The sequence below is a fragment of the Melanerpes formicivorus genome, unplaced genomic scaffold (assembly GCF_026170545.1).
Source record: "Melanerpes formicivorus ecotype bairdi unplaced genomic scaffold, bMelFor1.0.p_v2 SCAF_28, whole genome shotgun sequence".
NCBI lineage: Eukaryota > Metazoa > Chordata > Aves > Piciformes > Picidae > Melanerpes > Melanerpes formicivorus.
In genome coordinates, this window is record NW_027142380.1 from 4,249,962 (window position 1) to 4,322,050 (window position 72,089).

The 72,089-nt window shown below is 42.8% G+C and overlaps 3 long non-coding RNA genes across 4 annotated transcripts; all 3 read right to left on the reverse strand.

The window, feature by feature from the left end:
• Window positions 1-5,395: 5,395 nt before the first annotated feature.
• LOC137449121 (uncharacterized) lies at window positions 5,396-16,042 on the reverse strand. Of its 2 annotated transcripts, XR_010989319.1 has the most exons (4): window positions 15,627-16,042; window positions 15,217-15,306; window positions 8,847-8,937; window positions 5,396-8,265 (listed from the first exon to the last, which is right to left on the reverse strand). It is a non-coding gene; the product is annotated as an uncharacterized lncRNA (long non-coding RNA). The 2 variants fall into 2 exon arrangements; XR_010989318.1 differs by having other exon boundaries at window positions 5,396-8,937.
• Window positions 16,043-17,432: 1,390 nt separating this feature from the next.
• LOC137449122 (uncharacterized) lies at window positions 17,433-20,457 on the reverse strand. Its single transcript, XR_010989320.1, has 3 exons — window positions 20,363-20,457; window positions 18,018-18,280; window positions 17,433-17,495 (listed from the first exon to the last, which is right to left on the reverse strand). It is a non-coding gene; the product is annotated as an uncharacterized lncRNA (long non-coding RNA).
• A 3,259-nt stretch (window positions 20,458-23,716) lies between these two features.
• On the reverse strand, window positions 23,717-34,292 carry LOC137449123 (uncharacterized). Its single transcript, XR_010989321.1, has 3 exons — window positions 34,223-34,292; window positions 28,898-29,017; window positions 23,717-23,795 (listed from the first exon to the last, which is right to left on the reverse strand). It is a non-coding gene; the product is annotated as an uncharacterized lncRNA (long non-coding RNA).
• Between the last annotated feature and the right edge of the window lie 37,797 nt (window positions 34,293-72,089).

Here is a 72,089-nt window from a genome sequence, read left to right on the forward strand (position 1 = left end):
GCTGTGGGTGGCTCCCCTGTGGTCATGTTGATTGAGGGCTTGAGTACCTTGTTGGGGCAGGAGAAACATCTCAGTCGAGACACAGCTGGTCTTTTCTAGTGAGTGTGCAAGGTAACATCTCAGTGTCACTCTGTCATCCCAAGGGTAAGGTGTTTCCAACTGTGCCTTTCAGCCTCATCAGACACAAGAGCTGCATGGGGGCAAGGAGCTGCCCTGTCCCTTCTGGGCCCTAGGTGAGCAGGATTAGCCACGTGCATCCTTTCCAGCCTCTGCGGCAGATGCAGGTGTACAATGGTTTGCAAATCCACTCACACACTGAATGCACATCTGAGGGAAAAGCAGGGACAGGTGTAAAATAGTTCCAGGAGGGAACTGGCCAGTGGCTGGGACACAGGACATGAAGTGCTCTTAGAGCAAATGAGCAGTCCAGCCAGTAGATAGGTGAGACCCAGGCAGAGTCACTAACAGTCTGGAGGAGCTTGGGTTATCACAGATTGCTTCCTCCTAATCAGTATGAGTCTTTTCTTGATCTTCCTACAGAATTTAATTAAAATAGCTTGAAATAACCTTTTTTCCCCCCCCTTTTAATATATTTTTTTTTAGTTTAGAGTTTTCATTTCTGCCTTCTGAGATTATTTTTTTTTTTACTCGGTCTTTTCTTTTTTTAATTACATATTCCTGTTCTTCTCCATCAACAGTCACAGCTTTTTTATGACACAGTAAAGCTGAAAGTAGGCTCCAACCCATCTATGTTATGCCCTTGTTAGCAAAATAAAACTGGCAAAGCATCTTGTATAAAGGGCCACTGTGTATATCGTATTAACTTCCTTTAATCCATAGCTGGGCACTTTTTCAAGGCAGAGGAAAAGAGATGCAGACATAAGTACTTTTAACATAATCCTCCAACATGAAGTAAATCACAGAAGAAAAACAAAACTAAACAAAACAGCTCCCACAAACACCAGCCTGAGAGTGCAATAGGTAAATCTGGTGGTTCCACAAATCTGATGGGATTTTGCTGAGCAAGTCAAAAATGCAGGCTCAAGGTTGGCTGAGCATCAGTATTATGTTCCAGTCTACTGCTACTGTCATATATTTAATCTCCAGTAATTAAACTTCTAAATGAATCTGTTTCACAGTTCATACAGTGAACCCGTGAGTACATTTTTGTAACCTCAGAACCAACCCCAGACTGGGGTGGAGCTGCTCTCTGTGCAGCAGCCTAGGGAGCAGATAGAGATGTAACTGTCAGAATTAAAGACAAAACTCAAAGAAGAACTACAAAGAACTCCCTTGGCTCAAGGTTTTCAAGTTCTTTCCTGTTACTAAAAAAAATATTTTCTATGCACACATGGTATATTGTTTTGCCATGGCCCCTGATTACAATAAAAAATTATAAGGAAGCTGATTAGAGGAAAAAAGTATCACTGATAACATCTGGGTGCAAACTGAGACTTCACAGCATGGTAGACATGGAGAGAACAGTCTGTCACCTGGAATGCTTGCTTTGGTGAGATAAAATGAGTCTTACCGTGGCCAAATCCAGTACAGACAACTAAGAGCAGTGACTGGATGTCATGCACCTCTAGAGGGATGCTGTGTCAAAAAGGAGCTTGTGTGATCATAAGAAGCACTGCCAGGAGGGAACAGCCTTTCCTGGCTATGGAGGAGCAGGGAGATGTGTGCTGCAATGCCATTGACAACACTAGTGTTTGACCTCTTCATAGAAAGGCAGGAGGTGTCTTAGTGAGGGGTAGAAACAGTGACCTGACAGCTTGGGGAATGCTGCTTGGCAAACACAAAGCTTGTTCTTTTGAAGATTTAGAAATGCTTGGACTATAAAGACAGAAGAAACTTTGGGGATCAAAAACCAAGCCCATAAAGGCTATTTAATGAGGGAAGACAAAAAGAATGACTGGGTAAGGACTGAAGCCAGACAAACTCAGATGAGAAACAAGGCATTGCATTTTCAGAGAGAGGAGGATTAACCTTTGAAATGAACTACCCAATGAAGTGATGGATCATCTGTCTCCTGGTATCTTTAAATCCAGACTGGATGCCTTCCTGCAAGACATGTGCAAGCCAAATACAGATTTCTTGCTTCATACAGGGATGGATGGGTGAGGTTTAACAGTACAAGGGCTCTAGTATGGATGATCTAATGGTCCCCTCTAATCTTTAAACTCTGAACATGTGATTCAACGAAACATAATATAACATGGAAATGTCCCCAGCTCTCTGGATTACTGCTTGTTACAGGTCGTTTTGAATCATCCCATGCCCAAGAGACCCTCGCAATGACATCTGTGGTACTGACTGCAGAAGGAGCTAATGCATCACAACTTTCATCACAACTATGAGCCAATGGGTGCTCACCTTTCACTGCTATCAGATTCAGAAATACACAGAGCAGGACATAAATATGTTTTCCAGTGTTTTAAGTACATTACTTTCAAAAGAGAAAAGTTTCTTTCCCCTGTCCTTTATAAAGCATCTCCTGAGCCCCTCGGACACCTGTACCCCACTGTAGACATGCCTCCCCTAACCTGTGGGTTAGGACCCATAGGTGCTAACTCCCTTTAGCTCTATGTTGAGAAGCAAATTAATCCAGATCAAAGTTAGTGAGATCCCCCAGTAAATTTAAGCAAAACTCATAAATGTTGGTAGAAGAACAGTAGAAGAGACTAAGAAAAATCCTAAAAGTCTCACCAACTTTCTAAAGCCTAACCTGTGCATGCTCCAAAAAGGTGAGCCACCTCCAGTGGGGCTGGCAGTGCCCCCAGAAAAATCAGATCTCTGTGCTGGCTCTGGGACACAAAGGGTAATTCTTCCATCAGTGATGCAGAATGGCAAACCAGAATATTCTCCCTCAGACGTCCAGAAAATCAGCATCATGTGACAAGGCCACATAGTGCAAGCCCCTGCCCCATGTTTCATTTCAATTTTTATCCATTCCATGTGTTGCTTTCTTGACATTTTGAAACTTAGTTCTCATTTATCATCACTTTCACATTTCACTTCTGGACACTACTATCCATGCATTATCCACCCTTTTTATCTTGCTGTTTGAACTGTGTTCTGCAGCTCTGGTTCAGTTTTACCATTCATTCATCAGCATGAAGTTAAACAATTACTAAACAACTTGGGTAGCTGGCAAGCAGCGAGGAGGCCAGATCCATTTCTGCCCAGAGGGAAGAAAGGTTTTCTACAATAGCATGGCCTTTGTTTTGCATCTCATGGGTGATGCTATTGATGTGAAGGTTATATCACATTATGTGCCAAACCACTTGAGCTAGTTTCGGATTGCAGATCCCCTTGGGGTATTTCCACTCAATATATAAGATAACCAGATCTGCTCTCTGTCCACTCCCTCGCCTGGACAGTGCTTAGTCAGCTCCCCGCATCTTGGCAAGCTGAAGCAAGACAGCAGAGCTGCACTTTTCCCTAGTTATTACCATTTTATCAATGATCACTCCCCTTAATGCTATGGAGCACATGGCAAAACAATGAGCAAATTGGGTGTTTTCCTGCAGTGAGCAGAGAGCAGATAATTGACTGTAAAACCCAGTGCCCCCCAACGTGGAGATACATTCTGCTTGCATCTGCAGAATGGCAGGACTGGGCTTTGGCTTTAATTCATGACCACAAAACTGCTGATTACCTTGCTGCAAAGAAATGGGCTTTGGGGGCAAGACAGAGATGCAGTTCTGTTTCCCACACATCAGGACCGTCAGCATTCAGGGCTCTGACCTGGGTCATGGGTTATTATTTTGTTTTTAGAATTATCTCAGCATTTCCCACTAGTAGGAAACACAGTCCAAACAACACTCAGCTTAGCTTTGTTTTGTAGACCTTGATGTTCTCCCCCCCCAGCCTTATTTTGCATAGCAATTACTATTTTGCATGATAAGTAATTTTTTTGCATGATAATTATTTTTTCACGATGATTTTTGCATTGCAATTATTATTTTGCATGAGAATTATCTTTTTTTGCATGAGAATTAATTTTTGCATGAGAATTATTTTTTCATGGGTTTTTTTTTTTGCATTGCAATTATTATTTTGCTTGATTTTATATATATGTTTTTATATATCTATATAAGTGTGTGTATATATATGTGTGTGTGTGTATTTGCATATGTTTGCATGATAACTAATTTCTTTTGCATTATAATTATTTGGCATTACAATCTGTATATCATGACCCAGCCTCCCAGGTTGCTAATATCAATCCTTTGGGGAAAGACTACTGCTGGATGACTTGGACCGAGCCATAACACCAGAAACCAAGCATGAAAAGAGGCCATTCTGCTAACAGCCACTCCAGGGCACATCCAAGGAGCCACAGCCCAGAAAGCAGGATGTGTGATCTGGCCTGAGGACGATGTCCAGACCTCATCCTTCCAAGATGGGAACAGGGTTCGCAGGGAAGAGTTTAGGATTTTGTTGATTTAACCCTCTCAAGCTGTTTAAAAATAACATTTCCTGTGCTTAAAACATCTCTGCTACCCCTTAGTTTTTTATCACATTCTTTTTTCTTTTGTGGGGGTTAATGAGCTCTCACAAAGCAACTCTGGAGGCATGTAACTACTCTTGCATGAAGGTTTGGGTTTAAGGAACTGGACTTTGAGGCCCTTCTACTCAGGAAAAAAATGCCAGATACAGGAATTTGCCTTGTAGTGCACCCAGGGGATCCAGAGATGCTTACAGTGTCAATAATCAGCCTGGGTTTCCCCTCCACCTTGTGCTGAAGAGGCTAAGCACTACCACAGACAGACAGCTTTTCAAAAGGGGATCTGGTCACCAGGTATTAATGTCAAACAAATATCACATGCACTAGGGCAGCAGAGTCTGTAAAGATTTTATTCTAACACCCTGAATCTGGAAATTTAAGAGGCAAGAAGGAAAATGCCACGAACGTTGAGGCCATTATTAAAAGGCTGAATTGAAATTCTCCATAAGGAGCCTGAAAACACTTGGAAATCCATCCTCTGAACTCTGTGGGATGGGCTTCTTAATGGACAAAACCAAAACATTTTAATTTAGAAAGTAGACATGTGAGAACTCCTCCCAGTGTGAAAAGCTCAGGTGAAGCATTCACCAGATTAGAGCTCCTGCCAGTATAATCTGGTCAGGGTGACAGCCACGAGATGGAAATCCCTGCACAGATCCAAATCCAGGTGCACTCTGGAGAAGCATCAAAGCTCTGGGTGCCCATCTCCCTCATCTTCCCCCTGCCATTCACTCTGCCTGAGTGTCACTGAAGCAGAGCCAAAAATCCATCATCAGGAACCTCTTCCCTTCTCAGCATTACTGAAACTGGCACGTTTCCCTCAGTCAGCATTGCACAGTGAAACACTGGTACAAGGGTGGTGTTTCTATCAGCTCCAGTCAAAGCCAGCAGAAAAGAAATGACAATTTCATCCTGCTTCAGGTGCAAGTTCAAAGGCGTTTTGGCCTTGGACACATCTATTTTGAGAAGATACTCTTAACATTTGTTAGCAGTTAGGCTGTGTCGCTTATCAGAAAATGCAACAAAATAGACTTGCTTTGTTTTCTTGCCTTATCCAATCTATTTCTATTGTTTATTTTTATTTTACAAAAGAAACAATGGAGGAAAGTTCACCAAATGAAGTGTTTGCCAATGTTTTCACAGAAATATTTGCCACTGGAGGTCAGCTCCACATTTCCAACAGTAATTTAATAACCCAAATCTATCATATGGAAAGTCCCTCTGGACTCTTAACAAACTAAAGAGACATTCATAGGTCGTTTCAAAAACATCAGCACACACTTTGAAGATGACTCCAGCATCCCCCTCTGTGCTATAGATTCTTGTTGGACAAATTGTCCCTGAATCTATTTTATATGTATATATATATATGTATTTATTTTGCAGCATTATGAGAAAGTATCAGTTTATCCACAATGAATTTGGGCAGAGCACAGCTACATTGATGGAGAAAACAAAGGGATAAACTGGAAGCTACCTAGGGAAGATTTCTTTACTCAAAACTCTTTAGTGTAACCATACAATTTGAAACCACTCAAAAATCAAAACAGATGCTATCAATGATTCAACTCAGTCCCACTGCTCAGCCTGCCTGAAACAATCATCTATGCATTTCTCAAATGTCTTTTGCATCTTTGAATGCACACACCTTTCTTTTAAATGAGAAAGAAAAAGAAGGGGGGGGGGTGGGGAAAGAAAGGAAACTTCACCCAGGTATTCACCAAAAAAATGACATCACCTTTAGACAAAAGCTGTGTTTTAGTCAGTGGAGCTTGGATTCATCAGCCTACAGATTATGTTGGCCAGCAGGCAGGCAGCAACTGGAGGGGCATGCAGAATCCTCACTGGAAACACTAGAGGCCAAGTGTTTCTTTGCCTAGTCCAGGCAAAGCCCAGGGCTTCTGGTAAGTGAGGAAATGCTGGGACTAGGCACAGCACAATGCCTCTTGCTGCCAGTGCCACCACCTGCGTTGCTGCCATGGAGTAGCACCAGTGACTTGAGCTCAGGGAGACTTCACCCTACAATCTGCTTCAGCAAACCCACACATAAGTCACCCAGCAATGGAGTCTGGAAGCTTGGGGCCAGGCTGGTAATGCTGCATCAGTTGAATGCCACGCAGAAGCAAGTGTGCTCCAAGTGAAACAAACCAGGGCTTCGGGTAGTCGAGAGACATCCTTCCTTCCAGGCATCTGCTGCATGCCTGAAGGCACAGGCAAGCTGTCTGAGACAATAGAAAGAGCAAATTCAAGCAAGCAGATGAATCATATCTTTTGAAGCAGGGTTTGCTTTCTGATGAGGTTTTCAGCAAGCAGACATACACCACAGGGCTTCTCCTTTCCTGCTGGCTGGGCAGACTGTCCCCAGCTTGTTGAGCCTTACAGAGCTGCCTCCATCCTCTGTGCTGCAGTGGCGAGAAGAGGACTGCAGGCCAGCTCTTACTGAGGGACCTGGAAAGAACACAAGTGAGGAAAACCCTGACCTAACCCATTTTGTGGTTCAATCAGAGTATCCAGACAGGAGACAGCTGCTGTTCATCCTCCCTCATACCTGAAACATGAGTAAGAGTCACAGTTAATTTTCACACCTGTTCTGAACACACACACTCATGCACATCTAATAGACATTGCTCTTAGATCAGAGGAAGGTAATATTTTATTCTTGCTGTAAGAAAAAGAGTGTATCTTCTAAAACCACTTCTTGTGTTGCTCTAGCTATACGCAGCTGATTTGGAATGAGATGCCTGCAAACCCTGGCTGGAAAAACACTGAAAAATGAAGAGTTCGGGAAGCCTTTGGTTGCCTCAGGAAATGTGTCCTGCAGCCAAAGATCCCACTGCTTTCAGATGCAGCTTAATGGGTGTGCAGTAGTCTATCCTCCCATACCAGCAGCACTGGGCAATCTCTACCATGTCTACCCTGTCAGGAAGGCAAAGGCGTCTTTGCTGCTGAGGTTTTGCACTTGGCAAGGCAAAGACAAAGAGAGTTTCTCTGGGGGAAGAATGGAAAGTGTGTCCCTGGATAGTCTCTGGCAGCGTGTGGGTGTTTCTGCATGCTTTGAGGGTCCAGCTTCACAAAATATTTAGGCACATGTGTAACCAGAAGTGACGTCCAACAGAGCCCTGCAGAGACAGACGCTTCCAGCCTTCCAGCTTCAGCAGGATCCAAAGAATTTTCCACGAAGTTTCAATTACTTTTTCTCTTTATTTTTTTTTTTTTAATGTTCAAGCCACTAAAATAAGCCTAAATTCTGACAAGTGCCTGCCCATGCAGCAGCTGAAGTAAACTCACTTTGAAGTACAGCAGCTCCCACCCCTCACAAGGAGAAATGTCTGTAATACAAGGTAAGAGATCTTGCACCGCTGCAGTTATTAATGTGGAAAACAGAATTAATCTGATGCCAAAAAGTTGTGAGAAAGTTTGAGCAAAAGCAACGTCAATTAGAGGGACCGTCTCATACCACAGCTATTTTACAGCAATTCCACTTTACATTCCTTGGCCAGCACAGCTTATTGAATAATTAAATAGCCAGATGACACACAATCAGATTAAAAAGCCTTGAATGTGAATGAATATCAGTTTCCCAATTCTGAAAGGAATTTAATCATGGAAACTTCCACCTACTGTCCAGTTTACCAGAGAGGGAGCTGAAAAAGCAGTGATATCCATGAGATCATCTTCATGGTGCTTTTTCCAGTACAGAAGGAAACCTGAGCTGTTGCCTCACAGGGGAACTTGGTCACAGGGCACAGCTCCTGAAGGAGGAAAAGCACTCTCTTCCATCTCTGTGTAAAGTAGCTTTTTCTGACTGGGATTCACACATTGTTAAAACAGAGACATAATTAAAACAGATACTTCATTACAATTAGAAACACATTTAAAACTGAAACTGTGGGATAGCTTACTAAAACTCTACAGAGAAGACATTAATTGCAATCTCAGTAGAAGAAATAGTAATTTTTTTGCACCTAACAGGATCCAATATGCCTTGTGTTGTAAACAGTGCTTTGTGTTATATAAAGACACTGTGTTTTCCAGCATCTAAACCACTTAATTGCACTAAGCACTCACATTTCAGCTGCAAAGCTAGACATGTATGTTTTCTGAATGTGCCAAATAGGCAAGACACCAACTAGTCTTGATGTATTTAGAAGAATGTGCTTTAACCACATGTCATTGTAGACAGGAAAGCTAAACTATTGTTTGGGGGTGGCTTTGTTTGGGGTTTTCTGGTTGGTTTTAAGCATCTTGCTGTTTCCTTGGAACCTTAATTCATATTAAAATGAAAGTATATGAAAAAGTGTTAATGATTCACCTCTAGAATGAACTTACCCACCATTTGAAAAGATGCTGGAAAGTTTGAGGAGTGTTAAAGTGTGGCTGCTCACATACATTTTCCTTCTCCTGACTGTAAATCCAGAATGCACCTAAATAAGTGACAGACTTAATTAGACAAGTTTTAAAGTGAAACCACAAAGGATCCTCCATTTTCCTCTGAAAGCCAGAGGAGTTGGGCAGAGGCAGCTTGTGATCTGCAGCAGCTCAAACTTTGTGTCAAGTGGGCTCCATGCAGGCAGTCAATAAAAAATATGGAGGAATTCCACTTCTCAGACAAAGGAATAATCACTATCTGCAAAATTGCTGAACCAGGTAAACTGAAACTTTCTTTGCTAAATTTGCATTTTCTACAAGTAGAGGACCATTCACTTTATTCACTCAACTACAGCACATCTGATAAACATACTTTTCCATCATATCTCCTGGGACTTCTTTAGAGAACCTACAGAATTAAAGCCCAAACCCACCATTTGCAAAGCCAGTGTGAAGGAGAGGGTGGGAAAAGGGCAGCGGGAAGAGGATCACCCCCTCACAGCAGTCCAGGTTTGTGCCAGATTAGTGACTGCATTACCATGGCCTGATGTAAACAGAGAAGAAATTTCCTGCCTTGGATTACATGGCAGGGGATGGGGGATTTGACGTGTAAATGAGGGGAGGATAAAAGGGTAAAGCCCCTAAGTACACACAACAGCAAGCCTGTGAGTAATGAGCCCAAGCTAGAAATGCTCCCGGAGACCTGCACTTCCCATGAATTACTCTAAAAAGACTGATTTACACATTTGTCATAAGTACACCCTGGAATTGTCCTATGAAGCAGAAATGTCTTGTCTTCCAGCCATTCCTGGGAATAAACACACTGGGCTTCAGCTGGGTGCTAGCCGGTGATGGATCTGAGCCCACCTACCAGCTGCATCTGTTTACAGGAGATCTGCTCCTGTTAAACACAACACAGTGATGCTGCCGTTACACGCTGTGGGCCAGCAAAGCTGGTGTGAGGCTTTCCTGCCTCTCCATCACCCATCCTGGAGACACAGGCTGCATTAAAAGATCTCCTAGCTCAGTTAGTGTCTATTAATCTACACCCCAAATCCAGAGTCAGGGTACATTCCTGGCCAGGAATCTTAACATGCTTTAGGTAAAGCTGTGATGATGAATACCATACCAAACACCTGGAAGGACGTCTTTGAAGGTAATGTCCAGACATGGCTGAGAGAGGCCTCACAGAGAAGGACCAAGGGAAAGAAGGGAGGTGAAGACCTGTCCTCCAACATTTCAGCACAAGGAGGCAGGACTGCAAGGCAACCTGTTCAACTCTCATCTGCATTAGGATACATGGGTATCACTGCTACAGACAGCACTGATATTTATCAGTCTGAACTGTGCAATACTGTCAGGATCTTCACGGCTGGGATTTTGTCTGAAGCCTGCTCTTAGGCTTCTGCCTGTCAGATTCCACTTAAAAACTGTGTTTCTTTCTCACTTTGTAGATGAAGCATCTGTCTCGCTTGTTATACTGGGGGGAGGGAGGGAGATGTGTAATTAAGTGCAAATAGGGTTCTCATGATGCAATACAGACTCATATAATACTTCCCAGGTGCCACTGTCTCAAACAACTTGGCAGGAGTTTCCCAGTTGCAAGGCTCAGATTTAAGAATAGCAGTAAACTTGTGTGGTCCTGCAGAAGGGCTCTGTACGTGCGGTGCTCCGACCCTGCTTTGGGAACAGCTGTGCAAGTCCACGCTTATGGCTGGGCTGGTATTTTGAAGGGAAGCTTGGGTTAGATTTTGTGTTTTCCTCCCCCTCTTCCCTGAATACAGCCTTCACTTTAAAACCAAGTTCTCCAAGTTTATCACAGGGTGATAGTGCTGTCAAACCACCGCGAGCGGCTGGTTTGTGTTGTGTTCAACAGACACAGCACAGGACTTTAAAAAAGCCCTCTTAAGTAATCCCTACAGAAAACAATGTGTGGAGGAGTACAGTAAATTGCATCAAAATACAGGATGGCCATTTAAGAGCAGCTGACTGGTCTGACAGTTGCATCTGAGCTAGAAGACAGAAAATGAACTGTCACTAGTGCTGTGAGATGAGGGATGTGGCTCCTGAGGATGCAGAGGTATCAGGAATTGGCAATGATGAAATTTCCATCTCTCCCAGCCTTGACATTTCCCCCCTGCCACGGCCATATTGGGTAGGATAGGTTCATTTTAATAACAGATGCTTAGCTGATGAATTTCAGCTGCTTATCACAACTTTTGCCTTTTGGCTGGACCCCAAAAGCTTTTTAGCTCTTGGCAAAGGACATTGGGATAGGTGCTAATTTATTTATTTATTTTAATAAGCAAAAATAGGATTCAAAAGTACAGTCTCTCCAAAATGATTGCTCGTCCCAGAGTAAGTTCTTGCTACTGTTGCTACTGGCTCAGGCTTGGCAGGTGTCTTGCTAAATTGATAATATGCTGCACAATCTGACAAGGAGCTTTATCAATCAAAACAAGCCCTGCTGTTCAGATCAACAGGAAAGTTCAATCACTCTTCTCCAGTGGAATCAGCCTACACATAATGCTTTCATCCCAAGATAATGGTAGACTGCAGATTTGGATCTGTGCTTACTGCTCCAGGGGTATTTATATCTTCATACCTCGAGGGGTTACTAATTAGCAGCCTTCTTCCACACCCTTTGATATCATTAAAGTAATCTCAGTGTAAGCAACTTTTTTTCTGATGATATCTCTGAGGGAGTGGAGAACAGCTGGAATCATTCAAAATATGATAGTTTGAGCAGTTTTCCAAGAGCAGTGATTGAAAGATGGCAATAGTTCACCTTTCAATCATTTTTTCCCCCCTCCTGTTCTCCCTCATATCCACCCCACCTTGCCTTGTTCAGCACTTGGGATCTTGCACAGTCACAAGACCCTCCCCATATCAGGAGCAAAGCAACAACAAAACCAGGACCCAAATACGAGAGCTGTGTGAGGAGTCTGAGAAAGCAGCTGGGAGCTCAGCACTGCCAGCCTGGAATTACTCAGTGTTTCTCACACTTTGCAAACCCTCTGGTTCCCAGTTTCTCACACAGGAGCGCTGGGATAACTTGTTTGGAAGACAAATTTAGCACAGGCAAAATCTCTTCTCAGGTAGTTTCTAATAACACAGTGGGTGAGGTTTATTTAAACCTAATTGCTTGCCTTTATTTTTCTTCTTTTCCACGTTACTCGCTCCACTGCTCCCCAACACGAGTTAATTTAAAAGCCTGTCATTAACTGAGCAACTCAGTCTGCAACGCTCAAAACTGCAGATGGGAAAAAGTTTTCTCTGTGTTAAATATGCACTTCAGACCCTGATGTGATCCGATGGCAGCTCCTGCTCTAAAGATGAGCCACTTTGATACCTGCCACTAACTGCCTGCTCTTGCTTGCATGGTCTCATAGCAGCCTCCTGCCCTTTGCTCCTTTTTGTTCTGGTTCCTGTTTCAGCACTGCCCTTTGTTGCCAGTCTCTCCCTCCCTTTCAGGACCATTTTAGAGAGATAATAAAATCCTTGTGCAGATAGCCATTTGTATCTGGTTCTTTCTATGTGAGTGTATTTATGTTTATAGCATGAAGCCAGAGAACAGGCTGTCCTGGGTTCTGGTTTCCAACTGCAGCATAAATCCATCAACGAATATGTTACAACCTCAGAGAAGAAAGCAGAAATGTACCAGCAGACACTGCAGGACACCCACAAGAGCTGTGTCTCAGGGGGGTCTCTATCTCTTCATTCCCCAGAGTGTGAAAGATGGAGGCTTTCACCCCAAATTAAATGAGTTGTCATTTCATTTTGTTGTGGGGACTACAGAGAGGAAGCAGGGAGATAGTATCAGTAAGGAGCACTGAATACCTCATTACATGCTTGAGGTCTTCCTCATCTGAGGAAGCACCAGGGCACTTCAGAGCAGTGTCCCGGGCCACGTGCTGTGCTTGCTGCCCCTTAACTGGCTGCACAGCTGACATTACTGCTTCTCCATCCTCTGGCCTTCCCTTATTAAAGCAGCTATTAATTGAATAATATTATCCTCTCTCAGCCACTCAGGGAGAAGCATCTAATTAGTGAATACAGAACAAACTTCCCTTTGCCAAGCTTGATGCACATGGCATTTACTGAACTACAGCCCTGCCTCAAGATGATAACAATTTCCTTTGCCAGATAGCAGTCTCCAAAGGGGAGGCTGGCACAGGTGGCTTTCCAGAACAAAGGAAAAGACATAATAAGATTATTTTTCCTTTCTCCCTTTGAATGTTTTGCATGCAGGGCCATGCTATGTACAAAGCAGATGACAAGCTAAGAGGATTGTTTTGGCTGACGCAGGAGTCCATCTCTGTTCTAGTGGAAAGAGATGACAGCAACATGTGCAAGAAAGCCTGCCTGAACTGAAACCTTAATGTGGGATGTTCACATCTCAATAGTCTTTGAGATAAATGGCCTTTTCTTGTCTTCCATATGGTTTTGCTTTCCATATAGCAAATGAATCATAACATTGTCTGAAGGAGAGGAGCTATCTGACTGCATTCACTGTGCCCAGCTGGGAGAGGAGGGAAGAGAAGAAAACTTCTTCTCTCTGTAGACTCTCTCTCTAGAGAAGCCACTGTGCTGAGGAGAATGACAAGACGAAAATGATGAAAGAAGTAATGAACAGGACAGGAGGCAAAGAGAGCCTGCCCAGCAGTTAAGGTGAAAGTAACCATCTCCTCTGTGTTCTTGGGTTTGTACCAAACACCCTCACTAGTGTTCCTCAGGTCAGCTGCAGGCTTAACCATGTAGCTGGTTCAGGGTCCTGGGGGAATGGTTTGAGGGGAAGTTATCTAGTCACCACTGTCCCACTGACATCAGTGGGAGTTTTGCTGAGGATGCCACCAAGACAGTGATCACAGTACTCTTGAAAAGAGGTAGAAGCAGAGCATGAATGGTCTCTACTCCAGCATTATGCTTACACTACTAAGATTGCGCTCATGGTGTAAGTCAGAAGCTACAAACACAGTCTTTCACCCTAGAAATACTTGATACCTCAAGATAATGGTTGTCAAGGTTAAAGAGATACTAAATGCATATTAAAGGCTAAAGCAAATTCAGTCAGTGAGAGGACAGATCCTCTCTTGAAGAAGTCTCTGGTTTTATAAACCAGTTTAGCTCAGGTCTATTAAGACCTTTTCCTGGTGAAGGAGTGAGTATTTTCTCTACTATAATCATATCAGCCTGTATTCTAAGTTAATGGAGATGAATATTACTGCCAGATTTTGTTCTTTCCTTGCATGTAATCTAATGCCAGATGGTTCTGAATGGGTATTAAATCCCCCATGTGCATGACCTCCCTGAGGTTTTTATCATTAGAACCTTAAAATAATTCAAGGAAAACTTTCCGAAGCCTGATCATAAACCTTCTAATGAGGGACTGAAATCACAAAGAAAATCCTCTTGTTAAGTCCTCTTTGGTGTTTCCCCCACCACCCTTACAACAAATAAGCAAGAATTCACAGTAACAGAGATGCTTTGTTTCCATCAGGGTCCAGAGATGTAGAAATGGATCAGTCACCTTCAGCTTCTAATACAGGACCCAGTAAAGTCACCACCTCCCAAAGCAACTAGAAGTTGCCCTGTCAATAAGTGACTTTTATTCATAGCATAACATAACACCTAGTATCAGAGTAAAGGCATCAGATGAGTGGCTCAAATGAGACCTTACCTATGAGACAGCACAAGAATTCCCATGAGCAAAGTTACAAACCCTACAAAAAAACCATCTTTACTTTAACTGGAGTTCAACAACAGCATCCAAAGTCACAGAGATTTTCCTCAACATTTTCTACCCCTCACTGGCACAAAGTGGACGGTACATTTTAATGGTTTCTGTTTGGTTTTCTACTTGCTGTTTACTGCATTGCACCATCTCTTACTGCCTGTTACTTGAGCACATAAGACAGACTTGCTCATAGCCTCATGGGTTTTCTGTACTTCTCATTACTGAGTCATTCAAAAGCAGCATAAGTGTTCCTGCAGCTAAATCACATGGTGTGAGAATAAAGAGGGGGAAGAAATAAACAGAATAAAGTAAAAAAAAAAAGAGAGATATACTAATTTTGGAGTGTCCAAACTGTCCAGAAAACTTGTTTCTCAGACTGTTTGCATACAAAAAAATCCAACTATCATTAGCATCCAGTGCAACAGGGAATACACAATGCCTGCAAAACCAGCCCTTGGCCAAAACCACAGAAGCAGTCATCTTGAAAGAGTTTAGCTCAGGTAACTGAGGAAACCAAATCCAGTTCATTGGGACAGCATTTGAATGCATGATTTTAATCATGGGACCATCCTGCCTAGCTCTGAAGTCCCAGACTTACCTCCTGTCACATAGGAAGAGGAATTTGACAGGTAACATCCTTCTTCCAGGATTTGGCACTGGAACAAAGCCACAGAGGGTGACAGAAGACCTACATAAATGAATGAATAAATAAACTTTAAAAAGTAAAAGATAAAGCCTGCCTCAGTACTCTGCAGTACCCTGCCACATTACCAAGGATTGTACCTTCATGTGGCAGTTTCCCCCAAATGCTGTTTCACATTTGGCACCATACCCACAGCCACACACACAGTTTGTGCACAAGCATCTGCCCCAGATGTTGGCAGAGATGCACGTGGCCTCTGAAAAGGTTAGGGAAAGACAGAGATCCTTTGCCAGAGCTCAGAGCTGAACCAGGAGCACACAGCAAAAACCAGGCACCTGATGGGCAACAGGTCTGCCTTTTCTTACCTGCAGCTCCAAACACTCTGCCCTCATCCCAGCCTCAGCTCTTAACCAACCTTGTTTTCTCCACCCTAATTTCATCCCTGCCTCATATTGACTGTTCACATCCATGCAGACTTCCACACCCTCTTTTCAACTGTTCTTCTGCTTACTGCTCACTTTATTAATTTCCACCCATTCCTTATCAGCAACTTGATAGCTCCTAGTACCTCCCTGACTCCTCTGCTGCGCCCTAAGCCCCCTTTACCTTGCTCTGCTCCCAACCCAGACACTCCTCTTTTGCCTTCTACCCACTGCCTTGCTTGTGCATGTCTGCTCAGGGCAAACTTGATACTTGTCATCTCCTTTTCAAGCTGTCCTCTCACCTGAAAAAGTTATGCAGACATGTAAAGGATTTGTTTATGAGGTGGAATACTGGCAAAGACTTAAGGTCAAAGGCTTTTTGGAGATTGGAAGAGACCAGAACTGGGAATGGAGGGTAACCAAACTCAGCAACAGATCCTGTTGAGCTCCCATAATCACTTTGGGTCATTTTCCTTCCTAGCACCCTGGCCATGCCCCAAAAGCAGCAGAGGCTGCTCAGAAGAGGCACAGAAAAGGCAAAACTGGGTACAGAAGAAACTAATGACACCGTGGAGATTTTTTCATCTTGCAGCCAGTGAAATCCTGCCTTGAGTGTAGTGTTTTATAGCTGCATGCAAGTTATTTGTTATTCCAGGCCAAAAATAAAAAAGTGTTGATGGTTTCTGTCCATTCCTTACATGCCACACTTCATATGAACAAAGGAGCAATGCTGCCACCAGCCCTCACCAGAGAGAGACCTGGTGGGGCAGGGAGGACAGGCTGCTCTTGCTGGGCAAGCCAAGTGCTGGGCTGGGGTTCTGGTTGGGGTACAGGCTGTGGGCCCCCGGGATGCTCCATCTCTGGGGAAAAGGAGTATTTTTGGCACGTTGGCCCGGACCTCCAGCATGCCGAGCACAGGGAGGAGGGCAGCCAGGGCGAGCAGCTTCGCTCCGCAGCACTTTCGAAACAAAGCGGTTTTACTAAAAAAGGAACTTTGAGCACTTCGGTCCACCGAGGGCTGCAGAGGCTGTGCCTGCTCTGTCTGCATCCCCGACACAGTCCCCAGCGCCTGGGAGGGGGAGGAGGAGGCAGCAGGAGGAAAATGGCAACAGGCACCTTGCTCGGCACTAGCAGCTCGGCAGCCAGCCACAAGTGACCCCGGAGACGTCGGGCAGCCCACAGCAGGGTTCGGAGAAGCAAACGTGAGGCTAAAGCCGGGGTTTAGTGACTGGTCCTGCTGAGAAGCAGCGGGCGACTGCGGGAAATCGCTTCCTCTGCTTTGTTTCCCTTCCCCCTTCTGACACTGTATGTTCCTCAGGGTATGAACCATCTCTCGCTACACGTCTGCAACGCGCTGGCACTGCGGGACCCTGCCATGCTGGGTACTGCCGTGGGTAGCAGCCCTCTCAAAAATAAAGTTCTGCCTACATGGAAAATATTCACAAATTCTAACATTTCCCTTTATAGCTGTGCTGCAGACAGTGCTTCTAGGTCGCCCTAAAGCATTCATTCTTTTTCTTTCTGTCCCTAAGTGCAACTTGACAAGTTTCTGTGTTGTTTTTTTTCCTTAATACACCGGTTTATTTTATGTCACTGGGCACTGGTAAGGACAGAGAGGCTTTTAAGCTGCAGTAAAGTGAATTCTAGAAATAACAAGCTACAAAGGTCCACGATAAATGTGGAGTGCACAAATATCTGTAAAAACAAGTACTCTGTGTTCTTAAGATCATTTGGATAATGGTGACATAACCTGAGTATCCGGTCGCGGTCCAATTTAATCAGCAAATATGCCTCTGGAGCAGAACCATCTAACTTAGGAAAAGAAGCAGAAGTGGAGTCACCAGCAGCAGGAGAAATTAATGCATTCCACTTAGACAAAGATTAATTATCGTGAATCACTCCAAAAATACATTTGCCCCGAGTGGGAGTACACGCTCTTCTATTCATCAAGTTGCTTTCAAATAATCATTAAACATCTTAAGACAGAAGACAATTTTGTTCACCCAAAATAAACACTGCTAAAAGTTAGAAAATGAGGACCACCTTTTTTTGCTAATGTCCAGAGCATTTTGACCAAGAGTAGTTGCCCAAAAGTCAGACAGGCAGAACATCTACTAAAAGAAACATGTACAGGTGCTGAGGACTCTGCTAATCCCAGTTTAACTTTGCATGTTGGAGTTCTCCTGTCAGGGTTGATTTTTAAATATCATTTTTATCCTGAAGTTCACCAAACTAAGTTCATATTTGCTTCTAATTTCACCTTCTTAAAGTCCTCAGCTGTAGTTTCAATGGCATCTCAAAGGGTGATAAAGCAGATTTAAACCCAAAAGTTACCTCGGTTTCAGGTTTCAAGGAAAAATGAAGATGGTGGTTTCAGGAAGGGCATGAGTAGCTGTCTTAATAAGGTCTTCTTCTGCACAGAGGTTTTCTTGTTAATGAAGGATAAAGAGTTTTCTTTTGGTGGGACAAATACAAGCTGAAACAGATGTTTTTATGAACAGGAGGCTTGACTTCCCTGCATCACCTGTCACTTATATTTGATGTTCCTCTTGTCCCTGGTAGACACATCCTGCTAGCAATGCTATGGTAGAGCACTGCTTTGGGTAAGACAATGAGCAAGAGCAAGAGTTAGTCAAAATAAAATATGTTTTGTCACTTGCAAAAACCCAAACCAAACAAACCCCCACACATACACCCCCCTTCCCCCCCCCAAAAAAAAACACAACAAACCCAACAAGCAAACCACAAAAAATGGTGTAAAGTTAGAGGACAGCAAGAAGCAACCACATTACTAGCTGGGGAACTTTTTTTCCTATTACATTTATGCATGCAGAAAGTTTCTCTTTGTGAAACATTCCCTAAACCATCACTCCATACTCATAGATCATCACTCCCACTGGAGTAGGAATGGGAAACTTCACTTTTGCTTTGCAGAACCAAACTGAGGCACAAAGCAGGCAAATACAATCTATTATTAAACCAGCAGAACCCTAACATGTTATTGAGGTTGACTTCACCTAAACTAAACTAAACTAAACTGAACTGAACTAAACTAAACTAAACTAAACTAAACTAAACTAAGAGATGGCCTTCCAGTTACAACATTTTTAGCAGTTTTTCTTTTCCCCAGCATTACAGACTCTTAAATTTAGGGCTTCGTTCTCATCCAGTCCAAGCAGTGCTGAGAGGCAGTGCTTCCACTGACGCTTTTTCCATTGCAAAATAATATCTTACCCAAACATACTTTGTTTGACACCAATAAATCAGGGCAGCTCTTTTAATCATACTTGAGACTGAAGTAGGCCATTTTTTTTTTTAAAGCTTATAAAATTTGGTGGCTTTTCAAATAGTTGTTGTTTTTTTTTAAAGTGGCACAGTCCAGTACTCCCTGTTCCTGGCAGCAGCTCAAGAGTGCTCTAAGAAATGCATCTCTTGTGGCAGTTCTGACCCAAATGAAATCAAGAAAGCTTGGAAATCTCACAGGAGATGGATTTTTGTGAGTTTTCCAATTTAAACAGGTGGAGATAAACCAAGATAAGTGTCTGAGACAGATCTACAACATGTGGAAGGTTCATCTATAACTAGATATGTCTGCCTTTATTTTTATGGCTGTGCTCTTTTTCCTTGAGATATGCCTAGAGGCACTTGATTAACGATGGAGGGAGTTATGTAAATGAATGAATGGGGAAAATAGATGTAGTAGAAAGAAGCCTCCATTCTTAACTCTGACAAACGCTAGCTTTCCAAGGGAGAGATTATTTTAATTGGCCAGCAAGTGCCTCAGAATGGGTTTGAAATTACAGGGAGAGGATCTTCAAAAGCCCAATAATTCTCTTGCTTTCCCCAGGCAACAATGATTAAAAAAAATAAATAAAATGTAATGCTTGTTTCTGTTACTGGGATAATTTCAAATGCGTTGCTTCAAATCAACTCTTCTACTATATCCACGTGGCAAAAAGAAACAGACAACATCTTTACCTTCAGAACAGCTTTCTCAAGTCACATCACAGTTCATTTTATGACTCCTATATACTCAGTATTTCTTTGACTCCATTTCTTCATTACCATCTCAACATTAGCAGGTGTTGCTAAGTAACATTCTACAGGCCCCTATAATTTTGCTACATGACTGCACTGTAACCACGTGTTAATACTTCACAAAGGCAGCAACCCTCAGCAGTAACCACTACACCACTTTAAGGAAACCACAGTACTTTCTCATTATGGCTGTATGTGCTTACAAATTGCACCAGGGTAATTCACCGTTGCTGGAGGCTGAGATGAATAAATTCCCTGTTGGATTTACAGAAGTATTGATGCTTCTTTCATGGAATGGATGTGTGTAATTCCCTTGGGCTTTATAAAGTGAGTGCCTCAGTTTGTGTTGCTGCTTAGCTGAACACTTGACAAGGGCACTGCATGTTCTCCATAGACAATGTCCAGGCAGCACTGGGAGGCCACCCACTGAACCAGTGGTGTGGCTCTAGTAAATTGCTTCTCTGTGTTTGGTAAGAAGATAACACTACACAGAGTAGCTGGAAAGAAGATGATCTTGGGAGGCTTGGTTGGTTAGTGCTTTGATTGTGGGTCAGCCCCTGGGTGTAGGTGCAAGAGAGATCAGTTGTATAAGAAGTCCGGGAGGTCACCTACAGAAACTTCAACACCAAGAAGCCACTTACCTGAAGACAGGTGGCATGAAAAGACATGTGCCAAGAAATGTTTTAGCTTAACTTCTGCCTGAAATGATTTACTGCTCTTAACCAGCAAGGACAGAATGAAAACCTGCAAGTCAAACAAGAGGTGGTGATGAGGTTGGAGTGGGATAAAGCAAGTTGCTTATGAGCTGGCTCCCAACACACACAGAGTTCAGAGAGAGTTTTCTGCCCACATAAAATTTGAGAAGTCAGACATATAATTACTGTGAAAAAAAAATAATAATCATTTTTCATCCTTTTCATTCTGTGGTAAAAGAAATTAAAGGAAAAACAAATACCTTTAATAATTTCAAAATGTTGCACTTTGTCATCAATCTCAATTTGCCATAACGAGCTTTACAGGAAGTTCAAAAGCGGCAGTGGGATGAAAATTGGGCTTCAGGGACGTTGGGCATTTCAGAAATGTGGTTCAGATTGTGCCAGATAATGCTTGTCTCAGCCTTAATAATATTTTACTATTAAGAGTAAAGTGAAGACCATATGCATGCACGAGCATGTGTGTAGGATTTAATTTCAGATCTAGAGTTTTCCCCGTTTTGCTTGGTTGGAGGTCTAGTATTTACAGGTTTCATTAGATAAGATTTCCCTTCTCTCAAGGAACAGACTTTCATGTTCAATAAAGTGATGAAGCATAGACTAAATCTTTCTAATGGAATAACCTGGAGTACTGTGTTCAGTTCTGGGCCCCTCTGTTTAAGAAGGACATTGAGACTGTTGAACATCTTGCCCAGAGAAAGGCAAGGAGGCTGGGGAGAGGACTGGAGCACAAGCCCTGTGGGGAGAGGCTGAGGGAGCTGGGGTTGTTTAGCCTGGAGAAGAGGAGGCTCAGGGGAGACCTTATTGCTCTCTACAAAAACCTGAAGGGTGGTTATAGTCAGGAGAGGGTTGGTCTCTTCTCTTCTCCCAGGCAACCAGCACCAGAACTAGAGGTCACAGTCTCAAGCTGCGCCAGGGGAAGTTTAGGCTGGAGGTGAGGAGAAAGATCTTCACAGAGAGAGTTGTTAGCCATTGGAATGTGCTACCCAGGGTGATGGTGGAGTCACCATCCCTGGAGGTGTTCAAGAGGGGATTGGACATGGCACTTGGTGCCATGATTTAGTCATGAGGTCTTGGGTGAGAGGTTGGACTTGATGATCTTTGAGGTCTCTTCCAGCCTTGGTGATTCTGTGAACTGCATGCATGATGCTAACCCTGTGTTTTAACTTATCCTCACCATGTTTTTCAATTTCTCTAATTGTATCTTTTTAGCCACCAAATTAGCCATAAATTAGTCATGACGATATTACATCTGAATTTAATTTCAAAGTCTCTCAGCAAGTTGTTAAGGGCTTCTTGCCTAGGTCACCCCTGAAGAAATTTGGAACCTCTGGTATGATTTATGAATATTGCTATATTATTAGAGCATAAAGGGCTACGGGGAATACAAGCACATAAACCTCTCTTTAATTCTGTTCCAATGAAAATTTCATTTCTTATAGTAAAATAAACATGTAAATCAATGTTTAATGATTCTGTTGTTCTATCATGCAACTTAACCATTTGCCTTTAAACATCCAAGCCAAGTAAAATCTGGGACCCTCCTCATTTTTGTTGAAACATAATTAGTCAGCAATTAGACCTATTCTGCAGAGGTTGCTTCCTTGAATGGCGTCTGTAATGCAATGTAAGGAAAGAAAGTCCAGGAAGAGGAAAGCCTGGTTTCTCCTTTTCCCCATGTACAAATGCTTTAGTCCTGTTATTAGCCATTTTTTTTCCAGTGTAAATCTTTTTATTTCTCAGAAATGTAGTCAACTAAGGGCTAATTAGTTTCCTAAAAACACTATGACATCAATGTTCACTTTCAGAGATGTTGTTACCTTAAGACTTGCTGTTGTAGAAGTCACTTGGACCTACAAGTTCCTCTGTTCCTCACCATGTTGCCTATCCCCATATTTGGGAAATAGCCACAAATGTAGTTCCTTTCAACTAACGGAATGACAAACAGCCAGTAATGAGAAAAAGAGGTTAGAAGAGTTAAAGTTTTGGTAATTTTTGCCAATTCACAAGCTCATCACAACTCTAGACTTTTATTAATCATCTGCTGATGATCCAGCTCTCCTTAACGAAACTGAAGGCCATGGGACTTGCACAAGTAGGAGCACTGCAATGTTTTGCAGGATCTGACCACTGCTGTCCATAATCACCATGTCCCGCTTTTACGGTGCCATGCAATGAAAATGTCCCTCCCATGGGTGAATGAGTAACCACCCAAACCAGTGTAACTTCCAATTTATTGCAGGCACACATCCCTTAGTTTCTGAGAAATACTGCACCCATTTCTTGCTCACTGGGAGGCAGTAATCCTCAAGCTTAACTAGGTTTTCTCTTGGACGTATTGCTTGACCTTGGGTGAGTCACTTAATCTTTCTTTCTCTCTCTGTTTTGCTGTCTATGAAAGTAAAATAATATTGGCTCACATCACCTGCTGAATAAGGCAATATTCAACAAAAACAGCTGACATAAGATTAATAATTTTAAAGTACTCTGTTGCTGAAAAATTCTGTCAGTCCAAAGTCTGTGCTACTATAATTATGGCATACAATAGAAATCAGGCAGCTAGGCATAAATTCCTGTGCCAGCCTTTATCTATGCTACCTGGGTTCACACGTACATGTCCAATGGAAAAGGAAGTTGAAAATCAAAGTGCCCTTGAGACTAGACTATAAACTTTCAACCAATGGAGAATGTCCATCCATGCCTCTCTGGGGCTACCACCAGTTTCTTCCAGCTGATACTGTTTGATTTTGTTGTTTTATGTGTCAAAATCTACCATTCTGGCTGGTAAAGGCTGAAGAAAGAGCTTTGAGGAAAGGATCATGGTAAGTCAGGGTGCAGCAGGGTTTGAAGAGACCCTTCAGGTTTTGACTCACAATGGTAGAGCAAGAGATGACAAGAATCAAACCTAGCATCTCTGCACAGTCATCACCCCATGCCTGACAAAGGGACCCAATGCTCCAGTTGCAGCCCCCCTGCCAATGAACTAAACCACTTACCTAATCTATTTGGCTGGGAATCCCCAGAAAAGGGAGTGACTGCCCCACATTTTTCCATCCTTGGAGAAAATACTCATCTGATTTTCAGAGGTGTAACTCATGTCAAAGCCTTGTACAAGACTTAATGAAATATCTTCTGCCATAGAATGGGAGGAGCGAGGAGTTTTCAGTACTCCTAAGAGAGTAGAAATTTTTCCTTCTTTTCAGCTCTGAAGTCATCACAAAGGGCTGAAATTTTAGAAGGAATGACATTGTACTTACACTAAATACTTGCTGCCTCGAATCTCCTCCCTTGCTCTTCTGTATCTCTTTAGCTCTTTTTTTTTTTTTTTTCCACCTGGAGAATATCCTGAATATTTTGGGCACTATCAAGAACAAGAAAGAGTTCATGTGCTGTTCACTCACAGATGGTCCAAGGTATTTCTGAAAAATAAGTCCCTTTTTTTTCCAGCTCTACATTTCCCCAGTGAATTCCCCCAGATATTTCAGCATCCACCCAGCCAATGTCATGGTGCAGCTGTACTGGGTTACACCAACTGAACGTGTCCCTGCTGACCCCCAGATTTGTACACCTATGAGCAGAGGACAGCATTACACAGCTGTTGTGTCTGAAGTTTGATCACAGTTTGGTCAGTTTGATCACAGGATATTTTATGGTGCAGGTAAAAAAACAAACAAAAAAACCCACCCCAAGTATGGACTGTTAACTTTCTACAAAATGAAGAAGAAAACAAAACAACCCCGAATCAAATCAAAAGCCTGGAGATGAAAACCCCTAAAGTTCCAGAAAATGTCAACTCCAAGAAATGCAGTGGGTGTAAAACCCACAAAATTAAGCTTTACATTCCTATACAGCATCTACGTTTGTTCTGAACAATGCTCAATGGTGAGAACCAGGAACCCCGTGAGCGCTGCCTCCCACTGCAGACATGCTTCCCATTCCCAGGGCCATGGATGTCCCTTCCCACGGCCACCCCTGCAAAGCCACTGTCTGTTCTACACGGCACTAGGAAGGGTTTTGCTTCCTCCTTGGAGAGCCCTTTCCAGCAAGATGGAAGTTTTCATGGCTCCAATAGCTAGAGGTACATCTCCAGACCATGTGTGAGCTGGTACCAGACCAAGTCATTGGTTACGGTGGTGTCACCTTTCACACTGCAGAACTTTGTGGGAAGCTGTGTAAGCCACTGCTTTGCTCTGATTCTAGCTGAAGACTGAGGCTGGCTCATTAGCCTCAGCTCAGAGTAAACAGGATTCACCCAGCACAAGGGGTGAGACAATAATTAATCCCTGTTTCCAATTAGAAGTCAGGAGAGGAGGGAAAATGTCAGCTATGTTGCTACTATTTGCATAATACCATTCATTAAGTACCCACTGAAATCTAGATTAATTTCCAGATTAAAAAAAAAAGGAATCAATTAGAATTTGGTTTGGTTTATTTTGTTCAGCAACCCCTTCTCCAAAATTTGACCAACACTGATTTTTCTTTTCTGAGCAAAAAGATTCTTTTGACAAACTTCAGGCACAAAATACAAAATCAGTTTAGAAAGAACATCATCAGCTCTGCAAGGTCTCTATAGCAACTGAAGGTTTAACAGAGGTTGTAATGCATAGGGTGCTTTGGGGGGAGAAAGAGCTTTTGAAGAGGCTGTGATTTAATACATGTAGTCCAAGCTACATGTATTATGCATCATGTAGTAGAACCTATTTTAAAGGAAAGGCTTTATTAGTATTTGGTTTTATGCAGTTGATGTAAGACCTCACTGAAATCAATGAGCAGAAATGACAATTATTATGTAAACCCACTTTTTTTTCCCTATGTTCTATGATGTTTTGGGAGTTAATCTAGATGCTATTACAGCTCACAGAGATGACAAGTATGTGTTAGGACTTTCAGTCATCAGTTCTTTCATCAGACATTGTAAAACTCACCTTGCACCACAGTACTTGTGACAACTAAACACTTGCCCAGTTTCACCACTTTCTGAGAGAGGCTGCCTGGCAAGTGCACTTAAATCTTTCATCTGAGACTCAAACAGCTAGAAGGAACTACTGAATTGCTGGCAATGTGAGCTAATGTTGAACTAATATGAACTTCATGCAAATTTTCACATTCACCAGAATTGCCGGTTGGGCGAACTTGCAGTAACAGGCTTGTCGGAGATCTGCCAGGGGAGTCTCTCTGGCAGGCTGTGAGCTGCAGCTGGAGCTGCCTTTTCCTGAGACTGCTCTGAAGTTAGGACATGGTTGCACAGCTTGGCTATAAACTTTCAGCTGGAAAGGAGGACACAGAGGAACCCAACATCTCTGAAGCAGCTGAATGTCAGAATAATCCCAGAGCAAAGTCAAACCTTACGTGAAACTGCAGAAATGAAAAGCTTCTTGAGGCCCAGACTGGATCGAAGCCCATCTCATTTGGGCTGAGGAAGCTGAGTTCTCAGGAGAGATGAAAGCATGCAGTTTGCTCATTTTGATTACTGTCTGGGCTGCCCATAGCCAGAATGACATCTCCACCCATTGATGAGAAGACCTTCATGGAGCCACACACAAAGAAATCAGCTCCCACCAGACAGCATCTCAAGTTCATGCTGCCTTCACTGCCAACTTGACCATCGTCACAGCACTGAGGCAAGTTTTACAGGGAGAAATGATATCTTAAACCCTTTAAAGATCAATGAAAAGCCCAACTAGACAAGTTTCATCAGTTACACAACTGACTCCAACACAGCACGTTGCAGTCCTTTCAAAGTTTTTCTCAGCAAAGGCAGTATGTGGGCTTGTTTCACTTGCAGCAATCATATGTGAAGAAGCTGTTGTTGTTCCCTTAAGAGAGCTCTTCCCAGTTCACTGTCAGGAAGATTTCCCTGATACTTTGCCAAGAGTTGGATAATGAATAGCCAATGAAACAAATAACAAGATCAGGCCAGAAAGAAGAGAGGAAATATTTAAAAGGAGGAAAGGGACAGATGAGTCTTCAGAGAATATGAGCTGAAGAGAATGCGCTGAGTTTGTGTCTGGTACATTTTGCTTAGTTTCCAGTAATTCATGCCCTGCTTAATTTCTAGAAGCAGAGAGATCAAGCACTTATAAAATACAACACCAGCAGAACCATTGCAGACTCTAAAACAAAAATTGATCCAAGGTGAGTAAGGAGAAAAGGAAAAGATTTCTAAGTTATTGACAATCCAAACAGATCGGTCACTGAGCCAACACAGAGAATTTTCTCTAACTTGGGCTGAAAAAAACCCTAATAGGATCATTTTTTTCTGTCCTTGATCCAGAAGTTTCTCTGCACTGAATGGTGATAGACCTCGACCAGCACTTTTGAATCAAGGTCTGTATTTCTTTTAAGAGATAAACAACGTTTTGTGTATGGAGAGAACCAGCCATAGCTCCACAGACAAAGTCACCCGGCCGGTGGTCTGAAGGCTGTAAGCTTTTAGCATGCCTACCACAAGATCTCCCAGCAAGATGGTGCCAGCTCTGCTGTCAGATGCTTTGAGAGTGACAATGAGCATGTTGCTGGCAGGGACCAGACATTCCAGACTTGACACTGCAGAAGACTTTGGAGGAGTTCAGAAACAGAGGACACATTAAAAAAGTTTATAAAGAGTGAATGACAAAACCCCTATGTCACGTACAATTTACATATGAATAATAATAGTAATAAAATAATGCTCTTTCACAGAAACACGATGAGCAAGCAGTAGCTGCTTATTAGCAGCATTTTCCTAGGACAATTTTCCACATCTGTGTTTTCCATTACGACCAAGTAACAACCTCTGGAGCACACACTGTTCTGTGAAGTGACTGTGAAAATCAAAACTGTTACACAAATATTGGGCAATGACTCTCTAGATAAGCTGTGCATGTATTCACAAGTAAAGTATGCAGCCATACCAGTCTGCACACACAAACCACCCCATATGTACGTGCAAAACAGGAGCCTGAGGAAGGTCAGCACTTTAGAGGAGACCAAGCTCTGAATGGGCCACACCAATCCATCAGAACTGTCTCTGGCAAATGACAATGCAACAACAGCCATCCAAGAAAAGCCATGTCTTAACTTCTGCTTGAGCTGGTTTCACCAGCCTTCCTCAAGTCTCTCATTCACGAATCCAGAGTATAACTCAGACAAGAACACTCTTATTCTATCTAATGCACTGCTCAGGGAATCATAGAATTCTTGTCTGGAAAAGACCTCTGAGACCACCAAATCCTACTAATTCTACCAATTCTGGTGCAAGACTATCTCCATTAGCACCACATCTGTGTCTTTTGAACACCACCAGGGATGAATGTTTCAACCACCTCTCTAGGGAACCCATTGCAGAGTTTAAGAATTCTTTCAGTGAAGAAATTTCTTCTGAAATCCAACCTAAACCTCCCCTGTTGCAACTTGAATTTCCTCTATCACTTGGTATTTGGAACAACACATCAGCACCCATCTTGCTACAGCTTCCTCTCAGGGAGCTGTAGAGAATGATAAGGTCTCCCTTCAGTTTCCTGCTCTCCAGACTAAACAACCCCAGTTCCCTCACCCACTCCTCAGAAGGCTTTTCCTCCAGACCCTTCACCAGTTCCAATGCCCTTCTCTGGACCCACTCCAGCACCTCTATGTCTTTCTTGTAGCAAGGTGCCCAAAACTGAACCCAGTACTCAAGGTGTAGCCTCACCAGTGTTGAGTACAGGGGGACAATCACTTCTCTAGTTTTGTTGGTCACACTATTGCTGATACAGGCCAGGATGCTGTTGGCTTTCTCAGGTCAAGTTACCTGAAAGCTCAGGTGTTAAATCCTATAAACTATCCCATTTCTGCCCCCTTCTGACAAGGCACTCAGAAAGTTTAAAACTGTATCAGTAGCAGAGAGTCATTTCCCTATGAAAGTTCTCCTGTGACTGACATTTTTATTTCAATTCTGTTACAAAGGGAAAGCCTGAGTCTCACATAAACAAATAGAAACTTCAGGTCCTAAATGCCAGCTGGTTGCCAGTGGTATACTCCTCTACAGCACAAACTGATAGTAAAGAATGGCAACAGTTCTAGTGATTGTGAACAGAATTCATAGCTTGTTAAATCAGTGCACTGTTACTGCAGGAACAGCTCTCTGTTTCTGTACACTGATTTTTATTTCCCTGGGCTAGCAATGTCCCTATTAATGTTATGGGTGTGGTTCAGATTGAGGACATGTGCTGCTAGCTGGAAAATTGCATTTGACCTCTGATTTTCCTTATCTCTTTTCAAGTTTTGTTTTCTTTTAAGTTTAAAGACATTTCCATTAAAGAAATTATTTCCTTTCTTTGGGAGGCTGAATCAAAAGCCAGTGAAGTCAGTGAGAGCCTTCCCATTAATTTAGTGGGGCTTTACATTAGACTTTCAATTAGAAACAGTAAGTGTAGAAGTATAAAGAAACTGAAGATAAAGGAGAGGGGAGCAGGAGGTGGAAATGTTTCATGAACATTTACAAACCTCTAAGGTTTCATTTGGCTTTATGTTAAGTTTAGGTCAAAGGTTTGGGTCAGCTTTTGTTCTCCTCGGTCCCCATTTGCTCTGATCTTCTTTTCCAGAGCAGGAATCTTGACAGATGCTCTGTGAAAAGGGAAAAATTGGTCTGAAAAGCTGGACTCAAGATCTGCTAGAAGCAGAATGATGAGGCAACCACTCTGCAGTTTGTTTTCATGTCACAGAGATTACAATTCCCTCAGATAAAGCAGCACAGTGTTAGAGTGAACCCTGCAGATATTTTAAAGGAACATAATTAGAGGCCCGCATTGCGATTAATGTTCTTGCTTCGCACCTCCTGCAACTCACCTTGGTGGTGAAAAATGGCAAAGCTGAGTTTTAGGACAGTGCTGTGCCCTGAGGCAGAAGCATTAGCTGGGTTTGCAACTTGTAAAACCATTCACTTGGGGACAGTATTTTGTTCTACCAGTGGCAAAACACAAATTCTCCCGCAGGGAGATGGATCACTTGTCCTTCAAAGGTCACAGGGCTCCAGGGTGGCAAAGCTGCTGTCCCTGCCAGCCTTTGCTTTGTATTGACAGGAGAGGGGTGAGCACCAGGGACACAGGGATACAAACAAGACAGCTCCATAAGGGGAAAGAGTCTCTTCAGGTTAATTTTTTTTTTAATTTCTAGATGACAATGATGGTAAATCAGAGCAGCTTCCCGGCATATCTTCTAGCTAATTTATAAGGTAAGTACAAGTTGAAAACAATTACTGAATTTAACTGAATTATGTTAATCAATTGGACAACTTGAAAGGCAGGGGGAAGGGTATCTAGTACTTCGAGAGGAAAGAAGGATGTTGTGAAGCAGAGGTGATAAAATCACTAGCCCTAGGGGACAGCAGGAGAAACAGGCAGCTCTCAGCCCTGGAGCACCAAACATGCATTCACAACGCAATTCCCTCTGCTTCAACCCCAGCTCACTGCTTCTGCCTTACGTCCTCATGCTCCCCCACCTCAGCCCACCAGCACAAGTGTTTTCAAAGCCACCCTCAGAACACAGAGCTGGGTGAGCACCAAAACCTTCTGTTCTACTTGAATGCAGGTTTCCTGGATGGGCCTGGCACATTACACATGCTTTGGCTCAGATTCATCTTGTTAAATTTAGTTATTTAACCACAGATTAAGCCCCTAATTCCCTTAAAATCCCTCTCCAGGAAGCAGAGAGAGATGGGCACCTCCGGGGCAATCTCTGCAGCTGGAGACTTTTTTTTCTCTCTTGCCACTGACTACAGGGGGATCCTAGGACCTGCTCATCCTGGTGCGCTGCAAGACAGGTTTGGTCTCACAGCCTCCATTCAGAGGCTTTCCCTGTTGCTGCATGGGGGCAGGGACTGCGATGTGGCCACAGAGGAACAGAGGAAAAAATAGGTTTCTGACCTACTTCTTGGCAGTAGGCAGCAGTGAGAGTGGCTGCTGGAGCCAAGGGGGAAGAGATCATAACCAGGCACACGGCACGGATGGGTTGGTGAGCTGGGAATGATATTGTTTCTCCATGCTGGCTTTTCCAGCTTTCCAGTTTAAGCCTTTGCTCCATCCTTGACACACAGATCTGGATGATTTTAGCCCCCCTGTTCATTTCTGTTGATGTCCCATTTTCTTCTGTGTTTATGTGAAACAACATTATTTGCCATGGTTTTGAAACCAGCTCAGGACATAGTTGCTGTCTCGCAACATCTATTTTGGAAACAGCGCTTAGGAAACATTTTCAGGCATGAAAATTTGAAGTTCATTAAAATCACAGTAAAAAATAGTTTATTTTAATTATTATTTTTTGTATCAGAGAGAATTGTAGTGTAATACTGCAATATTAATCATTTCCCTTTCTGAATTGAATTCAGACATACTGGGGACTTATAAGGCCAAGGGCATCGTGGCTTGTATCAGGAACAGTGTGGCCGGCAGGAGCAGGGAGGTCATTCTGCCCCTGCACTCAGCACTGGATTTGGTCACACCTTGAGTACTGTGTCTAGTTCTGGGCTCCTCAGTTTAGGAAAGATGTTGAGTTGCTGGAATATGTCCAGAGAAGGGCAACAAAGCTGGGGAGGGGTTTGGAGCACAAGACCTATGAGGAGAGGCTGAGGGAGTGAGGGTTGCTTAGCCTGGACAAGAGGAGGCTCAGGAGGGACCTTATTGCTGTCTACAACTACCTGCAGGGAGGTTGTAGCCAGGTGGGGGTTGGTCTCTTCTCCCAGGAAACCATCACCAGAACAAGAGGACGCAGTCTCAAGCTGCACCAGGGGAGGTTTAGGCTGGATGTTAGGAAGTAGTTCTTCACAGAAAGAGTGATTGGCCATTGGAATGTGCTGCCCAGGGAGGTGGTAGAGTCACCATCACTGGAGGTGTTTAGGGAGGGACTGGATGGGGTGCTTGGTGCCATGGTTTAGTTGATTAGATGGTATTGGGTGATGAGTTGGACTCGATGATCTCAAAGGTCTCTTCCAACCTGGTCTGGTCTGGTCTGGTCTGGTCTGGTCTGGTCTGGTCTATTCTATTCTATTCTATTCTATTCTATTCTATTCTATTCTATTCTATTCCTCTATTCTAATTCTATTCTACTTTTTATTGACAGCAAATACTTTCAATGCCATCAGGCTATCAGTGATGCCTGCACTGAACAACAGAAAATACCTGTTCCCTGAAGGAGTTTTCTCCAGATTTTTATTTTTCCTGATTTATTTCTGGACAATGTTTTTAATTATCAATATTCTCTAGTGTTTCATCTTCCACAGAAGTTTCTGATATTTTAAGAACATGTTCTTTTCAGACACCCATATAATTTCCTCATGGAGGCTAAGCTGGCTCCACAGGACATGCAGCCCCAAATACCTGACAGCTTTTTCTCTTGCTGTCTCCCATGGGATGGTTTATACCCGCTTGGCTGAAGTCCTGCTCTGAGCAGAGGGACCGGATGCTCAGCACTGCACACATCCAAGCAGTCCTGTTGTTATCAATTAGTAAGATGAGATAATTTCAAAGAAAATATTTCCTTTGTCCCATACAAATAACATTTTCATTACTCATTTCAACTGGCCAAAGAGCAAAACCAAAGCCTTCTCCTAATGAAAAGAGTATGGTCTTAAAGTAAACACCCCCAAAAGTGAAGATGCTGGAGCAGGGAGGTCATTCTGACCCTGTACTCAGCACTGGTTAGGCCACACCTTGAGTCCTGTGTCCAGTTCTAGGCCCCTCAGTTTAGGAAAGATGTTGAGTTGCTGGAATGTGAACAGAGGAGGGCAACAAAGCTGGGGAGGGGTTTGGAGCACAGCCCTGTGAGAAGAGGCTGAGGGAGCTGGGGTTGCTTAGCCTGGAGAAGAGGAGGCTCAGGGGAAACCTTCTTGCTGTCTACAACTATCTGAAGGGAGGTTGTAGCCAGGTGGGGGTTGGTCTCTTCTCCCAGGCAACCAGCACCAGAACAAGAGAACACAGTCTCAAGCTGCACCAGGGGAGGTTTAGGCTGGATGTTAGGAAGAAATTCTTCACAGAAAGAGTGATTGCCCATTGGAATGGGCTGCCCAGGGAGGAGGTAGAGTCACCATCACTGGAGGTGCTTAGGAAGAGACTGGATGGGGTTCTCAGTGCCATGGTTTAGTTGATTAGATGGTGTTGGATGATAGGTTGGACTGGATGATCTCAAAGGTCTCTTCCAACCTGGTAAATTCTATGCTATGCTATCCTTTCCTTTCCTTTCTGGGAAGGGGTGCACCAGAACCAATGAAGAGTTTTTTCTTTGTACTTGGGGCCAACCGGGGAACTCTCTTTCAGGGGACCAGAACTGGACACAGTACTTAAGACAGTATTCAAGTCCTATAGACACAGCTGTTTAGACTACACTCAGAGGTCCCCACTACACTATCGAAGGAGTTCATGAGCTTGCACAGCTTTAAAGCATGAATGTTGCCACTGTTGTTGCTGTTATTTCTGCAAAAAACTGATGAAAAAAATTAACCTTTTTCTTTTCAATTAAACAAACACATAGCTGCACATATGCTCACACTCCAGAAGTCTGGGGGAATTAGATGTAAACAGCTGTTGATGAAACTCAAATGCCATGGCTGGTGCTGGAATTCAGAGCCAGCTTTCCGGGATTAGATGTCCCTGGCTAACCTCAGCTTTTAGGACTTATTTTGGAGCTTGGCCCTAGCAGGTGAGGGGAACCACAAGGAGAAGAACAAAAGGTTTTCTCTCTCTTCTGCCCCTCCCTTCTCCGTTTGCTGTGGTGGCCAAATGTGGTTTCAATTCAGAAGTACAAATGTCATCTTCAAAGTCACTCTTGGGAGGAAGGGGGAGAAAGCAGAGTTAAAAAGAATAAAAATAATAATTGGATTTCAATTTATTAAGATTTTTTTCCCCCAGTGTGACATTACACTGGAAAGTCTTAACAGCCAAGTGATGAGCAAGTAGGGGAGTTAGAGAAAGCCTGGGGGTGTTGGAGGTAGTCTGCATTGCGATGGCAGTGTAAAGGACTTCCCTGCTGTCCCAAAGAGCCTCTCATATTTTGTTTCTTCAAGGCTAGCCCTGTTCTCATGTAAATAAACCTGTAATCCCGTGTCACCAGAAGCCTAGGGAAAACAGCTCCACCTTATGTGCTGTTCTTGGAGTGCTTAGAGCAAGGCAAAGGGTGTCACTGAAAGCTGTTTGCGACCGTTAAGTGGCAAAGAACCAGTGTCCCCCACTATGTTCTCTCTCACCTTGTGTTTCTGGATGTCTCCAGGCTGGGAGTTATTTTTGCTTCCTCCAGGTTATGACAGCCGCAACGCAATGGCTGTGTATGTGCTACAGCTCTGACAGAAGACGTGAATAATGGAAAGGGCTATGAACACAAGGAGTCAGCGTGAGTGCTCGCTGTACTTTCTTAATGTATGTGACACTGACATAATACGCCCCGGGGCATTTTGGATCAGCATTTGCCTGTTCCATGTGTTGCTTTTGTGAACAGCAATCAAGTTGTGAAACACATGTAGGCAGTGTGTGCGGCGGGTGGCTCTCCAGCCGGAGCATGGGTGGGAAGCACACAGGCACGGCGCAGGCAACACCCCCGACAGAAACCTCACTTTGCTATCAGAGGAGAGGGCTCCTACTCCCTAGCAGGGCTTGTGGTGGGCCGTATGGATGCCGCTGCAGGCTCACGGTGTTACAGTGTCATTGTATCTGGTTGCATAACACATACAGAACCTAGAAATAGCTTTCAGGATGCGCAGAAGCTCAACTAGATACATCTTGCAGGACTTGACAAGTCAGCAGGATAATGCTCCTTACCAATATAACAAATTAAAGTCATACTTACCAAGTACAGGGGCTGGAGAGGAGGGCCACAGCTCAGCACAGGGTCAGTCCAAGCCTCTCCTCCCTGGGCTGAAAGGCAGCAACCCATCAATCAGACACACAGTTCCAAGAGCTGCTTTAGTAAACTGCCAGCACCAGGAAGCATATTTCCCACTCCCACTGCCCTTATGCTTCAGAAGTAAAAGTCCATTTCTGTAGGGACAGGAAGCAGGATTAATCCCTCTCTGATTTCCTCCTCTAACTCCTCCTTGACACCTCATTCCAGCTTTCATCCTACTATCTGGGCTATTTAGTCTAGAGCAGGGAAGACAGGGAGGAGGCATGATAACAGTCTTCAATTATGTAAAAGGTTTATGCAAAAAGGAAGGCAATAAATTGTTATCCACATCCACAGGGAGACCACAAAATGTAATGGGCTTAGATGTGGCAAGAGAGAGCTAAGTTCAGCACTAGAATAACTTCCCTGCTGCAGGGGTCATTAGGCACTGGAGGAGATCGCCTGAGGAGGCTGGGGGATCTTCGCTGTTGGCGGGGTTAAAGAAACACATTACACAAACATGTGTCAGGAGCTATTTGTGTGGGGGTGAGTGAGATGACCTCCTCAGGTCCCTTCTAGCCCTGTTTTCTTCTATGCCATGGTGAAAACCACCCCAGCCTTGCTCCTTGCCAGCCAGCCATGGCAGAGCTCCACCTGTGTTTTGGTACAGGATGACAATCTTAAGGCAGGAACACACTTGCCTCAAGGAACCAGTGAAGCCACAAGATAGGATGATGTCTCCAGTTATCACACAGCAAGCACAGCTGTCAGGTTCTGCAGGACCCAGACCACTACTCTGCCCACTTCTAAATAATGTCATTGTCTCTTAAACAGTCTTAAAAGAAAAAAATCACACATTCTAAGAGCTCATTGCCTCCACAGACCACAAGAACTCATACTCAGACTCATGCTATGACTCTAAAAAAAGGACACTTCAACAGCCTTCTCCAAAGCATGGGGATGTCCCCACAAGTGACACACTTGAGAATTACTTTGCCCCATGCAAGTCTGTGAGATAGCTTGGACTTCAATTGCATTTGTGGAGCCTGGCCTTGCAAGAAGCACCATCCTCTGAGATGCACTGCTCTGAAATGTGCTTCTCACCGGATCGCACTGTGGATGCAACAGAGCTCATGTTCTCATAAGAACATCCTTAAGTGCTTTGCAGGATTGAAGCCTTACCTAGCTACCTTTCAGGCTCTTGAAGGGCAGTAGGGATAGATTAGCCTGACCTGGGTGCTGAAAGCCTAATGTGTTAAAATGAGGTTATATTACTGAATATATTTTTCTCTCAATGTTTTAGATATCCCAGGCAGAAAAAGTGGTCAATAACAACAAACTCAGAAAACTATCCCCCCTTCTAACCAACCAAAAGGTGCAAGTGTACCCTAACAGGTGTAACTTGTATCGTTACTGCTGCTGAAGTTACTAACCTTTAGCAAAGAGACATGGATCAATAGCTACTTGAGAAGATGCAGCTGCAGATAACTAAACAGGCACAAAAGAGCAAGCAAGATGTAAAAGGTAATAGCAGAATATTTAAACCAGATAAAAGCTGTAAGTTAGGTTAGTGACCCTGAAAGAACCACATAAGTAAAAAAGTAAAGCACAACAATGATTTATATACTTGCCCTGCACAAATATTACAATGCTTATTGAAGGGTGTAGTAAATTATGAACAAAGTAGAGCTTTACTAGATTAATGACAGGGGAATTTATATAGGAAGGTTGGTGCCTTTGGAAAGTAAGAGAAATAAGTTTTATATTAACTCTTTTTTTTCCCAGGCTTGAACATTTCTTTTTCTGCTATGGACTAAACTGATTTATGCTTGGTAATACTCATCTCTTTCCAGGTCCTTGTGACACCAGTATAACTCAGGCTATGGAAACCAATGGGACACCATAAAGGGGTCCCTACTGAGATGGAGATGCTAGGTGCTAAAAACCAGCAGTTCACCCAGAATCTGTTTCTGACAAAGTGGAAACATGTGGGATTGACCAAAAGGCTCTGAAATGCTTATCATGATTACTGTGGTGATGTCCAGAACCCCTGGCCTTGGATCATACTATGCTGATGTCTGTAAAAAAGGACAAAAGAGGACACTTCCCATGAATTTTCCTCTAGCAAAGCAGCGCAGAGCTTGGTAGGATAGTAAAGAGACAAAGCATGAAGTTCTTCATGTGTGGTTGTACATAAAGGTGGGCCAGCACCTCCAAATCCTATTTCCCACCCAAATGACTAGTCTAGACTAAAGAGAAGGACATTTCTGTCTGCAAGAGCAAACTGTTCAAATCCAATTAAAGGATTCTGTTAATGCAAGAGGAAAAAAAGTCCACCCCAAAAAGTTTCCAATATATGTACTTCTGTTTGTTTATTCCACTGGGAAGGACAAATCAGCCATCACAGTGCTCATAGTTACACATGGAAGCATATTTGTAATTTGTATATTTGACTTTCAGAACTTCTTGGACCACTGACATCCATAAAAGAACTAACTCTACAGAGAAAATGTTCTGGGGCACACTTTGCAGCAGTTAGAACAGATCACAGTCAACTGCATTACTGGGACACATTAGTCTGCTGATCATTAGGATCTGTGATTGCCTTTTGCTGCAGAAGGAGTGAGAGCTGATGCTCTCCTCCAGCTCTGAGACTGCACTTAGTGAAATCAGTGACTGAATTCTTACCTCCATCATCAGGGTAAAGGCCCAAGGAGTCAGTACCATATGGTGTGATGCTTGTTATTCACCACTTGTCACATACAGGTGAAAAGAAAATCTGACCCACAGCCCAGTGAGCCTCCTTTGAATTTGTCTGTGCTCTGGATCAAGCCTCAAGAGAACAATTAGAATGAAGGAGCACAAATAAAATGCATTTTTGAGAGTATATTTCTGATAAATTTTGCATGCTGCTCACTGTAAGAGCCCTTGCCCAGGTGTAATGTGGCCAAAGCAAGTTTTAGCTAGGAGAGGACTGCAGGTTAATAACCACACTCAAAAGAGCTGCTTGCAGGGGAAAAATAGGGTGGCTAAGAAATAAAAAATGTTCAACATCATCACCACCTCCACAGAGAATAAATTTCACAGGTAGGGTGGTGCAGGTACATCAATTACAGAAATATGAGTTTCCAGCTCCTTTACATTATTATGTTTTTCCTTGCCTGTAAGATTTGTTGAAAAATGCTAATAATCCTCTCTAATTCATCTCCCTTGAAGTTCTGTGGGAGTAGAGTAACACATTCTGTTTGTACTCCATAACTCTCCTGCAATTATTTTTAGCTGTGCTCTCTTTAACCTTCTATGGGGAGCTAATGAATTAAAGAAAATATATAGTTTCCTTGAACAACCTATTTGACTTTCTTACTAGCATTAGCCTGAATTTGGTTGGAAGCTAGACTCGTAAAAATCATTGTTAAAACTCTTTGCAGTCCGTATATGATCTGTACAATGTTTTCTCTCATGCCATCCTGCCCCTGTGTTACTCATCATCTCATCCCATGTCATTCAAGGCTGTAGTATCTAAAGACTTTCAGCTTCCTCCATTTGCAATAAATAAAGGATAAATATGTATTTATTGTTTCACAGCAGCTGCCACCCTGTGATAAGCTGACTAGGGACATGCAGGGAGGTAGTCCAATGGGATTCAGGGGTGGACAACTTGAATTAGGCTGGAAAGGCAAAAGCTGTGATGGGGTCTGTTGCTTCTGCACAGTGGTGACTGCAAACCTACTCTTCTGCCACAAGAAAGTACAAAAAGGAGACATGAAATACAGGAGGACAGCTCCCTTCAGCCCATGCTCAATCCTTCCCCCACTGCACCTTCACAAGCAATGGAAGCGGATGACTGCCCAGCTTCACCCTCACACCTGCAAGATGTTAGAACAGGACAGAATAAAATAAACCAGGTTGGAAGAGACCTTCAAGATCATCCAGTCCAACCTATCATCCAACACCACCTAATCAACTAAACCATGGCACCAAGCACCCCATCAAGTCTCCTCCTAAGCACCTCCACTGATGGTGACTCCACCACCTCCCCGGGCAGCCCATTCCAATGGCCAATCACTCTCGCTATGAAGACTTTCTTCCTAACATCCAGTCTAAACCTTCCCTGGCACAGCTTGAGACTGTGTCCTCTTGTTCTGGTGCTGGGTGCCTGGGAGAAGAGGCCAGCCCCTGCCCATCTACAACTGCCCTTCAGGTAGTTGTAGAGAGCAGTTCCAGTGGCCTCATTTCCTCTCTCCTCCTCATCCTCCTTCAGAAGTGGGTCTATCTGACAAGCAGAAGTAACAAAACCATCTTTCTTTGGTGAAATCTTTCAAGATGGCCTGTGCCTGTATATGAAAACAGGGGATTTGTTTTCCTAAGGAATTTGCATTTTATGAAGATTACAGGAAACTCTTTTTAAGAGAAAATTCATAATTCTTTGGGGAAATTTTTGCCCTGTGTCCAGTTCTGGGCCCCTCAGTTTAGGAAAGTTGTTGACTTGCTGGAACTTGTCCAGAGAAGGGCAACAAAGTTGGTGAGGGGTTTGGAGTACAAGCCCTATGAGGAGAGGCTGAGGCAGCTGGGGTTGCTTAGCCTGGAGAAGAGGAGGCTCAGAGGAGACCTTATTGCTCTCTACAACTACCTGAAGAGAGGTTGTAGCCAGGTGGGGGCTGGTCTCTTCTCCCAGGCAACCAGCACCAGAACAAGAGGACACAGTCTCAAGCTGTGCCAGGGGAGGTTTAGACTGGATGTTAGCAAGAAAGTCTTCATAGTAAGAGTGATTGCCCATTGGAATGGGCTGCCCAGGGAGGTGGTGGAGTCACCATAATTGGAGGTGCTTAGGAGGAGACTTAACAGGGTGCTTGGTTGCATGGTTTAGTTGATTAGGTGGTGTTGGATGATAGGTTGGACGCGATGATCTTGAAGGTCTCTTCCAACCTGGTTTATTCTATTCTATTGCAGCAAGCCTTATCCAGACTTCCTCATGGGACCTTTATTAGAATAAACCTTTATTAGAATAAACCAAACCAGGTTGGAAGAGACCTTCAAGATCATCGTGTCCAACCCATCAACCAATCCAACCCACCCAAACAGCTAACCCATGGCACCAAGCACCCCATCAAGTCTCCTTCTGAACACCTTCAATGACGGCGACTCCACCACCTCCCTGGGCAGCCCATTCCAATGGGCAATCACTCTTTCTGTATAGAACTTCTTCCTAACATCCAACCTGAACCTCCCCTGGCGCAGCCTGAGACTGCGTCCTCTTGTTCTGGTACTGGGTGCCTGGGAGAAGAGACCATCATCCGCCTGTCTACAACCTCCCTTCAGGTAGTTGTAGAGAGTGATAAGGTCACCCCTGAGTCTCCTCTTCTCCAGGCTGAGCAACCCCAGCTCCCTCAGTGTCTCCTCATAGGGCTTGTGTTCCAAACCCCTCACCAACTTTGTTGCTCTTCTCTGGACTCATTCCAGCAAGTCAACATCCTTCCTAAACTGAGGGGCCCAGAACTGGACACAGTACTCGAGGTGAAAAGGCAAAGGTTGGGGAGGCATTTATGTGCATCCATTTTCTGATTTAAATAAGAAAAAAAAAAAACAAAACAAAACAAAAAAAAACCCAACAGAAACTGCCTGGATATTCATGGAAACTGAAGCTTTTTTTTTTTTGTCCTGGTGGTGTACAAACCTGCCATGAAACAGTGAAATACAGAGCTAACAAAACACCAACATGGAAAAAAAAATGTTAGCATTTGAAGCCCTCACAGTGAAACAAAATAGTCAATACCACCTTAAAGCAAAGCATTAAAAATGTCAAAGTAACACCTGCCTGTGAAAAGCTTGATTTTCATGAAATTGTTTCCTAGGGAAAACGGTCCCACAGAACTCTTTAACTCCACTCAATCAGTGGGGGAAAAAAAATTCAAAGAAGATGATTCTCATTTCCTTTTCTAAATGAAAAATGTCCATTTCGCAAGGGAAAGGTCAGCTGCTAGGCAGAGTGCTGGTGCACTTTAGAGAACTTAAAATCTGCACCTGGACTTCCTCACATGCTAAATATTCCCCTCCCTCAGCCTGGCTGAGAATTGCTGTTTAAAACTGCGTTTCATTCTTCCTCCCTCTCTGATACTCTGGTGGTTGTGTCTTTCCCTCTTAGAATTTACTCTTCCTGTAACATTTTCTGGATGATATGCTATACTGTTTTATATCACAATCACAGGTAGACAGCCATAAAAGTGTTAAATAGCTACTGTGACATGTCTGATATATAGTCACCTAATCACATTATAAATAACCTCAAATCCAGTCCAATAAATAGGGCAATAAATTTGGTTTTGCCAGTACATCTGTATAACTATCAGTAATAAGACCAGAAAGGCTAATCATACTAAAGAGCTTTCATTTTGGAAACACTCCACATGCAATACTTCATTCTCCTTAGGGGGGGGAAAAAAAAAAAAAAAAAAAATGAAAATTCAACAAATAATAGAGCACAATGGAAGGGAGAGGCCCTTGCACACACTGCACTTCATTTAGATGAGAAAAAATGAGGCGTGCAAAGCGGGGCATGTCTAAGTGAACGCCGATGGAGGTTGTGCAATCTTTTGCATGCATTAAAAAGCAATAATTTTCCATCTATTAATTAACTTTTATTGCCAACACCATTACCAGCAGCTGGAAACACCCACTGAAGATGACAGACAGGTACATTTTCTTCCAGACTGCAACCCTGTATTGTCTGCCAAAACTTGGCAAATATTCTGAATATTTAGCTGACTATTCAGTAGCCTTATCAATACCCACTCATCAGCTTTCTTTCACCTATCACCCACTTCTTGCCACCCCTAAGCGCATCTCAGCTGGAAGTGGTTCTGGCAGAAAGGAGAAGTCTATCCTAACCTCCCATGCCTGATGCCATGCCTGAGCATGCACCACACTCTGACTGCCAAGCCTCAGCTAGTGCCACCAGGACCCCATGCTACAGCATCAGGAGCTCAGTTGCTCATTTCTGCTCCACAACGTATCAAAACATTTTTGCATTTCCACTGCTTAAGTTTGGACAACTTTAAGGATCCTCCCTAGCTTTGCTGTCCCATAAACCAAAATACCAGTCACTCACTGCAAGCACCAATGACAATACCTGCCACAGTCCTGTGTTTATCCCAGGCTGTTTAGTTTATCTTGCTTTATTTCTGTTTATAAACTTAGGGGGGAAAACAAAAAGAAAGAAAGAAAGTATTCTTTTCAGAGGAAGCTGTTAATACCACTGTTCATTCCCTATTTATATCCTTCTGGAGCCCTGGGAGCAGGAGATAATATTACCAGTTTCCCCCATGCCAGTCCATTCATAGGAAAAGAGACAGGTTATACAATAGCTCTGCTGTTACACAAAGGATGTGCATAAACATTCACATAATCTAATATTTTCCACAGAGTCAGACTAATGGGTCATGTACTCCACACTGGTTTCTAACTAACTGGTTCTGGTAAGGGCTGTGGAGGCACACAGTTAAATTGTGAGGAAAAAAGGGAATAATTCTCCTGCATGCAACTTCAGTCATCAGCAATGTGCATTTAAAGTGCCAAAGGAACTGAAACTTTGGGTAGAGTACTGCCATTGCGAAAACAGTGATTTCTCTGGAAGCCTATGGACCATGTCAAAAAGATATTAGAATAGAATAAACCTTTATTAGAATAAACCAAACCAGGTTGGAAGAGACCTTCAAGATCATCGTGTCCAACCCATCAACCAATCCAACCCACCCAAACAGCTAACCCATGGCACCAAGCACCCCATCAAGTCTCCTTCTGAACACCTTCAATGACGGCGACTCCACCACCTCCCCGGGCAGCCCATTCCATAGCGCAATCACTCTTTCTGTATAGAACTTCTTCCTAACAGCCAACCTGAACCTCCCCTGGCGCAGCCTGAGACTGTGTCCTCTTGTTCTGGTACTGGGTGCCTGGGAGAAGAGACCATCATCCGCCTGTCTAAAACCTCCCTTCAGGTAGTTGTAGAGAGTGATAAGGTCACCCCTGAGTCTCCTCTTCTCCAGGCTGAGCAACCCCATCTTACATGCTTACAGTGAAAGTTCGATTACCTTGTCTGCTGCTCCTTGGGACACCATACAGTGAGCTTGGAGTCCTCATTAGCTACATCAGTTGCTAAGAACTTTCCAGGAGTTAAGGCACCTGCAAGAGACCATACCAAAGCTGTTCGTCTGATAGATGTTAGGAAGAAATTCTTCAAAGAGAGAGTGATTGCCCATTGGAATGGGCTGCCCAGGGAGGTGGTGGAATTGCCATCATTGGAGATGTTTAGGAGGAGACTTGACAGGGTGCTCGGTTGCATGGTTTCATTGATTAGATAGTGTTGGATGATCGGTTGGATGTGATGATCTTGAAGGTCTCTTCCAACCTGGTCTGGTCTATTCTATTCGTGATACCACTGTTCTTCCCACCCATTTCATATTTGCCCAGCCTTAGACTGACCCACTCTTTCCTCACACATCTCTCCACAAGGGTCTGCAAGATTTTTCGTGCTTCGGACAGTGTCTCCCATCTCTGTAGGTGTCTGGCGTGGAAGGAATACTCTTGGGCCCTTTCAGATTTTATACGGTGCCATTAAAATCCTCTCCATTACCTCTAGTTACACCAAGGAGAAGCAGGTGCTGACCACACACTGTTGTTTTCTCCAGGTGGAATCTAGCTCTGCATTTTATAAATAAATACAACAAAGAATACATTGAGACACTGTCCTTTCCCTATGTGATATCCCAAAGAGAGACAGCTGTTGGAAAGAGCTTGAGATACCTCTTGACTGAGCAGTTTCAAAGTGAAAAAACATATAGGTACAGAACCTTTTCCCATTTGCTGCTTTAAAGCACACTCTTGTTTCACGTGGAAGGTAGATGTAGGGAAGCATGAGCCTTAATTAATAGGTCAGAGGCTGCATATATCTAATTATAAACCCATTTGCCCCTAGCTTAAGCACCCTAATCTTAGTCCCAAAATACACAAATCTGCTCGGAGTGGTGCCAAGCGACAATAACCCAAGTGACGACTTGCAAGGCTCAAACTGTCCATGCTGTTCCTTCAGCTCTTACAGTTTATTTTTTTGGGCATGAAAACTCCAAAGGCCACTTGCTGCAGAGCAGTAAAGCACCACAGAGGATATGACGATCTGTGACAAATCACTTCAAGGACAAGGGGAACCTTTTCAATGATTCCGCTGTCTGTCTGTCTCCGCATGATGCGCTGCAAAGGTTAATTTGTTTTGAAATCCCCATTTTTAATTTGTGTTACTGATCAACCTAGCAATTATAAATGTTAATCTATTCTTCAGTGGCCTTAAATTCAGAGACTGCTGAACTAAATAAAAATTCCAGCCCTTGCTGTGATTTATTAAGACTTGAGTGATACTGAGAACCCACTGAGGCAGAGCGCTGGTACGAGCAAGCTTTCAAGGCACATCATTAATTAGTTTTTAAAGCAGGGTGGACCAATTGACATCACTTTGACTTTAAATCAGGTTTGTTAATTGTAGTTTAAATCAGAACCAGGAAATCACAATTTAAGTAACTCTGTTTGCATTGTAGTTGTGCCTTCTCATAGATATTCATTAAAAAAGAGTTATTCTCAGAAGCTGACAACTAATAAAGTGTTTATTTGTAAAGAAAGGCAGCTTCGAGGTGGTATTTAACATTTGTTTTGAGAATAGAGTAGAATAGAAAAGAATTAACCAGGTTGGAAGAGACCTTCAAGATCATGAATCCAACCTATCATCCAACACTACCTAATCAACTAAACCATGGCACCAAGCACCCCATCCAGTCTCTTCCTAAACACCTCCAGTGATGGCGACTCCACCACCTCCCCGGGCAGCCCATTCCAATGGCCAATCACTCTTTCTGTGAAGAACTTCCTAACATCCAGCCTAAACCTCCCCTGGTGCAGCTTGAGACTGTGTCCTCTTGTTCTGGTGCTGGTTGCCTGGGAGAAGAGACTAGCCCCCACCTGGCTACAACCTCCCTTCAGGTAGTTGTAGACAGCAATAAGGTCTGCCCTGAGCCTCCTCTTCTCCAGGCTAAGCAACCCCAGCTCCCTCAGCCTCTCCTCACAGGGCTTGTGCTCCACAACCCTCCCCTACTTACACCACCATACACCTCAGCCTTTATTTTGGTTTCTGACTTTTGTATTTGATTAGTGAGCAAACAAGACATTGCATCCTTTTAGCCACCTGATTGACTTTTTCATGTGTGCTTTGTGCCATGCTGCTTCTGAGCAAAAATATGCAGAGGAACATAATTGTTTAAACAGAACTCCATGGTGTCCTGCACATTTAGGAAATATTAGCAAAATATTCATTGCATTTCGAGGCAGTTGTTGTACCTAACAGTGCAAACATAACCAGCAATTAACTGGCTGAGCTATTTTTAACTTGCTCCCACATTCTCCAAGATCAGAATTCGTTGATCTCAGACTCCCCAACACATCATTTACTCCTGAGATGGGAGAGGATAAACAAAATTTCCTGTTCTTTCAACTTCCAGTTGTTTTCCCAACTTGGAATATTCTAGTCATTAAGTGATGTAAAGCAGATAAAATAAAGAGAAGAAAATGTTCTTTTTCTGCACCTGCAGAAAAGGCTACAGCTGTCAAAAGATAGTCATTACTCAAGAAGTTCCAATTCCAGGTGTCTAGCTAGTAATTTCTCCCATTCAGGGAGCTGACATTCTTCAGAATTTTGGCAGTGAATATACACTCAACTGTTATTCTTACATAAGGGTTTATTAATAAGGAAATACAATTGTGTTGTGGACATGTGTAACAGATTTAGGTTGTCATCACTCCAGAATGTGTGTCTTGGAGTTTAAGAGAAAAATACCAACTTAAGAATTAAAAGATGCATGGATGCACACTGTAAAAACACACACAAGGTTCACATGACCAAGGAACAACTGACAGTAGGATGAAAACCTGAATGGTTCTATTTTAGAAGGAAACACAACTAAAACACTCCAATAATATTTTACACCCCACATACCCCCCCCCAAAAAAATTTTACTCCCTCAGCTGAAATTTGAGCCTGTCCTGATCTGAGACATCATCTCCATCACAGAAACATGTTGCTGGTGTATGTGACACCTTCTACTACAACTTGAATTTTGCAGGAGAGGCTGTGCACAGGACACCACTTTATCACAGTATCGCTTAGGTTGGAAAGGACCTCGAGGATCATCGAGTCCAACCTATCAACACAGACCCCATGCCTAGACCATTTTCTTGCAATAGAAAGAGCATGTCTAGAAGCTCACACATTTGTTGCATGATTTGTATCAGTTGCACCTCATAGAGATCTTGTGGCAAGTCTCTGAACTCTCTTCTCCACACACCATCTTTCTCAGACATCATGACAGAAAAAGCAAAGCTCTAAAATCAAAGTGCTCTTTATTAAACCAAATACTTGTTCTAAATTCTATCTAAACCTCTACCTGATTAGAAATTAGTTGGCTAAGTTAAGATTACTTTCTTACATTAACATTATGAGTAAATGAGAGTTTTGCCACTGAATGGCTTGGTGCAAGCCTAGAGCTTAGTTCCTTACCATAATAAGTTCCTTTGGTTCTCATTCCTGTTGGCAGGAGCAGGGTACCCACACTGAGTGAACAGGGAGGCTGAAGGATGGTAGGACCGGGGTGCACAGACACCTCCACCTCTGGATTACATCTCAGAATGGACTTTGGAGCTGAATGCACAGGAAAACACACATCAAAAAAGTCTGGGAGTGTGGAGATCAAGCAGGAACACACCTGAGAAAGAGCAGGAGAAAATACCTAGCTAACATTTTATGTAAGGCCCAATCAAAGAAAACTTGAATGAAAAAAATCAAATGAAAATTTGTTAAGCAAAGAGAAATTTTGGAAAAAAAGATAAAAATGTTTTAGTGGAATAAAATCTTTGCTTATTCTAACCTTCAGAACAGGCATCGTCTAAAAAGACATCTCAGAAGCAGTAACTGAAGAACTGTCACCACACTACAGCTCATACACCCACAAATTCCCCTTAGCAACATCTTTTCTGCTGAAAACCACCATGGTTTACAATTCCTCTATACAGGTGTCAGCCTACCTGGGAACAACAACTGAAATGTGCAGAACAGACGAAGGGGATCAGTACATATTTCAGTCTTGTATTTGGAGAGCTGCACTGTAGATTCAGGACCAGTTAAATACTTTAAAACCTTAGTGAGTCCCTACAAGAGCTATGTCTGCTGAAGCCTTCGGGTCTGCAAAACTTGCATAGGAGAATTTTGCAAGGGGAAATTTGACACATTGATGCAGAACAAGAGGACACAGTCTCAGGCTGCACCAGGGGAGGTTTAGGCTGGAGTTTAGAAGGAAGTTCTACACAGAGGGAGTGATTGCACATTGGAATGGGCTGCCCGAGGAGGTGGTGGAGTCACCATCACTGGAGGTGTTCAGGAGGAGACTTGACAGGGTGCTTGGTTGCATGGTTTATTTGATTAGGTGGTGTTGGATGATAGGTTGGACGCGGTGATCTTGAAGGTCTCTTCCAACCTGGTTTATTCTATTCTATAATTCTTAATGTTTTGGGAAGCACAGGAAAATCCAGGAATCACTGTATCAAGTCTGAATGTCTTTCTCAAGGCTGTGTGTTAGTCAAATAAAACCATTAAATAAACACATGGAAAACATAATGCCCTGGAAGAAATAAACAAGTGATATGTAGCCTATCAGAATAAACAAGCCCCCTGTGCATTCTTGGCCTGGCACTATCTTTGAAATCACTGGGAAATGATCATAAAGAAAAGTCTGAAAGCTTAAGTGCAATGGAAGAAAATGGTTCTGGTCTCTATGACTCATATCTGACCCAGCACAGAGCATCCTAGAGCCCAATGTATCAGCTACCTTTTATCCTATCATGCTGACAGTGAAAAATGCTATACAAAAGCCCAGTATATCTGGTCATCAGGAAAATACCTCTCTGTACATGGATTCTTCAGCTGCACAAAGCTAAAGAAATTAGACTACTGCTCCCAGAGAACACTCCATGAGTTGGACAAGGGGTGTCTGAGGAACCACCAGACTCCCCCTGCTCCTGACAGCGAGGTAGATCCCCAGTTTTGAAACAAGCTTGGCACACACCAAAACAATCAATGTGCACATCACACCAAATAGGGTATGTTTCATCCCAACCTGATCCAAAATTCAGGTCAGCTCTACTGACAACTGGGTAAGAAATCAGCTAGACACTAGAGCTGATCAAGATGCATGTGCTAGCTAGGATATTTCACCTCCTGTGTGGAAAGGGAAAACAAAGCAAAGTAAAAGTAGCTGACATCAGGAAAATTGAGAAGCTGTAATTCATACAGAATTGGCCCAGAAATAATCAGATTCCTAACTCCTTTATTTGTTCCTGGACCGGATCCATCATGACCAGATAAAGTCGTTCTCAGTACAATACACAGCTCTGCACGTTGATGTAATGAAGTGATGGTTCGTGCTGCAGCTATCATATCCAGAATTTATGAGGCTGCAACACCCCCTGGAACTAGGATGGAGATGTTTTGACTCAGCTCTGCAAACAGTTCTGCAAGGCATGTTTAAAAGGGGGGCATGAAATCAGTCAAATTAGGGTGCTGTGCATGGGTGTATCTCCCCCAGCCTCAGAGGACTTGCAGCGCACACCAGTACAGGATCTGACTGGTTAGGAATTAATCCACAAACTGGGTATATCTATTAGCAAAAGCAGGCACACCTCCTACAGGTAATTGAGCATATTTCCTCTCCTTCCCTGAAAATAATGTGCTTGGTGCAGACACAAAAGCTGTCCTCCTTGTTGATCACCTCTGGTCTCTCTTTGGCATGTTGCTTACTTTCTTCATTCAGCAGCAGCTGTGCATAGTTGGTCAAACACTCCAGGACATCTGTCAAAGTTTTCCTAAGCCTTTTCATCTCCCTGCTGTCCTGTGAGGTGCCCAAACATAAACCATCTCTGCTAGATTTTGGAATACATTAATTCAGAACCCAACTTCAGAACTGGCAGCTGGAGTTTGAAGTGGAGCATTTTTCCCTAGCAAGGGCAACAACAAGGTGGGAAAGAGATCTCTGAATGAGCATGTTCTAATTCAGGTGATGTATTTTCTAGAGGCACAGCTCTCATGCCAACTCCTGGGCAATGCTTTCACTAGGTGTGATCTGAAAAGCCACTGGAGACAGAGGAAAGATAATCAGAATAGAGAGTATGATTTATCACTTCTCAAACACATGGGGAGACACCAAATAGTAGCCTCAAGCTTTTGTGATCTGAATGACATTGCATCACCCTGGATCCACAGTTATAGGGGAACACCTCCTACAAATGTCACTCCCACTTTTCCTTAACCTGCAGGAGATATTACTGTAGGGATCAGCATTAAAGAAGAATTATGGACCACCAACAACCAGGGATGCAGGGTCTCTTTGCAGCACTCCTAAGTGGCAGCATAGTACAAAGGGGATTTGGTGGTCTGACCACACACAGCTTTTGCCACACTGGGAAGAGGAAATGGGTCATATTGGCAACATCTTGGAGCACTGAGCCATAGCCAAGTCACTGGTAATGGGAGTTTGCTGTAAAGATGAACTCCATGCAATTGTTTATCATGGATATCTATTTTATTTTGAGCCATCTCCTAGGAAACAGTCCATTCATGACAGCATAAAGGATGCCATGCATAGATAACGAGTGCCTGTTAACCTCCATCCTCAAAGAAGGAGAGAGGGCAGCATGGGACCTGACTTCAGCTAACTGGCTCCTATTTGAGCTCTGAGAGATCTCATGCTAAATTAAAGCCCAAATTTTGTCATGGAGTATCAGGCCAAGCAGATGCACAGGTATAGCTGAGTGAGGTTTGATATATCATGGCTCCAAATTCCAAAATGGTTTATGGATGCGAAAGGCTTTCCTTAATCAACGGGAATACTGGTGTGCAGAAACTTAAGTGATCTCAGAAACAGTCTTCAGAGAAACAAAATGATGTAAGGGCAGTTATTTATCCTAACTACTTGGGGAGAAGGGAAAAAAGAAAAATGTTTGAATTAGAGCTATTTGATAGGTAACATTGCAGGAGATAAGTTAGTCTTTGTAATCCGCTGGCACCATCAGCAGAGGAGTAAATCAAACGTGGTTTTATTCATCTTGTTTATCTATTAATACAATCCACTGCAATAGTTATTCAATATTTATGTTGTCTGTGTGAACTACTGCATATTTCATTCCCTTTTGAAAACTAGGATAGTTGAAATAGTACAGCATTGCTTTTTATCTGACACAGCTTTAATCTTTTGCTCATGGTGGTTTTACCTGAACTGTTGTTTGGGAAAAAAAGGGGGGGAAGAAAAGAAGGGATGAGGTTTGTGTGAGATAAGGAGTTCCCATTTAGAATTATATTGGTCATGGTATCATGATACATCTGACATCCCTTATAAATAGTAGGTGTGTGAAGATAAGTTTCTTTTTTCCATTGCCTTTATTATTTTGAAGGAATAACATCCACCACACTGAATAGCATTTGAAAGTGCCCATAGTGTGGCTGAAATAGTAAAATTCCACCCTTTAGGAAGTAAGAGTATCATTTGCAGAAGTCAGGAAAGATTTTCTCCCTCTACTTAGAGCAATAAACATAGTTCCCAGCTCTTCTCAGCCAGTCATAACCATCATGGCACTCTCAATTTGGTACAAAATATCTCAAAGAAAAATAGATCAGATTTGTCTAAATCATTAGAATATGCTGCCTGCTGAACTTCAGCCTTTTGCCATTTATCTCACACTGAGATTTGGAAGCCAGCATCTTGGTTAACTTGACAATAAAAAGAAAGAGCTGAAAGTGAGATTGGAAGGGGGAAATCCACATATATAGATCTTGAGAGAAAAATCACCTGCAAGCTTCTAGATGCCCATCACCTTCGAGGTGTGGGTGAAAGAAAGTTTGCAATTACTGGGACTGAAAAGCCTTGCTCCTGAAGGAACCTCGTTAAGTGCGGTTTCAGGTCCAGTAAGACAAAAAGAGACATCAAAAAGACATTAGGAAGGTCCACAAAAGCATCAGCATGATCCACAATGTAGGTCTCAAAAGCAGTTGGCATTTTGCATTGCTCTTATTTCATACAAGGGGAATCAAGCAAGGATCTTAGAACGACCTTAAAAAACTGAAAACAGAAACAAGAGACAACTCTTAATGCTGCTGTGCCATAATCCATGCTACCCCAAACAATTCTCCAAGGCAAGAAACTGAAAAAAACCAACCCCAAAACCTACCATCAAGGAAACAGCTTCATAAAACAGAAAAATAAAGTATAAGCAAAAAAAAAAAGACCAGACGCCAACGTGTACCCTAAGGAACTATTAAAAGCAAAATGTTTGTCAGTATAGGATGCTCCAGTGCACACATCTGGTGCTCTCAGCAATACAGAACACTTCTTTAATTGCTACACCTGAGACTGAGAGCAAGAAATAAATCTAGGGACTGATCTCAATGTATTTTGAGACAGGTGGAGGCGAGCAGCAGCATGAGGATTTCACTGTCACTAATCAAGCAGGTACACATTACCGTGTTGAACAGCCACATTCAGGATGCTACTATGTGTCTATAATTGGATGTGTGCTTTTTAATTCCTTCTACTGCCAGACTTTGTAGAGATAATGGTGATAAGCCTCCCATTTGGTGTACATCATCCAATACTTTTTGTGTGATCCAGGTTGTCAGTATGGCAATATCCAGTGGAAAAGGCAATGGACTAGCAGTCAGAGCAGCTGGGCTGACTGCAGACTGTTGCTTCTTCTCATGGGGTCGTTGTGAGTCACTGAACTTTTCTGTTCTTGTTTTATTTACTTAGACTATAAGTACCAGCTACATGTTTAGACAGCACCTCCCATAATGGATCCTCATTTTCTCCTGGGCCCTTAGAAACGTGCAACTTAGTACCACCCACTCCAATTCATGACTTAAACCTTTCCATACAATCAGCACAGTGAAGTCAATGCATTTGTTGAGAGAAAAAGAGTTTGAAGATAGGCACAGCAACAAAAGAAGGAAATTACCACTGCTACTTGGAGAAGCTGCCTGATATTGTTAAACTGGAAAATGAACTACTAGTAGGTTCTCTTGCTCAGCTTCTGTATTGACTTCACCCCTCAAGAGGATGGTGACAATTTCCTTGACAGTTTTTTAAAGTGGTGTGAGCCCATACAAAGTGTACTTTAAATACTGAAGTTATAATATTCACCTTTATTATTAGGGATATATTTTGCTCTGAACTCAGGCTGAATATTCTGAAATGGATTTTAATGATTTCTTTCAGAATAACACCAAGGTTTACCTTCTCATGACTCAATTTGCTGTAGCTTATCCTTTGTGAACAATGTCATGTCACCCCCCATTGCCAGCTGTTGCTATTACCTATACATTTTTCAGCCATGCTTCATGTAGACCTGGTGACCTGGTACTTCATTAACCCAGAATTTTGAGTTCTCATCTCTGTCGTTACCCAAATCAAGAATGGCAGTTCTTGAACTAACACAACTGCCTTAGAGTAGTCTCATCCTTTGTAAAATGAAGATTTAGTCACTCATTGCCTTAAAGCATGTTTAAGGTCTGGAATAGATATTAGGTTCCCAAGCCTCATTATTCAGGCTGGCACTTAGGCTTCTGCTCAAAGACAATCTTGTTCTTTGGGCTTACCAATGCTAAGCACAGGTGTCCTTAAGAGAGTCACTAAGGTTGAGCAAATCTGAGGCAGTTCCAACAGCGTCTTTTCCACCCAATTTGCTCTGCTTTGACAGAATTTATTAGAAAGAAGAAATACTCAAACTGAAAAACAGACTGGACAATTTTTTAATTATTTTTTTTTCTAGGTGACAGAAAATTTCCCAGATATGATGGCCCATTGCTCTGATTAATAGCAGTGCAGCCAGAGGAGAGGACTGTGCAAAGCATTCAGCGATCAAAGCCATCAGTCCTGCCTGTCGTGATCAGACTGCAATTTTTAGCAAGGGTGGGCATCAGTTTCCCAATTGCATCTCTCATAGAGCAGAAGCAGAATAAGACATCAACAACTCTCTCCCTGCAGTCCAGACTCATTTTATCTGAATCTGCTGGGTGTTCATTCCTTTGAAACAAGATTCTGCAGACCTTGAGAGGTTTGTATAGGCAATGTCAAACGTTACCTTAAAAGTTGTCAAATCAGGATCAAGCCCAAGATCTGCTGTTCACTCTTTTTGATGTTGGAGGGAGCTGGACACATTTCAAAAGTCTGGGTTTGCAAGGTAATGCTTTAACAAAGCTTGAATTTTCATCCTGGGGGAAAAAAAATATTGTATTTTAATACATATATATATATATAAAATAGCATCATATATAATATTAATGAACAATAAAATAGATAATTCTATATTATTATATAAAATATATATATATATATTAAAAAATTAAAAAGCAAGTCAATACCAGAAGTTGAAATAAAAATATTCCAAACCTTCACAACCCACAAAACCCCAAACCCCAGCTGTATGGGTCCTAAAATTCTTTTCTTGGGATGCAGTTGTTACACATCTATGTATTTTCATACTATTTCATGGCTAGGTAGCTAAAACACTGAGTAAAGATGTACTGTGCAACTAAAGTAAAAATTAATATGGAATGTTTATATATTGAGGCTACCAAACAATATCTAAACTAAACATTTTATCTTTTCCCCATCTTTCACACACTTCTGAATCAAAAGACTTCCCAGACTGCATTTCTCTTTCTCTCCAAGGAAATATTCCCCCATACAAAGCTTTTATGAGTAGTTCAATGACATGGTAATTATTTCTTTCCTGTTTGGAAATACCCTGCCTGTAGTTGGATTTCAGGCTTCAAATACCTCTTCATTGTGCAACTGCCTTTTTTTTTTTTACAGTATTACATTAAACTTATTTAAGGCTTTTATTTCAATTTCATTTAAAATAGATTTCCTGAATCTGAAAAACTACTGAGTTTCCTTTTTGGCCTTCTCCTCAATGCTACTTCCCACGTAAAGATGCCATAATGAGTCAGTATTTGATATTCTCCCTCTTTGGATTGATTTATTGTAATTGCCTAATTTCTTCCGAGAAAGGCAGATAAGGAAATATTTCAAGAGGCTTGTAAATAACTGACAAGGACCACAAGATTTCAGTTATTTTTAGGTTATGGCAGCTGTGCCAGCTGAAATAATATTTGCATTGGTTTTTTTCATTGCAGTTTGTATCCTTCGTCACTTTCTTGTTAGCAGGAACTGCACGTCCTGGTTTAAAACCTCAAGGTATTTTTCTGGTTACCACTACTGCAATCTACTATATTCTTCTTGGGGGACTTGCAGTGGAGTAACAAATTACATGACACTGAGCATAAAACTGTCCTTTGGATTTGGCTTTAGCTAGTCTTACCAACAAGAAGAAAGATGGCTTCAGTCCTGCACAGTTGCACAGCTGCTTGTCTTCCCTGAGCAAGACGAGCCAGAGTTCAGTCTTCTCCAGATTTCAGCCACTCAACAGTTTCTTCTAAGAGATGCTTTAATATTTATTTTCTATTGCACTCTGCAAAATGGTTGAAGGGAAAAAAAAACAACCAACAACCACCTTACCTTGAAAGCATAAACTTGCAATAATTTTCCATCCTGACATCCAGCTCTAGGAAAAACATTTACCTAATACACGCCGTTCCCAACACCATGCTGCTAACGTGATGAATGTTACAGGTGGCAGTGCTTATGGTAAAGAGGAAGTTAATGAGAAAAGCCAGGCTGGGTCATATTTTGTAAGAAACAAAATAAAAACCCTTCATGTCAATTGGGAAAACACAAACATTACAAAGAAGACATAGTCCAAAAAAAAAGAGAGTATTTTGAAAAGAGAATGAAACTGTTGCAGCTAGAAATATGAATTGTGTCATACACTGGCCTTGTGTAATGACACCTTGTTTACATGGCTTGTATTAATGGAGTAAGCTACTTCCCTAGTAAAGGGTGAAGTAAAGATTTATGAGGATATTTTAAAACAGGGCAGGGTGGCTTCAATAGAGAGGATTAGAAACACAGAATAAGTTCTGTTGAGTTTAGACAGTTGTCTCCAGCCCTCCATCTTGTTCCCTGGCTAAAATTTCAGATTCTGTGGAAGGAATTATATATCAGAAACCCACCAGTGTTTTAGTAACAGCAGCTGAGTAAATTTGGATGAAGTATCACAGAAGGGGTGAGATTTGGGATTTTGCACCCAGTCCAGTCTGTCTTTTCTTCTAAGAATAGAATAGAATAGAATAGAATAGAATAGACCAGACCAGACCAGACCAGATCAGGTTGGAAGAGACCTTCAAGATCATCACATCCAACCTATCATCCAACACTAATCAGCTAAATCATGGCACCAAGCACCCCATCCAGTCACTTCCTAAACACTCCACCACCTCCCTGGGCAGCCCATTCCAATGGCCAATCACTCTTTCTGTGAAGAACTTCTTCCTAACCATCCAGCCTAAACTTCCCCTGGTGCAGCTTGAGACTGTGTCCTCTCGTTCTGTTGCTGGGTGCCTGGGAGAAGAGACCAACCCTCACCTGGCTATAACCTCCCTTCAGGTAGTTGAAGGCAGCAATAACGTTTCCCCTGAGCCTCCTATTCTCCAGGCTAAGCAGCTCCAGCTCCCTGCTTTGCTTTGCAGTGATAACCACACAAAAATGAGGGATGTACAGACAAGACCATTCTCTCCAACTGCCTACACTCACATCTTTGCAGGGGTGAAATGAAGTGATATGCACCTTTTCCAGTAAAATAGAATGGGAAATACAGCTTAGGGACAGCTCCCTTTCCCTTCTCTACAGAAAGAGCCCCATTACTGGAGCTGTACTCATCCTTGAGCTGGATCTATGGCTAAAATCCACCCTACCATCACAAAATCTTTTGCTTTTTTTGGATACACATGGAAGTGTGCTAGTTATTCCCTGACTAAAACTTATGTTTGTTAAGCACACAACATTGCATTTCTTTCCTTAGGATCATGGTGAAGGAAGTTCAGATGACAGCAGGAATTTCTGCCATAGTGCCCAGTAGTTTGGTCCATGTGTATTTCATGAGCACCCTCAGTAGTTTGGTCCATGTGTATTTCATGAACACCTGATGCTGAATGAAGATACCAGGATGTGATCCTCAGAGTAGTGTCTCTGGGGCTGCTTGTACTACACAGCAACCTTCAGGGATCTCTAAAGGACACAAAGTCCCTGAGAAAAAGGAACAAAGCTCATGGCCTTTTCCACTTAAAAATAAATCAGTTAAATGAGAGGAAGCAGGGCAGGTGGCTGATTGCAGTGTAAGTCCAAGCACTGATTCACTGGCTGGATTGAGGTCATTGTCCCGGTCCACCCGCGCACAGGAAGGAGAGCCTGGTCCCAGCCTCCCTGATGGCCACCACCCTGGCACATCAGTGCAGCCTGGCACGGAACAGGGCACCCAAAACCTCATTGGGAAACACAGCTGTAAGTACAAAGCAAAGTAGCTTTTCCCTACTTTTCCTTCCTCTCCCAAGATTTGACCACCTGCAGAGCACTGTGCTGCTGCTTTAAATGGACTCCAAATGCTTACAGGAAACAAAAGTATAAATAATCATAACGTGTGCACTTAGTACACGTAGGAGAAATCCCTGATATTTTCCTCTTCCTCGGTTCTGGTTAAAAGAGCAAGCATCAAACCAGGGAGACAAATCACTTCCCATCCTGGCTGCTCTATTTAGGGATATGCTCATCTAGAAAGCCATACCAAGGAACACTGGGAATAGGAAAGCATTACAAGTAAGCCACATCCTCCCCATTTAAGAGAGATTTTATTACTTCCTGGGTGTGTCCTTAATAGAGCCTCCCTCTCCCATCAGTCTTGCTCCCTGTTCTCTGTGGTAGTGGCTGACAGATTAAGGTGACAACATGGGTTGATGAGAATGAACCTCCTTCCCAGCCTGGCTTTTCCCTATGCTTGATACTGTGATGATGCCACTGCCTCACTTCTGGCACTCCAGTATGTGTCAAGAGACAGTCTACATTGTCGTAAATCCAGGTTTTCCCAGCAAGATCAAGAAGGAGAGGGGCTGTGAGAGGCCTCTGAGGAGGTAGTAACAATTGTGTGAAAGTTAACTGGGTGCACGTTTACATTTGATATGCCTACACATATGGGCACAGGGCAGCCATGCACTCACTTGGGTCCCACCAGGTGCGAGCTGCTTGCAGCTGGGAAGTCCCTTTTTATTTGCATCACTGAGTCTGAGTTAAGCTGCCTCAGCACAGGAACCCTGGCTGCACAAGTTCCAGCCAGTGCTGCCTCACATCCAGATGGAGATGATAAGGCAAGTGTTTGCACCTGTTGGTGTGGACACATATTCAGAGATTTTGCTGATCAGGTGAAAAGTAAAGCCTCTAACAGATGGATTCAATATAAAATGGGGTGGGCAAAACTCTGCCTCCGCATGCCTGTAGAGCTCAGTAGGAATGAGATGTGTTCATCCTGTTGGTCAGGATGTCACACACTGCTTTCTAGTAACCATCACAAACACAGGATGAGCACTGCTTGCTCCTGCCTAATAGCATCACCTACTCTGCCTGCTGTCTGGGAGAGGCTTATCCATTGAGCTCTGAGCATGGGTACCAAGCACCAGGATAAAGCTCCCTGCTTCTTTAGAGGGGAGGCATCAGCATTTTAACAATTCTTTCACCACTGCCACAGACTCAGACTAAGTTTGTCAATTTGGTAATTAACTCCTGAAACCAAGGATTGCAGTTCCTGTGAGCTTTCTGTTGCAGTCAGGAAAAAATGAGAAATAATCCTTACCTGGAAATCACCTTCTGTGCAATTACTTGATAAGATGTCAAATGAAGCAAGGCTTCATTATTTCTTTGGAGAAGATTTTCATGTGGAAATAGCTCTCCTTACAGGAGGTTGCCAACTTATTAATGGCTATCCCTCCGCATTCTTTTAACTGTTGCACAATTACTGCTCTCGTGAAGCAGGTCTTGCCTAATGGAGAAGAGCTGGTGGATGTGAGGGGTTGGCCGGGGTGGTGGTGGTGTGGTGTCAGATCATCTATTACCCACCAGGCCTACCCAAGAACAATAACAGCAGAACTCACAGAATGCAATCAAGTGCATTCTTCTCCAGGGTGATTAAAGAAATATTCAATTTGATGCAACTGAAGCACAAAAGCTCTCTGTATCCTTCTTCTGCCAAGCATGGAAGAATGCTTTGCTTTAAGTGATTTACAAAAACTCCTGTATGCCAAAGAAGTATCCTTTACATGGAAGCCAGGCACTTCTTGCAATCACTGCCTAGGCATAATTGTACCAAAAGTAATGGGGCAGGAGGGAATCTAAATGGAGTAAGTCAGCTTATCAGTGATTAAGGTTTATTTTACTTCTCCCAAAGGAAACCTAGGGAGGTTTGCTAGGAATCCTTTTTTTCCCTCTGCTAAAGGGACAAATATGAACACCCCCATTTCCTAATTCTGAATTTGCAGCTATACCCAGTTTAAAATCTGCAAGTCATTTAAAATGGGACATAAAACCACTTTTGATTAAACACAAGGTAGAAGTAAAAAATGGGTGAAAAATTCAAGCAAGCTGTGAGTCTGTTTTCCTTTCCTTGTTTCTCTTGGGCTTCTGCAGCCCAAATATCTCCAGCCATGGTATGGATTGTGTCTCTGTTTCTTCAAAGCATTATTAAGCACCCAATAGGAGAAATTAACATTGCACAGCACTTAGCAGCAGTTGTGCCCTAACATATTCAAAATCAATTACGTTTCACATCATGCAGTCTCAACTTTCAGCAGTTATTTGTGGTGCTAATTTGAGTTGCCCTGGATAATTAGGGGATCTGTATCGCCAACATTATAAAAAGAGAAAAAAAATTACTTTTGCTAGGATTTGCACTGAAGTACTGATGAAATTACAATCACAACTGTTTTAATAAAGGCCAGGTTGTGCCTAGCTCTAATACTCCAAATCTTTAATGAACTTATCCCACAATATCCACAGAAGATAATTAAGCTCCTTTATCCCTATTTTCTATCAGTGAGGAGCTGAAGCTCAGCAGTAATGGAGCTTAGATGCTCAGAGACATAAGTACCTTGATTACTTCTAGCTTTAACACACCCAAATACAACTCAGCATCATGGATGGTGACAGCAAAAGAGGTTAGACTTCCTGGAGAGGACCTCAGCATCTGACACCACTGAGTCAGTCTCTGTCTCAATGCACTGCAATGTTTCTAGGGCCAGCTTGGTTTTATTAGGAAGGATTCACAGACATGAGCCCTAAGCAAGCTATAAAATATGGTGATAGGGAAAAATAAAAAGACTGCTGGAGATTTGCCCACAGCAGGGGAAGGATTTGGCCAGAAGAGGCTTGTTTCAGAACTGTTTGATGAAATAATAAACAAAATATTGCACTGTTAATAAGTTCTGTAGGCCCACGATGCCTTGCAATGCAGAGGAGTACAGGTACTCCCTGCCCAGAAAGGACTTCCTGCATAGTTTCAGTCTGAAGAAACATGCACTCATTTGTCAATGCCAAAAAGCTAGAAGGCAATTTTTCAGCCCTTGTGTTTTCTCTTGAGCAGAAATAGCTCCATCAACTTTTAAGGTGTGTAAGGAGATTCAAATGGTTTTAACACTCAGGCTTCTTTTCTAAATTGAATTAAAACTCCTCTGAACCAATATTGCAAAGGACAAAGGTCAAGGCTTTATTTATATAATACAAGGATGTAATGAAGTAACCAGCTGTTGGAGACACGTAAGTAGAAGATCAGGGACAAAGCTGCAGACAGGATGTCAGAACAGCACAGGGAATTAGCCATGCAGCTCCCTCTCATCAACTAGAGATAACGCACATCCGAATCACCATACCCAGCACGAAACCACAGCGCGCGGTAGCTGTGATTCATACCTTACCATCAACAATGCAGCGAAAGGTGAAAGAGGATGGTGCTCTCAGTGCCATGGTTGAGTTGATTAGATTGTGTTGGATGATAGGTTGGACTCGATGATCTGAAAGATCTTTTCCAACCTGGTTAATTCTATTCTATTCTTCCAGCATTGTTAGGTAACCATGGTTGCTGCTCTTCCTATGTCCAATCTGAAATGAAACAGTAGCCATGGAACAACATGGTGTGGTGGATTGACATTACTCCCCCCAATTAATGTGAGAGAATTACCACCCCCCTACAATAAAATTGCCAGACTAGCTCAGTGGAAGCAAATGAAGCTAGATTTACAAGCACACTAAAACCTAGAAATATGGAATGCAACAAATATGGACAGAGGAGGCTCAGGGGAGATGTTATTGCTCTCTACAACTACCTGAAGGGAGGTTGTATCCAGGAGGGGGTTGGTCTCTTCTCCCAGGCAAGCAGCACCAGATCAAGAGGACACAGTCTCAAGCTGCACCAGGAGACCTTTAGGCTTGAGGTGAGGAGAAAGTTCTTCACAGAAAGAGTTGTTAGCCATTGGAATGTGCTGTCCAGGGAGGTGGTGGAGTAGTCACTGTCCCTGGAGGTGTTCAAAAAGGGATTAGAGGTGGCACCTGAAGCCATGGTTTAGTAGTCATGGGGTGTTGTGTGACAGGTTGGACTTGATGATCTTTGAGATTTTTTCCAACCTTATTGATTCTATGATTCTATGCAAATATGCAATGTTTGCATGGATTTACAATTTATAAGCAACACAAGAACCCCCCTGGAAAAAAACAGGGGCTTCCCCCTCCCTGCTCCCTTCCTGCACCCTATGTAAGGGGGCGGGGGGGAAGAGAGAAGAACAGAGAGTAGCTTATTAGTACTTAGCCACAAGAAGAGTGCAGCCAAGGTCAGCAACAGCCAAGCATAGGCACCAGCTAGTTTATACACTGGTTAGTTTATACAACTAACTTCATGTTAGGTATCAGAGCAAGGGGATTATTTGACCTTACAATTATTTTTCTTCTACATCCAATGGTAATTTGTTGACATTCTACCACTTTTCTACTCAACCTGTGGAAAATTTTCCTAGGCATAGCCTAAAACTGCCACACATGGTAGGAAGTAATTTTCCTAACCTCTTGAAAGTGTCATTTTTTTAACAATGCTGCTGTAAGTGCTCCCACGTCATCAAGCACCAAGGTACCTCTTTTCTACAAAACCCTAACAAATGTCCATTTGAAATTCTGCCCATTTGATTGAAATGTCTCTGACAACACAGAAAGTTAATTGGTTTGTCTGAGTCTGCTGTAGATTGGGCTTTCATATTTTATCATCTTATCTTTTTAATGAGAGCATCACATCATATTCAAATGTTGACTTTCTGATTTGTGCAAGACTGCCAAAAGCAAAGATCCTTTTCATTGTAAGGCAACATACCTAAGGCTTTGCTGCATTATGCTAAGAGTCTGTTGGCATTTGGTTTTGTCCTCATGACAGCTCTAACTTATGCAAAATTTAAGCCCTTATCAAGGGCTTTAAGATAAAATTTACCAGCATTAGCTACCAGGTAGCCCTTTTGAGATATTTCCTGTACACTTTTTTCACTACATTTGGAAAAGTGCAGCTCTTCATGTAGTCTCTAACTGATGGAAAAGATCCATCAGAACTCTTCTGCTAACCAGGTGCACCCTATTTTCCTAGGAGCAGAGAACAATAACTGATGTTCTTTACCTCAAATGAACTATACCCAGTAGGCTAGGAGAAAACAGAGCCAAGATTCTGCTCTTCAGCTGAACTGTTCTACAGGTGAAATCAGTTATGGCTTCAATCACAGCTTGAAGTACACCATGCTTAGAATAGGAACTCTGATTACTCCTCCTTATCACTGGTGTTCAGAAAGCTATAGGTCAAATATACACTATTGGTAGGCTTTGTCCAGATCTCAGGGCCAGAGGGTCCTTCTCACACACAGGACAGCACTGGACCCCTCTCCCAATATTGAATAGTGCTACAGTGCCTGCAGCCACCTCTCACTACTACCAATGCTCCACAGCTAGTGACAATGAAAATGGGGGAAAGCTTTCTACTCCATTTCCTTGCCCTTGTAACCAAAACTCAGACAACATTAAGGACAGTACTCATTCATGTTTCTAGAGCATAGTATTCAATAAATACATTTCAATATATGCATCGGGACAAAATACTAATAAAAAAGTAATAAAAATTAAAATAGACTTTTTTTGAAACACAAAACTAATCTCTTCAGAAATGGAAGATGCTGCTTTACCTTTTATGTTTTATCATTTTTTTGCCAGGCTGACAATATATCTCTCAATTACCAAATGAACTATAATGTTTTCAGTCACTACTACAATTTTATGATAGTCAGCCCAATACAACTGAGATGTTAAGGCTTTAAGCTGTGAGACAGAAAATGGTTAACAGGAACTGTGAAATTTCTGTGTTAAGTGATATTTTTACATTACAATTCAGTTCATTGGGATGAGAAACATGCTCAGCTTGCTGAGGTTTTGGCAGCTGAAGATGCAGAGTGTGCAGTAGAGCCTGACTAGCACCCAATTAGAGCTGCCCTTTCATTTCTATGATCTGGCTCAGCCTGCTTAGGACAGTCTCTCAAAGACTGAAGTCTATCCTTAAGTTACTATCCTTCACTCTCTGCTCACGTGGACTGAAGTTCTGAGTATAAAGCACTGCTTATTGGATCCTCTGCTGAGCATTAAGCAGCTTTGTGTGAGGTAAAACTCACGAGTCCAAACTGTTCTTTGGTCAAATTTTCCAGACCCCTGGAGCTTCATGCTTTCCTGAGTTGTGCAGTTCATTAACCCATGCACAAGAAAAGTGCCCCACAGTGTAGATCAATTTAAAAGGTAAAATATTCCCAAATGAAGAGGGGACACTGCTCTAACTTTGGTGCTTCAACACAAAATGAGGAGGGGTAAAGCACAAGTTTTCAACTGACATTTCAACCAGTTTTCTAGCTGAGTATCTAAATGCAAGCAGTCACACAGATTCACAGATTTTAAAGAAACAGACCTTAATAAGCTTCTTGACATTGCTACACATGTAAACAATCTCTCCAGAGGGGAAAAAAACCCCACAACAAATATAATGGCTGCTTTGGGGTTGACGGACATGCTGCAAGCCTGTGCTTAAACAAAATAGAGGGATGTGAGAAGAAAGTGAATGCACAGAAACACAGCCTCAGAAAGAAGAGGATATAAAAGGATAAAGTAAAATGCAAGGTTCTTAACCATTGCCCAACACCAAAACAGTAGAACTTTCCACATATCACAAGGATTTAAAACACAACATGGACAGAGGAAATTATTATTCCAGCTCTAGAGAAAGAAACCCAATCCCAAAAAACAAGCTAAGAAGTGGGAGTCCCCCAGTGACTGGGTATCCTCAATGGGGATGCCTAGTTTGTGCATTTTTGATGTTTCATGGTGTAAGACTTCTGCTGCAGGGCGGCAAGCACCAAGGTTCTGTGTTTGCTTTGGGCCTCTGGCTGCTATTGTGATACACAATAACATAAATATTGCACACTTTTTTTCCAGCACTGCACGGCATACCAAGAGAATGAACTCCAACAACCTGGATTGATGGTCCACTGTGTCCTAACCAACAATTCCCCATCCTCCCTGAACAACCTTTATAAAGGAAGAAGAAACAGAAGAAGGAGCAGAATGCAAGGACAGATGGAAGAGGGAAACAGAACATCACACAAACCCATCTCCACAGGAAACCACCTGCTGCCCCAAGGCACCAAGCTGCTGAAACAGAGGGAAGGTCATAAAAATCAACCAGCCAATCAAAGTCTATTGAGAAGCTCCTTCCTGGAGAATATGGATGGATGCAACACAACAGAGTAAGGGGGAAAAAACCCCAACAATTAATGTGACACCAACATCTTGCTTAAATGAATGCATCAGCTGAACTTTGTTTTGGTTACAATAAAAGAAAATCTAATTAAATGCAACGCATAAAATAATTTAAAGGAGGACAAAAGGCTACTATATTTTAGGGATGCTTTACTACTGCATCCTCTTGAATCACAAAGCAGTAAGCTCAAAGGCATTTAGAGCAAGAGCGTTGTAAGAGGCATTTGTGCTATTTGTGCCTCAGAATAGGGAAGGCTCCTTCTGAAACGTCTCTGCCACTACAGCTTCAGAATTTGCTGCAAGGAGGCAAGCAGTTGCTTGGAGACCATCAGAAATGGGATGAACATCCCCATGCTGAGACAGACAGAGCACATAGCAGGTACTCCAAAGCTGACTTTGCATTCTGCAACTTTTAGTTGACAAAGACATGTAAGGAAAAGCTTGTCCTGCAACCATGGGGTGTGCAATCTCTCTCCCCCTGAGAAACCACTTATGAAAGAAATGATCTACTCTAAAGGAGGGCAAAATCCTTTCTGAAATCAGATGCATAAATCCTATTGACTTTTAGAAGTCTGATTTCAGTGAGTAACACAATCCTGTATAGTATGAAAGTCATACCTGTATAGATAAGCTCCACAAAGGGAAGAGAGCTGTTTTGAGTACTCTCTTGCTCTGCAGGACCTGCTATTCTTTCTAGACCTGTAGATTTTTGAAGCTGTGCTATATTTTGTAGCTGTAGTACTTTTTAGACATTTTTGGCTCCTGCTCCCAGCTCCTCTGAGACCTGTTTACCTGTGATTTTGGTTAGAGGGCTTATAGGTATTAAAGAGCTACTCTTTCTCTTGGGAATGGGAGATCACCACAGCCTTCCCACACAGAACATTTTACTCATGCCCTTCCAACTTCCCACATTTGCTCCTGTACATATCCATCCCTTGACCAGTCCAGTGAACTTCAGATTTCTTCTAAACTGAATAAACACAGGCTGTACTATATCACCTGCAAGACTATTGTGCAGGAACAACATAAAATCAAAACCAGATTGCTTCTTTGTGCTGTAATCAGAGGTTACCCTTTTGTGTGGCTCCAAGCTGCCCAATGTGTGAATCTGGGTGGTCATTTATGCAACTGTGCTCTATGGAAAGCATATGAAATCACAGAATTGTTTGGGTTGGAAGGAACCTTTAAAGGTCATCTAGTCCATCTCCCCTACAATCAGCAGGGGTGTCTTCAAGTAGATCATGTTGCATAGCCCCATCCAACCGCACCCTAACTGTTTCCAGGAATGGAGCATCTACCATCTCTTTGGACAACCCACCCAGTGCTTCACCACCTTCATTGCAAAAATTTCCTCCTCACATCTAGTTTAAATGTTCCTTTTTTTAAATTTAAAACCATTACTTCTTGTCTTGTCACAACAGGCCTTGCTAAAAATTTTGTTCCCATCTCTCCTGTAGGCTTCCTTTAAGTACTGAAAGGTAACTATAAGATCTCCCCATAGCCTTCTCTTCTCCAGGCTGAACAACCACAACTCTCTCAGCCTGTCCTCACAGCATCATTGTCGTGACCTTTGCCTGGACTTGTCTCAAGAGATCCATGTCTTGTACTGAGGACTGCAGAGCTAGACACAGTACTCCAGGTCAGATCATACCAGAACAGAGCAAACTGAAGAATCACCTCCTCAAGATTCAGAAGCACTTGGGTGCCAATGAGGCCATTCAAAGCCTTGCAGAGGTCTAGGAGCTCCTCTTGCCAAGACAGCCTCTTGCACACATGTAGCTTGCAGCCATAGCAGAGATGTAGAGGCATTGCTATGCAGAAGTGAGGTTAGCTGTGACAGAGAGGCACCCACCATAGACAGGCAGCTTGGTGGCCCCATAAGGCACTCAGCTCATTCCCCACTGCAGCAGACAGGTGTCTGACCTCTTGCAGAACCATCACCACAATTGGAAGTAATTGGAGGTCGTTTTGCCAGGCTCAGCAGGGAAAGCAAGGAGCAAAGGGGCACGGGAGAGTGACTGCCAGGGCTTGGCTGTAGTCCCCTTGGGGTTCGGGTGCACTGGTGGCAGGGTGTGGAGGTTCACAATGCCACTGCCCACTCCCAGCTACCCCTCCAAGGCAGAGTGTGAGACCCCCCATTGCCAATCAGCTGTAACTACTAAGAGCCATTAAAATGAACCCCAGTAAAAGAGCTACTGACATCTCAGGTTATATAAATAGCCAGCTTTAGACAGCAGCATTGTGTTATAGACTCCCTTCCACCCTTCTTACTCCATTTCTCATCAGTGGCAGTGGCCCAGGTCTCATAATAGGAAGTCCCAAGCTTAACCTGGTCTCCTCACCACACACAGAGCAGGAATTTGGAGCAGCATTATTGTTTGAGGTACTTCAGGACTCAATGTTCTCCCAAAGAGGCTTATGTTTCTTTTAAAAAGCATTATTATTTAACAGTTTGATTAAAAGTTATACTGGAGTCTGAGAAGGAGTGCTTTTGACACACCAGCCTGACTTACTAATTCAAATTCCCAAATATTGTAACACAGAGACCCTGAAATGGAGGGCATTTGATAACCATGTTTGCTAAGGACATGTGAAGGGGTATTCTTCTTGAACCAAATAATTTCTCTTTTTTTTATATAGCCAACACTCTCCAGAACATCCACTTATGTCCATGCTGCCCCATGGCTAAGGAGCCAACTCCATCAGCTGCCAAACCCCACAGATTAAGACTCGTCTCAGCTACTGCAGACACCAGACCATCAATGGCAGGGCAAAGCGTGTCACAGCCAGGGCACAGTGATTCCCTTGGGCATGCTACTGGGCAGAGAAGGCTGAAGCGAGCAAGAGGACAACTGAAGAGCAGAAAAGGTGAAGCCACCCTTCCAGGCATTTTCCCAAGCACAAGACACTCAGCAGTCTCAAAGATGAGCACATACCATGTTTTCCTGCTGCAGGCATCTATCACTCCACAGTGTTAGAACAAACAAACAAAAAAACCTTTCCTGGCTTTGGAACTGAAGATTACTTAACAATCAACACACTGCAGAACATTGGTGGACAGCCACTTTCTTATATGTTTATGTATTTTACTTGCCTAATGTAACAGCCTTTTCACTGGGAGACAGGGTGAGATTTTTGGCTGGAAATCATCAAAATGAGAGAGGAAGCCAGAGTCTTCACACTGACTCTTCTTTCAGTAACTGTTAATACAATTGATGCTGTAGGACATTTAAATTCTCTGTGACATTTTGTATTCTGACACAGAATTTTCTCTTAACTGCAAGAGCTTACTGTCTTTTGGGGTCGCTCCAGGGTTGGGGGAGCAGTTGGACAGCCTTGGTGATGGCAATAAACCAGCAGGCCTGGAGAGATCAGGAGTCCCAAAATAGGATGGGTAGACAACAAAGAAGAGCATGCAGCTCAGAAGCAGGGGGGAAGAAGTGAACACAGGCAGGCTCTGCCACATCCCAAAATTATTAGGAGGACAGAACTGATCAGCAAAAAAACCCAGCATCTAAATTGGCTGGTGGGGAAAACAGTGAGAGGAAAGTTTCTCTAAGTACTGAAAGAGGAGATACACCAACTACTTCCCAGTGTAAATACAGTCAAAGCAACTGAACCCTAAAGACAACAGGACTAGAACAGAAAGTTTGATTAATTTTGAGGGTAGAATGACTGAAATTCTGTCCATGGGGAATTTGGAATAAAATTACCACTCTGTTTTGGAAAAAGGATTAGAAATGACAGCATTCTTTATAGGCAGGAAATAAGAAAAAATGAAAATTGAAACAATATTAAGTTTTTTCTGAATTAGGTAACAGCTGAGATTCCCATTTCTTGGTCCCTCAAGCTGCTAGACATTCATCTTTCCTTTCCAGCAACCCAGGAGGAAGCCAAGGCTCCCCAAGCCCATTCCCAGGCTGTCAGGAGGGTAGAGCAGAGGTTGCCCAGATTGCTGGCTTCTCCACAAGAAAACCATGGAGCTGGGTACCCTACCAAGGCAGCTGCTAGGACATGTCTGTGCTAAACCTGCAGACACCGGAGTCAGAAGCAGCCTGAATGGCAGGGAGGCAGTAAGCCAGCAGAGCCTGGAAACCCAAACTCCCTGACATCTTGCCAAACAGCTTGGCAGCAACCAGGCAAAGGGCCAGTGCTTCAGCACAAGTCAGTAATAATTTCTTCTTCACTTTTGCTATCAGCTAGTCAGTCTTCTCCTTACCATTCCTACCATGAATTTGCACTTGTGGCCATTAATGGGGGCCCACACCCCACTTTCTACCAGCCCTTGCAGCTGGGTGCAGCAGAGAGTCATCTAGATGTGATCCCAGTGCAGCCAGCACATCTCATTGTGGCATACTTATACTTGTCATTTATTTCCCCTGCCCCTCCAAAGCTACATTCAGCACAGATTGAAGCAATTGAAACCCATTCTTCTTGCCCTCTGTGCTTTGCCTCCATCCTTAGACAACACAATTTTATTATGGACATTTCATAATTCTTGTGTGACCATTTACTGCTGTAGGATGTAGTTGCTTCATGCCCACACAACATCCTGAGGCAAAATACCCTGGTAAAACTCAACATTCTGGAAGGCTTTATAGTATCTATGATCCCAAGTGAGTCTTTGAATATGTTTTATTGATTTGTTTTGGCTGTATGTGAACAAAGAATTAAGGGTCTATCTTGCAGCTGTAACTTAGGTTGGTACTTTACTACAGAAAAGGAGACTTTTGCTCCAGTTGGAATAGGGTCTTCAGTCCTAAAGTCAACAACAACAGACTTAAATACAACCTTAACATGAAAGAATCATATGAAAGAGCTATGCTAAAACCCAATTTTGCCTCTCTTCTTACAAGACACACACTCTCCCTCACTTTCAGAAGCTCTGCCCCTACCTTGTTGCTGTGAAGTCAGAAAAGACAGTAGATGAGCTTTCACTGAAGAGTGATCTCTCTCATGAGATATTTTTGAGAGCTATGTAACTGTTTTATTAGTTTGGGGTCTTGTTTGGCCTTTTTTTGTTGTTGTTGGGGTTTTTTTGAGGGGGAGAGCAGAGGGGGGGTGTGTTGTTCTGGGTTTGTCCTTTTGCCTTTTTTGTGTTGTTGGGTTTTTGTGTGTGTGTGTGTTTTTAACAATACTAATTTTCTTTTTTCTAAATCCCTCTACTCTTTTCCCAGCACTGTGTCCATTTTCAGCAGCCTCCACTCTTCCCTCTAGTGCTCGACACTGCTCTCTTTGTCAGGGAAGGCACAGGGAGTTCAGGTTTTTCCCTTCTCCATTTCTCTTTGGACCTGACACTGCATCTGACCCCTGCCCAGTCACTGCTTTGAAGTGCTTTTTCTGTTCTCTGCTTTCCCACCGGATCATGTTAACCCTCCTCCTTTCCCCACTCCATCAGTTGGCTTCAATAAGCAAGAGGAGCTCACTGGAACCTCCTCTTTTGTCTTATCAGCATGCTTTCACTTCTCATAAAAACTTACCCACCTTCCACATAAAACAGTTTGGCAAAAGATGACTGCTGCAACGGTCTGGAAACATTACTAAACACCACACCAGGATCATCACCAGCTGTGTGAGACAAACTCATTGAATAGCTCTCATGTTTGGCCATTGCAACTTCACAGCAGCAGCTAAAAGCAAGAAGCCACATGCTCCCCAACATGACTGCCTTCAAGCATCCCTTTTGCTATGTGTTGCAAACATTATCCTTACAGGGCACTGCACCTTTACTCCTGCCCCATTGCAATTGTCATAAAATAAACATTTTAAATAATGAAAAAATAAAAAACACCACAAAAATTTGGCTTAAGTCTAAGATGACTGATTTGATTTAGTCTCCTCAGTGCTACAGCTCCTGGCTGATGGATGTTTGGGTCAAAGCAAGAAATGGCATCAGCATAAAGAGAATGGTCTGGCTCTCACTTATTAAAGACTCCTGAAAGCTTTCCAGGTCTATAAATATTCACATTATTCCCACAGAGGGGCAGAAAGAGAATGATTTGTATCCTTCTAGCTTGTTCTGTTAACACACTCCCATTTTTCAGGGTTTCTCAGTCAGACAAATACCGAGACGAAACCAGAGGAAACCCCTGCAAGAGAAAATACATTGAAAAGCAAACTACAATGAAGTGTACTCCATAAATACTTGCAATGGTGCAGAGAAGATATCTCCATTCATCACAGTAATGCATGCTGAATATGAAGATGACCAGTGTCCACTGATGCCTTTCAGAAATATATATTAACACAGTTTTTACTATAGGATACAGCACTTGAAGACTTCTGTATGCTACATAAACATGCGTAAGTAAATATATGGACAAAAACCCTTTAAAGTAGAAAATGTTGTTTTCATTACAATGGTAAGGGTTGATTTATTTTCTATACCTCTTTTTGCCAGGCAGTTAAATATGCAAAATCTGGGTCTGTTGCCTGAGGATCAACACCAGAGAAAATAAAAAGCTTGGCAAATGTTATAAACACTTAACCACTCCATTAGTGAGAACTGAAAGTAGCGTTTAAACAAGAATGCACACATATTTTACTTTAAAACTACATCACAATGATAAACTGTAAGAGCTTGGGAATACCCTGGCTAACACAGCAGGCTGAAGGACTTGTACAGAACTATCTTCCAAACTCCCAAACCTTTCTTATTATTGCTTACTAGATTGTTAATTATTTTTTAAAGGATTATCATAGGTACAGATTTCAGCTCAGGTTTCTTCACTTACCACTTGGGAATACTGCAGCAAGTGAGTGCATTGCCACACATATAGAATCACAGAATTATTAGTGTTAGAAGGGACCTCAAGAATCACCTAGTTCCAAACCCCCTACCCTGGGCAGGGACACCTCACACTAGATCAGGTTGCTCAGAGCCACATCCAGCCTGGCCTTAAAAACCTCCAGGGATGAGACTCCCACCACCTCCCGGGGCAATTTGTTCGTGTCTCACCACCCTCATGGGGAAAGAACTTCTTCCCAATATCCAATCTGAATGTACCCATTTCTATTTTTGTTCCACTCCCCATGTCCTATCATTACCTGACAGACTAAAAAGTCCCTCCCCAGCTTTCTTGCAGCCCCCTTAAGACGCATACATGATCTACGTATACGTGCGGCTTCAGAGTACGTGGAAGCAGCATGGGGACACTAAGCTACAGCAATCAAACACACCTCTGTGCTTAAGGCTGGGTTTAAGTGATTCACTCCCTAATGTGTCTGGACAGGTTAATTCCTCTGTGGCACACTGGTGCAGCTATAGAGGCAATAACTTTTCCCTGCTCCCACATTTTTAACTACTCTGGACATTTCAAGTGTGTAAGGCAAGCACCACCTCTTAGCCTACAAATACCTTTCAGGTAACACAGTGGCCACTTCTCATGGTCTCTCATTTTCCACCTTCCATCATCACCATGAAATTAAAGGATGTTTGACACAAATCATCAAAAACCTACCACATGAAGCTGTCCAAACCACAAAGCAGTCAAGAAAAGACACTGGGAACTGCACACATGGAGTGTACAATCCCTCACTTTGTAGTTACCAGCCTACTTACTTTCAGTAATGACTTCTCACTACTACTACTACTACATAGACACACAGAGCATTTATTCAGCCATCCTGCTGGCAAACAGTGCAAGCAAATTGAAAACTCTCTGGAGACAACCTACTTTGATCTTCTCATAGACCCTGTTCAAATCAAGGTGTCCAAGGCTACTGTTGTGGCTTTCCATACATTCCTATCACTGCTCCGCTCCTTCAGTGCTGCAGGAGCCCCAAGTGGCCCTCAGGAAATTCACCTCCTTCCAGGTACCTCAAGGATTTTAACAAGGTGAATGCTCATGGTTATAGAACTGGCTAATGGCCATCACTCATTTTACACTGGCCGTTAAGCAGCCTGCAGGCAACCAGCATGGAACCAAAGCTGTTGCATATGTTTACCTTGCCTGGGGGAAAACAAGGCAGGGGAAGGAAATGCTAGCAGAACCCATGTCTTGACTCTGTACACAGATATCCTCTTACACCCTCCCATTCTGTCTTATTATCATTGCATTGTATCCTAGAGGTCTCAGCCTTCCTTGTTGTGCTGGACAATGTACAAGATGATTGTATCCACCCCACAGAGCCCACTGGGCAGAAGCAGCCACATCCTTACTGGTAAGTGCAAGGCACCAGATGAAGGCAGAAAACCTGTGGCCCTGCCAAGACCGAAGGGAGATGTAATAGTGTGTACTGTAAGCCCTTCCACCACAGCATGAGGGAAATGGCTTTCAAAGACCAACAAAGAACATGTACATTTTGTACCATGTTAAAGAGGAAAAATAGCAGCAAGGACAAGAAAAGCTTGGATTGTGAAGGATGTTCCAGCAGAGGTGATTAATGGTGTTGAAAGAAACTCCAACTGTTTTTTCAAATGTCTTTCCAATTAGCCACAAAGTTGTTCCCTCCTTTTCCCTTTTGTTTTATTATTTTCCCCCCCTTTCTTTCTCTTACCTGTGTTTGATTTGGAATCAAGGTTGGTGATTCGTGTTATGACAGCAAAAATAAAGGATCTGTGTACTGTATGCATAGGGATTTAAAGCCTTGCTTTTGATGGCTCATTAGCTGCATGTGGCTACATGCAACACTGCTCGACTGAGATATATTGCCCAGGATTTAATTCCAGAATAATTTCAAAGGCATTAAATTGAATGCTTGCCCTTTTCACCATGGTATTTAAATGGTACTTTGTATGCCAAGCTAAAAAAAAAAAAAGAGCAGAGGAAACACAGATGCAATACTGCTGGAGCATGTACTGAGCTTTGTTAAAATGTTAAACATTTATTAGAATTATTATTATTTTAAACAAGATAGTGTTAAGCCAGTTGTTACTTCAATTAACTCTTTTTTTTTTGGGGGGGGAGGGGTTTGCCAGAAGGGATAAAGGATACTTG